Source organism: Phytophthora cinnamomi (assembly GCF_018691715.1).
Source record: "Phytophthora cinnamomi strain GKB4 chromosome Unknown Contig3, whole genome shotgun sequence".
Lineage (NCBI taxonomy): Eukaryota > Oomycota > Peronosporomycetes > Peronosporales > Peronosporaceae > Phytophthora > Phytophthora cinnamomi.
The window spans coordinates 905,836-976,920 of NW_027150936.1; the positions used below are offsets into that span (position 1 = coordinate 905,836).

General features: G+C 53.7%; 5 protein-coding genes across 5 annotated transcripts; 4 read left to right on the forward strand and 1 right to left on the reverse strand.

Annotated features, from left to right (window-relative positions):
• Nucleotides 1-10,671: 10,671 nt before the first annotated feature.
• IUM83_09213 (uncharacterized protein) lies at nucleotides 10,672-12,466 on the forward strand (the record flags this gene model as incomplete). Its single annotated transcript, XM_067933639.1, has 2 exons — nucleotides 10,672-12,280; nucleotides 12,378-12,466. The coding sequence occupies 2 exons, from the start codon at nucleotides 10,672-10,674 to the stop codon at nucleotides 12,464-12,466; spliced, it is 1,698 nt and encodes a 565-aa protein (XP_067799964.1).
• Nucleotides 12,467-16,946: 4,480 nt separating this feature from the next.
• Nucleotides 16,947-17,255, reverse strand: IUM83_09214 (uncharacterized protein; the record flags this gene model as incomplete). Its single annotated transcript, XM_067933640.1, has 1 exon — nucleotides 16,947-17,255. One exon carries the CDS (start codon nucleotides 17,253-17,255, stop codon nucleotides 16,947-16,949), a length of 309 nt encoding a protein of 102 aa, XP_067799958.1.
• Nucleotides 17,256-20,587: 3,332 nt separating this feature from the next.
• On the forward strand, nucleotides 20,588-21,096 carry IUM83_09215 (Inorganic phosphate transporter family; the record flags this gene model as incomplete). Its single annotated transcript, XM_067933641.1, has 2 exons — nucleotides 20,588-20,836; nucleotides 20,935-21,096. 2 exons carry the CDS (start codon nucleotides 20,588-20,590, stop codon nucleotides 21,094-21,096), a joined length of 411 nt encoding a protein of 136 aa, XP_067799959.1.
• A 1,176-nt stretch (nucleotides 21,097-22,272) lies between these two features.
• Nucleotides 22,273-23,355, forward strand: IUM83_09216 (BZIP transcription factor; the record flags this gene model as incomplete). The annotated part of the gene is made up of 1 exon (XM_067933642.1): nucleotides 22,273-23,355. The coding sequence occupies one exon, from the start codon at nucleotides 22,273-22,275 to the stop codon at nucleotides 23,353-23,355; it is 1,083 nt and encodes a 360-aa protein (XP_067799839.1).
• A 1,435-nt stretch (nucleotides 23,356-24,790) lies between these two features.
• IUM83_09217 (uncharacterized protein) lies at nucleotides 24,791-41,214 on the forward strand (the record flags this gene model as incomplete). The annotated part of the gene is made up of 3 exons (XM_067933643.1): nucleotides 24,791-25,007; nucleotides 40,733-40,855; nucleotides 40,907-41,214. 3 exons carry the CDS (start codon nucleotides 24,791-24,793, stop codon nucleotides 41,212-41,214), a joined length of 648 nt encoding a protein of 215 aa, XP_067799960.1.
• Nucleotides 41,215-71,085: the final 29,871 nt, after the last annotated feature.

Here is a 71,085-nt window from a genome sequence, read left to right on the forward strand (position 1 = left end):
GCCACTTGTGATTTTAACAGATAAGATATCTGTTAAAAGCTTAAGACTTTGGTGTAAGTCACACCAATGGATACATTGAAGTGGACCACCACAGTGAGTGGTCCACACATACCCAAAAGATCCTATTGGTAGAAAGCAGCATCTTTCTACCAATCAGAGACATGCATATTAGCGGGGCTCTGACAGCCAGCCGCTGCCAACCCTTTCATAGATGATAAACAGTTTTTAGCAGATTTTAGAGGAAGATCAATTTACAAACAATACAGTTCTCATTTTACCTAATCTAAGTCACTTGGAATCCTTTTGTTACTTAACTTATATTTGTGTATTCAAATATAATTAACCTAAGTAATTACTCAGCACTTACGCTTCCTCATACACGTTGCGCAACGTGTAAGCTAAAGTAGTGAGCCAAATTAGGCCCACTACACCTGGTGGCACTTTGTAGTCCGTCCAACGACCGACTACGTGACGTTCGTACGCGGCGTACGAACGCGGAGCCGAGAACCACATGAGCACGGAGGTGCCCATGGAGAGCTCCAACACGCCTGCAACGCTTGTTGCACGCGCCGACTGCCCCCACCTGTCTGACCCAGAGTGGGAGGCCCTCCAACGACTGTCAACAGTCATTGGAGAAGCGGCGATAGCTACGATGCTGCGTACGCTATCGCCGACGGAGCAACATGGTGTTGCTCTGGGATTCATCATGAAGGAGCTGCGTGATGCTGCTTCCTCAGTGACGGCGTCGTCAGGGACGACACCGCGTGCTCAATCATTGCAATTGAGCGTAAGCAATTACGTGGGAAGAGAGGGCGAGCCTCTCCTCCGATGGCTTGTCGAACTCGACACAGCCATAGCGGCTCGACGCATCGTCGACCCGCTGTCGAAGGTCGCGTCCGCCATGTCCTGCCTTGGCGGACGCGCAAGGAGTTGGGCGTATGAACGCCGACTCTCCGATCCTACGTGCTTCAGCACGTACGAAGTGTTCAAAGAGGAGCTCAAACAAGCGTTTGAGCCCCCACAAACTGAGTTCCGGTCGAGGGCGGAGTTCCTCGACCTTCAGCAGGGTAAGCATGACGTTCATGCTTACGCGCAGCGCGCACGATATTTGGTATCAAATATCGTGACTAACCCGATTGACGAGGCGACCAAGGTCGTCACGTTCATGAAGGGGCTTAGAGATGGGCCCGTGAAGACCTATCTCTTCCGAGAGTACCCGAGTACTCTCGAAGCTGCAATCACTCTTGCCATGCAAGAAGAGTTTAGCCTGCGGCAGGCTAAACTGCATGTGAACGTGCCGAGGCCGCAACCGCGCCCGGTAGCGAGGACGGGAGGTCCGGAGCCAATGGACCTCTCGAGCGCAACAACTGCTGGTTACCAGCAGCAGGGAGGTAACGTGCGATGCTTCCGTTGCGGAAGGATCGGTCACTTTGCACGGGAGTGCACAGCTCCCATGCCCCCTGGAGGTGGCCATCGTGGCGATGCTAGGCATCGCCGCGGACCAACAAAAACGCGAACATCCAGTAGGCGCGGGGCGCCCTACTGGTAATGCAGTCACGCGTGCCGACATCGGGCACGCGACACTGAGGACTGCAGCCCCCAGTGAGACCAGCTCTCACTGCAAGAAGCAAGATGACAGGCCGAACCTAGTCATCTTGAAGGTTTACTCGAAGAGAGCGAGTGACTCTCTTCGAGCTTTGATAGATTCAGGCGCGTCGAACAACTTTGTTCGACTACGGAGCCTACCGAGACTTGACTTCGAGGAGGTAAATGTACCTCGAAGTCTTCTGGAGATACGACTGGCAACAGGTGCCATCGTGAAAACCGAGAAGCGCGTCGTAAACGTGCGCTTCTCGTACAAACAACGAGTGTTTGTCGAACACTTTATCGTCCTGGACCTGGGCGATAAGTTCGACGTGGTAATGGGCATGCCGTGGCTTGCACGGAATGATCCGGTGATAGACTGGAAGAAGCGCAAACTCGTGCGCTTCGGCCGCGACAGCGGAACAGAGAACGATGGCCCTGTTACCGCAGCGCACGCACCAGCAGGTGCGCGCGGCTTACCGGTCGAGACATCGCTTAATGCTGCTGTTCCGGAGTGCCCAGGAAGTGCGCGAGGGCGCGCACAAGTGACACCAACGTCGTCAATGCTGCCGATGTCAGAAGAAATAGATGTACTGGTTCCGGGAACCAATACCAACGTTCAAGCGTGTAAGGGACAGTCCCTGACCCGAAGAGGTCAGGTCGACAACGACGCGTCGGCTCCGGGAGCCGACGCACCCTCGGTCATGAGGGGCTCAATGAATGGCGTCGAGGTGACGAAGGCGTGTCAACTCCGGGAGTTGACGCTGCCAACAGTGCGACCGGTTGCAAACGTACCGCACAGACGCAATTTGGATGCTGTCGTGCAGCCGGGCTGCACGACGAAGCGCCATGCGATCAAGCCGGGCTTGATATCGCGCGCCCGCAGACAGGGTCTGCCGGAGAAAGGACACATTACCGTGCAGCCGGGCTGCACGAAGGAACATGCAGTCAAGCCGGGATTGATACCGCGCGCCCGCGGACAAGGTCCGCCGGCGAACAACTGTCCACGGCCGGGCCTGGACCAGAAGAACAACTGTGCGGAGCCGGGCTCCGCACAACAAGAAGACGGCGCAAGCGGAAAACGCTGCGCAAGTCTCGGTCCGGGACCGAGACGCAACAAGAGCAGTCTGCCGGGCAGACTGCGGAGGTGACGCCGAATGTCAAGACGCTAAGCGTCTTGACGCGCACCGATACTGGGTTCCAGTATCGCGACATGGAACTCGCTAGTCCTCCGACGACGGGGTCGGAGTTGACTTCGCTTTCAGCCATGAGCTGGAAGCGCTTCACGCGCGACTTACACGATGGACGCATCGAGCAAGTCTGCGTTCTTTCGGGCAGCGAAAGAACGGCGAGCGAGAGCGAAGAGCTGAGGCAGCTCTTTATGGGAAGTACCACTGAGAGTGAAGACACTCTCAGTGCGAAGACGAAGCGAGGGCGCTTCGAGGAACAAGGCTGGGACTCGCTGAAGTCGAGTCCCTATTACGAATTGTTGAGGGAGTACAAAGACGTATTCCCGGAAGAGATTCCTGCGGAGCTTCCGCAGGATAAGGGCATTCAGCACGAGATTGATCTCGTGCCGGGCACGAAGTACTGTGTCACGCGGCAGTGGCCACTGCCGCGAGATCAAGTCAAGGCGATCGACGACTTCTTTAAAGTCGTCGCAAAGCAGGACAAGTGCGGGAATCAAAGTCCCCGCACAGTGCTCCGACGTTCTGTGTCAAGAAGCCACAGGGCGGATGGCGCATCGTTCATGCCTATAACAAGCTGAACGATGCGACGGTACCGGCGCAGACGCCGATACCGCGAAAAGATGTTATCATCGATTCGATGGCCGGGAGCACCGTTTACAGTGCTCTCGACTTGCGAGATGGATTTTATCAAATCCTAATGCGTGAGAGCGATATCCCTCTCACGGCAGTGAGCACGCCAAGCGGCATGCTCTGGGAATGGCTAGTAATGCCGCAGGGGCTTAAGAATGCCCCTGCGACTTTCAACAGGTGCGTGACGCACTTGTTGCGCTCGGTGCGCGACTTCGCACCGAGCTACTTCGATGATGTATTCATCCACAGCCGAGCTGTGGACGGGAAGACCGACGTAGAGATGCACAGGGTGCATCTCCGGCAGCTACTTGAGCTTATGCGAAAGCATAAGCTCTACGCGAACCTGAAGAAGTGTATCTTCGGGGCGAGCGAGATACCCGTCCTCGGGTGTCTCGTAGGGAAGAATGGTGTTCGCCCTGACCCGGAAAAGGTCAGAGTGATAAATGAATGGCCAACGCCTTCAAGTGTCAAGGAACTGAGGCAGTTCCTTGGCTTGGCCACGTACTTGTGCAAGTACGTGGAGGACTATGCGGGCAAGATCCGCCCGCTATCACAACTTCTTAAGAAAGAAGCTGTGTGGAATTGGACACCCGATTGCCAAAAGGCATTCGATGCAGTCAAGCGGGGCTTGACTGAGGCACCGATCTTGGCAGTGGCTGACCAAGATCGTCCATTTCACGTCGTATGTGACACGTCCGACTTCGCGATCGGATGCGCGTTGATGCAGCACGATCACGAGGGCCGTGATCGTGTCGTCTATTACCAGTCGCGTCAGCTGAAAGCAGCTGAGCGCAACTATCCGGTGCATGACAAGGAACGCCTTGCCATGAAGTATGTACTCGCAAAGTTCCGAGTGTACTTGCTTGGGAGTAGACCATTTGTGGTCTACACCGACCATGCTTCACTGCGCACCGCAGTGAAGTCGCCACACATTTCACAAAGAATGGCGAGATGGCTCTCATTCTTTGCGGAGTATAACTTCCGGGTCGAATACAAACCCGGAAGATTAAATGTAGTGGCCGACGCGTTATCACGTCGGCCGGACTACGCAGAAGCTGCTGACGTCAATATCATTGACGCCATGCGAACGAGCACACCCACGTCGTCTCTGTTGGACGACGTGAAGGCCGCGTACGCGCACGACGCGGACGCGAAACTCTTGCTGGCCTATGGCACAACACCTTCTGACAAGGCTCGTCAGAAGTTGCCCAAGCACCTTCGTGTGCGTGCACACCGCTTTCGTGTGCACGACGGACTACTACTTTACAATGCAGTCGACGACAACGCGGATCGCGTTGTCTCGCCGAATGACCATGACCTGCGACTCAGCATCATGTACGAGTATCACGATGTCCCGTCTGCGGGACATCTCGGACGTGAGAAGACTTACGTCCTTCTCACGCGCGACTTCTACTGGCACCACCAGTACAAGTGGGTGCGTAAGTACATCCGTGCTTGCGAGGTATGCCAACGCGTAAAGCCTGCGCCGTTTGCGCAGGCTCCATTACAATCACTACCGACTCCGTCGGAGTGTTGGAAGTCCATGTCTTTGGACTTCATCTTTGGTCTTCCCCCGGATAGCGGAGGGAACACCGGTGTTGTGGTCTTCGTCGACCGCTTCAGCAAGATAGTACATCTTGCTGCGGTGCCAGCAGAGGTGACCGCGAAGCAGACGGCCCGTCTGTTCGTCGACATGGTGTTCAAACACCATGGCATGCCGACCGACATCGTGTCGGACAGAGACCCGCGCTTCACAGCGCATCTGTGGCAAGAAGTGTTTACACTTCTTGGGAGCCAGCTTTCCATGTCGACTGCGGATCATCCGCAGACGGACGGCCAAACCGAGCGCGTGAATCGCGTGCTCGTCGACATTTTGAAGAGCTACGCTCACTCGTTCCAATACTGGAGCGACTGTTTGTCGATGGCAGAGTTTGCCATCAATAACTCAGTGCGTGCCTCGACAGGGCATACACCGTTCTACGTGAATGCCATGCGGCATCCACGTCTACCGAGTTTACTCGGAGTGATGGCTCCCACTTTAAGTGGGGGAGGATCTACGACTGCAATACAGCAGCCGCAGAAAACCGCTGACACTTGCACAGTGTCAGCTGCAACAATGGACAAACCACATGAGTCTGCGCAGGGCGCAGACTCCCCCAACAACAAGGCCAACGACCACGGGTCTGCGCAGGGCGCAGACACCGCAAAGAACCACGCAGAGGCCGGGCCTCTAGCGGAGAGCGAGCTGAATGACTTCAGCTCGGATGCAATCAGTTTCATCACCAAAAGACAAGCCGTGATTCGGTTTGTCCAAGACACAATAGCAGCTTCTGTTGATCAACAGAAGCTGAACGCAGACAATGCGGGCAGAGGCAACACAAATGAATTTAAAGTTGGTTCATTAGTTTTGTTAGCAACACAAAACCTGCCTAGACATGCAGTTTCGGATTTCGGAGCAAGTAAGCCTGATCCGCGCTTCATCGGGCCGTTCACTGTGTTGGCACAGCACGGCAACGCATACACGCTAGACATACCGTCTAGCATGCGCCTCCATCCGACCTTTTACGTCGGACGGCTGAAGCTGTTCCTGCAGCACGAGCCATCTAGCTCGGTTGACCCAATGCCGAGGCAGAAGCAGAAGCCTTGGCTTCGGCGACAAGCAGCCTCTCCTCCAGCGCGCGGACGCGCTGGAGCAACCCCTTCATCTGGGTCCCCATCTCGACCTGGATATTCGAGGCGGTCTGCGAGACCGCCGCGACTTGGGCCTTCTGGTTCGCCAGCTCCTGCTTCAGGGCGGCGAACCCAGCGCCCTGCAGACGCTCCACGGCGGTTACCCGGTCGTGGAGAGGCGCATACTGATCAGCCCGGGGCTGATCATACCCGGGGCGTGTTCCCACCCCCGCCACCGCCGATCCGTGACGCCCGCGGCTCAACCCGCTGGATTGTTGAGCGGATTGTTGACCATAGTATCCCGAAAACGAACCCTCAAGGGGCTCGTTTTCGTATTCGTTGGAGAGGATTTCCTCCCCATCGAGATACATGGGAGCCGCGGAACGTTTGCTGGAGGACGTTCCGGAAATGGTGAGGGCGTACGAGGAGCAGTACGCACTGGCACAGCGGAAGTAACACGAGCGCTGCGATCATCGCCAGCGCCCGAACCCTCACGTGCTAAGAACTTAGCACGGAGCTCTTTGAGACTTTCGGGCACACGGAACGACGTGTACCCGTTCAGGTCGCGGTCGCTCAAGCGGACCGCACCTGGGAAGCACTTCGTGCACTGAAAGCCCTCGGGCACAGCGCACGGCACATTTGCCTCCTCAGCAGCAACATGAAGTTGCTCCAGCTTTCCACGCTTCGAGTACGTCTCGAAGCGATCACGCGCTTGCTTAATCCGATCACGGTAAGCACTCGGCCTCTTGTTGAAGTTCTCAACAAAGGCGTTCCAGCTTTGACAAAGTGCCTGCCATTCGGGCACTTTGCTGCGAGAAGAGGTCTTCTTGCTTTGAAACCATCGGAGCTCATGAAAGAGTCCGATGTAGTAATCGCGCCTTTGATGCGTATCCGCATCAAAGTGCAGCTCGGCAGCCACAGCGTCATCTTTGATGGCGCTGCATACGTACAGCGGTACCTCATTCGGAGGTACCGAGTTCCCAAACCGGTCCGTGATCTCGGACGCGGATGGCATCCACGAATCGCGCGCTGCAGGCGCAGCACGCGGAGAGCCTTGAGTTTTGACATCACGCGCTGCAGCAGCAGCGCGCGGAGTACTGAGAGCCCCAGCGGAAGCGAGTGGGGTATCGCTCTCAGTACGCGAACGCTTCGAACTCGAAGCGTCCGATTCGTCCCCTTCACGCGGGCGAACGTTCTTGGCGTGAGGGTCGAGCGATTCGCTCGACACTGAGTCTTTACGCTTTGAGGGCGAGTCCTCCTCGCCCTCCATGTCTTCATCGTCGTCGTCGAAGTCGACGACGTCACCGTACTTCGCCTTCTGGCGTTCGAAGTAGTCGTCGATGGAGAGATGACTCCCCATCGACTTTGCGGACTTCTTCTGAGGCGCGCTCATCGTTGAATGAGCGCGGATTTCTTCTCCAAACGCGGAGAATTGACGAATGGTCAATTCAGAGATTGACGTGGGGGACCCCGCGCGTCTAACCTTAAGGGGTGGGGGTGGGGGGTAACGGGATTACACGCACAAGTGGCTACAAGCCACTTGTGAGTAAACAGTTTTAACAGATTTAGGAGGAAGATCAATTTACAAATAATACAGTTCTCATTTTACCTAAACAAAGTCACTTGGAGTCTTTATTTGATTTATATTATACTTGTGTACTCAAGTATAATTAACGCAAGATATTACTAAGTACTTACGCTTCCTCATACACGTAGCGCAACGTGTAAGCTAAAGTAGTGAGTCAAGTTAGACCCACTACATCCTCGCATTGTCTACCAGACGGTAGCGTGAGCTAAGAGTTTGTTAGGTGGTTTGATCCCGAAGCCCTCTCAGGCCACGAGAACTCACTGCGTACTATTTCAGAGTTTGTAGTCAACCCACGTTTTTATAACAATTTCGCGGTACTCGACACAGATACCTCAACAGATACCGCTGAGAAACTTAGGCATCTTCATTTTTTTGTTCTTAGAGGGTATAGATAAGCCAAGCGTAATTTGGTATTACACTGTACAATAGCTGCTGCATTTTAGAGCAATGGTATCGGCGCTTACTTCCATCCACGCCTCATCAATCTAGTCCATCGCTTGTCGTTGCTCAACGTGGTTAACGCTCTTACCAGGAGGTGCTCGCTCGGGCCGTCGACGGGTGAATGCGTACATACTTATGTGCACCTCCCTAACATGATTTAATATCATATTCGGAAGTATTAGCTAATCGCGTACCGAAGTTTATCAGCGGTATCTGTAATTGAATAGCTCCTGCATGAGGACGGATTACAATTGACGAGATACGTGTAGTGACCCGAGCAACGCATTCGTAGCTGAGTTAGGGAGTTTGACTCGATACAATCCGATAAACACATGTAGTACATGTAATTACTTCGAAACAATATTGCATGACAGAAATACATCAATTTCTCTACCCCCTAGTTCTCAATGCTTTATTTTTTTATCTGAGACCACGGCAAACGAAATATCACTTATAAATCTAAGTACGAATCGGCTGTTTCGCACGCTATTTTAAAGCAGGATATCCCCGCTTTCCAATGTGCCATACTACGTCTAATTTAGACATGTTCGAGAGGAGAACCATCGCGATGAAAAACGTATCCCCGGTGTGGTCGCCAAAATCGTTATTTTCTGTGCATATTCCACTCTAAAATTATCTGTAGATTCCGCTGGTGCAATCAGTTTTAGCTAATTCAGGCTGCAAGTGCTTCAAAAGGTTGATTTGTGGCGCACACAGGATTGTCGGTGGTGGTGGTGGGGGGTATATATTGATTTTTTTTTAAGATTGAGATATGGCAATACGTAACAAATTGATTCATTGGCACATTAGCAACATTTTAACTACCCTGAACTTGTTAAACTATTCTCATCAAGCTCAGCCGACTTCTGTAACGGGGTTACACACAAGTGACAATAGTCAGCTGTGCATGACAACGGTCACAAGTGATAACAGTCAGTTGTGCATGACAACGGTCACAAGTGACAACAGTCAGTTGTGCATGACAACGATCACAATTGACAACTGTCACTTGTGCTTGACAACAGTCACTAATGGTTCTAACAGACAGATATCTGTTAGAAGATAGATACTTCCTCACATTGGTGTAAGTTACACCAATGGATACACCAGAATGAGTGGCCTGCATATAACCGATAATCCTATTGGTAGAACACAGCATATTTCTACCAATCAGAGACGTACATGTCAACGGGTCAGCCGCTGTCAACCCCTTTCATAGATGATAAACAGTTTTAACAGATTGGGGAGGAAGATCAATTTACAACAATACAGTTCTCATTTACCTTAAACTAGATACTTGGAGTCTTCATTTGATTTATATTATACTTGTGGAGTCAAGTATAATTATTAATAAAATTCCTACGCTTCCTCATACACGTGGCGCACGTGTAAGCTAAAGTAGTGTGCCAAAGTAGGCCCACTACAAATTCCGCTTCTTTGGGATATGAGCCTTCGTTGTAGAGACTCCAGCGGTGTTTGACTTACCTCTGCGGTGCTGATTTTCCTTCGCGGCGATTGCCAAGCCAGAATGGTACTCTCGACGAACGGTTTTGGCAGATTTTGCATCTTCGCGCTGTTGCTCGCTTGGCTTTGCGTAGATTGGGTCGTCTTTGAATTCATCAGGCACGTACGGGCGAATGTTGTTGTACATCTGGTAAATCTTTTCCCCGTTAGGAGGTGGCGGAATCGAAATCTCAACGTGCTCTGTCATCATCGAGGTCACCTTTTCTTTTGACGTCAGGACGCCGTCAATTTTTCGCAACTATTTTTTCTGCACGACTTCTTCTTTTGCGCCCTTTCGACACCCCACCACGCCAGGCGTAGATGCATCCATGACGAAGATCTGGACTTGCTGGACCCCCTCCAGCTTCTTGTATAACTCAGTGAGGACCGGTTTGTAGCTTTTGAACATATAACTACCACGAGTCGCGATTCGGGCGCTCATCGCTGGATCCTCCGGCAACGGACTGCGATCTCCGTTACAGACGAACTTTGCGCCCTCTGAGATAGTGCGGTTGTATGGCTGTCTAAGCGACTTCATTCGACGAGGTGGAATGTTGGCACGGGGAAAGGTGCAATAAGACGGCTGTCGATACGATTTTTAATTCGGATGATGAGGATAGTGATATAGGGAGTGTGTGGCGCTGAGAATCTATCAAACACAGCCAGCGAGTCGCTGACGTCAGGCTGCAACTCATCCTGGGTACAGGCCGCGACCCGAAGTCAGGAAGCGATCCGAAGCCTTGGTGTCCAGCACGATGGCTGGATTTCAAGATGAGTCGTTAGACTTCAAGGTTCGGGGCTGGACAAGGGTGAGGGGCTGGAGCTCAAGGTGGGTGACTGGATCACAAGACGCCAAGGTACCCAGTAGGTCCACTAAGGCACTGGCAGCAGTGTGCGCTGGAGTAGCTAGCGCCGCTTTCATGTTTTGCATTGCCATCAGAATTCAATTTGCTTTCTCAAGCGCATTGGTCGTCATAAAGTTAACTTTGGCGAGTGCCAAGTCTCCAGCTGGACCAAGAATCGACCGGGGGCCGCTCTACAAGTGGACGAAGACTCAAGCCACGGATGCCGAGTTTCCGCGTCGACACAGATGGGGACGTCGAGATGACGATCCCTCCGCCCGTGTACGAGCTGATCAGTGCACCTGAGCTCGCTGCATGGGACCAAGAATCGCTCGTCAAGTGGCTGCGAGAGCGCCGCCGCTACCGCGAGGCGATCGAGGAGCGCTGCCGCATCAGTCAAGAACCAGTGGACTCAGTGCTGCGGAGTGTACGCGCTTCTGTGAAGCCCAAGTTGCTCGACTACTTGGCCCGCTATGTGTTCCGACAAGATCAAGACGCACTAGGTGACCAAGAGATCATGAACAAGATCACGGAGCGAGTCGCTGAGGTCATGAACGGGCACATCCCGGACATCTTTGGCTTTTTCAAGAGCCACCTGAAGATGGATTTGAAGGAGCAAGACGTGGAGGCAAGAGTCGTCAAGTATTTCGTCGACTTCGACCAGCTCATTGAGGAGCATGGGTTTGCATCCATGTTGGCGGCGGGTAGCAAGGACAGATCCGACTACCGTGACCGCATGAAGAATCGATGCAAGTTGATCATCGAGAATGTGTCGCCTGCCATGCTGAAGACTGAGATCAAGCGGTTGGTCTCGCTCCAGCATCGTGAAGCTAAGACGGACGACATTGCTTTGCATCAGCTGATCCTCGCTCGCGCCAAAATGCAGCAGCGGTACCATCTGATGGACCGGGAGGAGAAGGCAGAACGCAAACCAAGTGTGAAGCCGGACGGAGGCAGAGCAGCGCCCAAGACGGACGCCAAGAGGGTGGAGCCGAAGCCGGACAACACCAAGACAGCGGGCAGTAAGCCAAATGCGGGCAGCTCGGGGAAGTCCCACCTGCCGCCACGAGATGGTTGCCTATATTGCAAGGGACCTCATCTTGTCCGGGTTTGCCCGACTGCTACTGAGGAGCAGAAGCAGCAGTGCTACCAGCGTCTACGTGAGTCAAAGATAGCCAAGGTCAAGGCCGCTCGTGTGCGTCACACTCCAGGTCATCACCAGGTGGTGATCAACGATGTCGTGGAGCTGCCGTACCGGCCGGATACAGGATCGGAGGTGAACGTCCTGCCGGCGAGTGCTATTCGGGACCTGGAGGCATGTGGATCACCAGTGGCAACAGTCGAGATGGAGATGCCAGTGTTCCTGGAACGCGTGGGAGGAGATCTCCTTGCTTGCAAGAAGTGCTGTGATGTGAGCATCATGCTCGGCACTGCAGCTGGCCCTGTCCATCTTCGCAAGGTTCACTGTGTTATCGTCGAAGACGATGAAGAGGAGTTTTTGTTGGGAAACCCCACCCTGTTGTCACTTGGCATCGATGTTGATCGCCAGATGGAACAGTTGGCGAGTGGAGGTGCGCTCAATGGTGATGATGGTGATGATATTCGCGGTGATCCTGACATCGGCCATGACGTGGAGGACGAGACTACTGAGTTTGTCAACGACTTGATCAGGAAGGCTGGCGAAAGTGGTTTCCCGGAGGATTTGATGGCACCACTACGGCGTATAGTCATGGACTACAAGGATGTGTGGCGTTCGCGTCTAGGGGATGATGAACCTGCGCGTGTTGCACCATACCGCGTGACGCTGAAGGAGGGAAGTCAGCCGATACGCTGTAAGCCTCGCCGTTATTCGCCGCTTGCCAGCTCCTACACCAGCAACTACATGAAGGAGCTGGTGGCGTGTGGGTACGTGTACCCAAACAACGGCAGTCGCTGGTCTAGTGCGGTCGTTCCAGTACAGAAGGCTGGCGGTGAAGAATTTCGGGTCACCTCCGATTTTCGTCGACTTAACAGCATGACGGTGCCGATAGCAGCAAGCATTCCAAACCTGTCCGTAGTCTCAAGCCGCGTGAAGGGGCCAAGGCTATTGGCAAGTTTGACATGTTCAGGGATTCTGGCAACTGCCGTTGCATGAAGACAGTCGTGAGTGCTTCAGTATCCAAACTGACCAAGGGGTGTTCACGCCCACGCGTGTTCCTCAGGGAGGAGTCGACTCTGCGCTGCACTTCCAGTCGACCATGCAAGAAGCATTTGCTGACCTAATCAATGACCATTTGCTCGTGTTCGTGGATGATATTATTCTGTTCGCTTCAACCTTTGAGGAATATCTGGAAGTCCTCGAGAAGTTTTTCGCACGCCTGCGAGAGCTTAACCTGAAGCTGAACGTGAAAAAGAGCAGCATCTACGAGCAAAAGGTTAGTTGGTGCGGCAAGGTTATTGATGGAAGTGGAGTGACGCACGACCCGGCTCGTGTTGAATCGTTGGTCTCGTTACCGCTTCCGCTTAATGCTGCTGAGCTTCAACGCTTCCTGTGTGCTGCAAACTGGCTAAGAGACTCTGTCGTGGATTATGGACGGGCGGTGTCCCCTTTGCAGGCCAAGTTTGATGCGGTGATGCAGGGACTGAGTCGGCGTAAACGCCAAGCTGCTAGCGTGGCTATTTCGTGGAGTGAAGAAGAAGTCAAGCTTTACAAAGCCTTCTTGCAGCGACTTGCAAGCTCGGCCACGCTCTCGTTTCCGGATGAAGATGCCGTAGTGTGCCTCAACTCGGATGCTTCGGCCAATGGGTGGGCTGTCATCCTCACGCAAGTGAAAAATTGGGAGGAGGGCATCCCAATTCATGAGCAGAGTCACGAGCTGCTGGTGTGCAAGGGTGGTTCTTTCAAAGGATCACAGCTGCATTGGTCCGTAGTGGAGAAAGAAGCATATCCAGTGGTCTACGCAGCAACGGAGCTCGAGTATTTACTTCATCGACCACTTGGATACCGTATTTTTACTGACCATGCCAACCTGATCCAGATATTTTGCCCGGACAGTGATCTGAAGAAGCATGTTCGAGGTAAATTACAGCGCTGGGCGATGAAGCTCTCTGGAACTCGCTATTTAATTGAGCATGTCAATGGCGAGGATAATCATTGGGCGGATTTGGTGTCGAGGTGGCCAGTACGTGAGGATCTCCAATATGTCAATGGCAAGGTCTGGATTCCTCGGCAGGCGAAGGATTTGCTGACGAGAGTACTAGTTGTGGCTCATTGTGGTATCCAAGCACACCGAGGCATCCAGGTGATGTTAAACCACCTGCAGGGTTCGTACGCCATTGACAATGCGCGCGAAGTGGTGACGAGATTTGTCAACGGCTGTCTCCTCTGCAAGCATATCAAAGGCGGAAAGCTGATTCAGCGTCCATGGTCGGAGACAGAAACAGCTACCAAGAGGAATGAAGTGCTGCACATGGACTATATCTCGATGGGGGACAGCTACGGGAGTACGAAGTACGTTCTCGTTCTCAAAGACGAGTTGACTCACTTCTGCGAGCTGATCGCCTGTGATTCTTCAACCAGTGATGTCGCTGTTACTGCGATATTGGATTGGCACAAACGGTTTGGTCTTCCGGCCAAGTGGGTCTCAGACAATGGGAGCCATTTCAAGAGTCTAGTGATGGACGAATTGGCCACTCGACTACGTGGAATGCAAAGTTTCGTGCCCGTATATTCGCCGTGGATCAATGGTACGGTGGAACGCATCAACCGGGACCTATTGCAAGTTGTTCGTGCGTTATTGCTGGAATTGGGATTGGACACGCGCAGTTGGGAGTTTCTGCTACCTGTTGTGCAAGCCAATTTGAATCAGAGTGCTGTTGCGTCACTTGGCAACAAGGCGCCACTGGAGCTCTTCACGGGTCTGCCCGTCACGACTCCATTAGACACCTGTTTGATTCCTGAGGCTGCGCCGCCATTGCATCACATAGATCTGGGCAACGTGGAAGAATCTCTCAGCCGACTCCGTGACAGTCTTCATGTGATGCACATGGAAGTGGTTGATCGCAAAGAGAGGCGTCGACTCTATCAACAAGCGCAAAAGAAAGGAGAAATTTGCAATTTCGGTGCCGGCGATTTCGTCCTATGGTCTCGTGTGGACGCACGTCTCGAGAGTGGCAAGCTCCTAGTCCGGTGGGTCGGACCTTTTCAAGTGGAGGAGGTCAAGTCGCATTCGTTCATGATACGTCACCTGTTGACGCGCGCTGTCCATGAAGTTCACGGATCGCGCCTGAAATTCTACCATGATCCCAGTCTTGACATGTCGGAAGAGCTGGTAGAACACATTGCACAACAAGGAATTGTACTTGGAGTGGAAGCCATTCTCCAACACCGTTTCAACGAGGTCTCAGAACAACACGAGTTGGTGATTTCGTGGATGGGACTCGAGTCCATTGAAGACTCCTGGGAGCCCTTAGCAGTGATGTTGGCAGACATTCCGACCAAAGTGAAGGAGTATGTTGCGCTGCAGAACGACACACAGCTTTGCACTCTGTGTGGTCTGCAGAACGACACACAGCTTTGCACTCTGTGTGGTCTGCAGAACGAGTCACAACAGTAACAGGTATCGTCAATCCTGCTGGACTGTGTTTTGGTGGGCGGTGTGGCGCTGAGAATCTATCAAACACAGCCAGCGAGTCGCTGACGTCAGGCTGCAACTCATCCTGGGTACAGGCCGCGACCCGAAGTCAGGAAGCGATCCGAAGCCTTGGTGTCCAGCACGATGGCTGGATTTCAAGATGAGTCGTTAGACTTCAAGGTTCGGGGCTGGACAAGGGTGAGGGGCTGGAGCTCAAGGTGGGTGACTGGATCACAAGACGCCAAGGTACCCAGTAGGTCCACTAAGGCACTGGCAGCAGTGTGCGCTGGAGTAGCTAGCGCCGCTTTCATGTTTTGCATTGCCATCAGAATTCAATTTGCTTTCTCAAGCGCATTGGTCGTCATAGAGTGACGACATCGAAAACGCACTGACGCAGTTAAGCACCGAGTGTTAGCTCTCTGGGATAATTCCGTAGGCTAGCGTCAACATCGGGACCCGTGCGTTTGATCAGATAAGAGCCTTTTTTGAACGCTGGAACCGTTCCGGTTAAAATAATATTTCTGTCACCCACGGCAATCACCAGTGGCTTTCATACCTACTACGTCGTACCAGAATAATTTCCGGCACAACGACAACACATTACTGTTTCCCTCGCGCAGTAGTAGGATAGGACGACGCAAATGTGGCGAACAAGATTGCATCAGCAGTAATGTATGGTGGCATCACACAAAGTGATATCTACTACATGGGATGTTGGCTTCCGCACCCTGGTGGATGATCTCTCGAAGTGCTATCCAAATGAACGCGATATACTATACGTGTGACGGGGCCACACAAGCACCTTGCACAGCGGAAGTGTGCTAACGAGAGTATACAACTCTCAGTGAACGGCAGTTCACGTGTCCCTGGCCTAAGGGGACGGATTGATCAGAAGTACGGTAGATCTAAGACTGAGTGCATTTATAGGTTAGTACAGATTTGGCCTGCATACAAATCCGAAGTTCCCTATAGTTTATCCTATATAAAATGTATCAGTTGTCTCTGAAGCCTGTTGGGTCACTACTCAGGGGAGTGACCTTACGTAATCATCCTTGAATAGTGCCAGGGTCACTATTCCATGTAACCCCGTTACAATACAGTATTGTGCGTCAATAAAGGACGCCTGATTATATACCTTCCGAAAGTATATAATTGTTTATTGAATATATACTTCATATTTGCTGAAAAGTCCCGAATGATTCCAACAGTGCTGTATCGTCGCAGGACTAACCTGACTCCAGGCCGTCTCGTACCACAATTAGGGAAGTAGGTCGACTTTGTATGGATTATCTACTCCTTCTCCTAAGCGATCCGAAGCAAGGAGCATTTTCTGCGATAGTACTTGCCACTTGATACAATGGATAATGCCTTGTTCCATCGGTTGCACGTTGGCCGTGGCGTTTGGCGGCAACTTCTCCACTCGCACATTGTGGAGGATTCGACCCGTTTCATCGTGAGATGAAGCGTTATCTACCACTGGTAGACTACCAGTATGGTGTGTGGCCTGATTATTTTGCTCGTCCCCAGTCCTGGACCGCGAACCGAACCTATTAAGTATCACATGCTATTAATTGTATGCCCGTTCCTTATCGACGCACAATACTGTACACGTATATGCTAGCTCCTGTCGCTTCGTCACCTCTCTTTAACCCCCAAGTCCGGCTGTTTGGACGAGGGAGAATGGGAAAATGGCGATTGGTTAGATTTTGGATGTTACCTGTGCTACCTCTCTCTCAAACCAGCAGAAGTGGATTGCACCCACGTTCTCATGCAACCACTTCTCCAGTTCAACGGGTTACCCTGGCGTCTCATTCTTCCGCTAGTTTCTCACACCCGTGATCTCACCGTTATTTAACCCGTGACGGATCTGGATTCCAAAACGGACTTACTTGGCTGTCACTAGGCTGCTAACCCACCCCGGGTGTTCCTTCTTGTAGAACTTCGTGTACTTGTACCACATTTTGTACAGGCTAAATAGTTTGTCATTGCCCTCCGTCGCCTGGCGCAGCGAGGACTTGTCAGCTTCCGTCGCTCTCGCAAACTTGTGGTTCAGATTAAAGAATCTGAACATATCATCGGGATCTTTCTGCTGCTTGTTCATAATGGCGAAGTCTCTAGTGAGAAAGGCCTTTTCCCCTTTCTTGACTAGGGCTCCCACTTGCTCAAGCTCATTTCCCTCCCCCGGGAGCGACATGGACCGAGTCAGCTTCTGTAACGGAACCTTCTCAGACGAAACGGACTTTGATCGGGTCAATTTTGCCGCCATCCAGCCGCTTTCTCCGACAAGGTACCGGGCAACCCTCTCTCTTCGTCGTTCAAGTAGTCATTTTGGTCGTCACTATCAGCATCAGCAACCTTGCCGGTTCTCAAAAACCTGCCAGCCTTACCATGGATCGAAACAGCATCGGTCGAACGGACGATTTCCGCGGCAGTCGCCTCGGAGACTGCCACATCGGCGTTGATGGAGGCGGAGACGACATTAGAGTCGGCAAGGAGGGTGGTTACAGCAACCAGCAGGATAAATCGAAACTGCGTCGCGGCTTGAACTTCAGCACTCGGGGTCTTGACTGGAAATTGCGAAGTGAACTCTAAGCCGATTGGTGTCGTCTAGCTGGCTCCATGCTTCTCAATGCCCGATAGGCGTACGAACGACGTAGAAAAACCGTCTGGGAAAAAGTTACATATGTACTGTAGCTTAACCCTTTGACTACCAGCCAGCTGGAGTGATTTATAGGTCCATAGGGACCCATGAGAGGTCTAATCGCAAGATGCGATTGGCCAAAACTAAAAGCTACGAGACGACGGCAAAGCACTGTACAACCTAACAGGTCTCCATGGACCTGTAAAATGCATTACCGCACGAGCCACAAACAGTTCGTGTGACCTGCCATAATTGTTTTCTCGTCTAGCTAGCAGCCCCGCCTCCCATTCGTGGACAAAAGAACTTCGATGCGTTGTTCAATGTAGCCGACGACGACACGTGAGACTGGGAGACCGACACGGACCCTGGCCTGGAAGGGTGCGGAGCAGGTTCTAATGTATACGAGCTAATATTCAAATTCATACATCAGGCAACGCTACAGAATCCTAACCAAACTAGATAAGCTTACAGTGATAGCGTTATAGCAAGCCAATGTGAATGTTACGCAGGATTGCATGTGCAGGAGTGCGAGCGGTTGGCGGATGTAGATTGGAAACTGCTACTACATGGGGTGCTCGGCTAAGCACGCATACTTGGGATAATGCTATAACGAAATGACGCTGAGTCGAGAGCGCGCGGGCTCCGACGCCACCGCTCGGAGGTCAGCATCCTCAGTGGGCTCGCCGTGATGTCCACCCCAAACGGCTCCTACTTCCGTAGACCATTGCCGTTGTAGCGACACTGACCAGGGCGCGACGGCATGTAGCTCGACCTCTCAAACTTTTGATTGGGAGTACCGTGAAGTAAACCACCGTCGCCACGTGTAAAAATTGGTGTTTTTGATTGGTCGTTTTTTTCCCTGTGCGTTGAATTGATTTGCTGGAGCCATAGGTCCAAGGAGACCCGTAAGAAATCTCTGGTAGTGAAAGGGTTAAACGAAAGCTGCTATTGTGAGTCTCCAAGCTTGGCCGGGGCGATTGGATGAATAACCCGATTGGATGATTGGATGAACCAATAGCACCACTAATCACTTGCAGTTGTTCGTTTCTGCACACAATCATCTGAGACGATGCATATCTACTAATACGAATGATGCTTGACACGTGGCGCGGTGCATCGCAATATACTTGATTTGGGTAAGTAAGCAATCTTGGGCTGGGGTGGCCCGCTCTTAGCACGGGCCTGACTCCTCACCACTAGCCTCCAGAATAATGACCTTCTCCCGCGTTGCAGGCACCCTGAGCTAACAAAGAGACCACCTACAGGTGCGTAAAGATCTCCACTTTCTGGGGGCTAAGGAATTATCGGACGATAAGACCCCGGGGCGGAGTTACATGCCTCCAAGTTCGGGAACTCCTCGACAATGGATTGATAGTAAGAATCGACCGCTGCCCTTTTAAGACGGAGCACGTAGCCACTAATCACTACACTGTATCACAAAGGTGCTCTAAACCACGCAGTCATATGGAGGAGCTTCAGTGCAGTTTACGAAATGTACTGTTCAGCTCTTAATTGTTACGGTCAACTAATCTTACTGCCTATCGGTGATCACAAAATGTGTTTTTTTTACCCTTTCGCGGTAAGAGGGTACAAAAGAGCGCTGTAGGAGATTTTCTGAAACACGGTGGCGTGTACCCCCTCTTAAAGGGCGCTTCCGGTGCCCTTTTACTCAAGTTCAAGCTAGCAAGGTATCGCTACCATCTTTATACAACAACTGAAAAAGGTAATGAGAGTAATCATCATATAATCATTTACTAGTTCTTCTTCGTCCATACGCCTCTTGCAGCCGCTGTATCCCTTTTGGCTGAGTCCGGTCTTTCATCACAACAGCTACTCAATCTATTCCTTAGGTGAAAAGGTAGAAAACCATTTACGCTGATATATCGACTGGCCCAGTAGTATATTTTCAACTGGCGGATATTAATACGGCTGCAGTCGAGAGATGTCGTTTTGGAGTCATGCCGCATTAGAACCGTCGATTTAGTTGTGATCACGTAGCACGTCGACACGCGCGTGAACGAATCATTTTCGCTGGCTGTTGCATCTTGGTCGGGGTCGCGAGGCTTAGACATACCCATTGGAAATACCGTATTCCCTTCCTAACCCAATACACCCTGTTTTCGTGTTGTACCGGTAAACGGAAGTTTTTATGGCCAGGTTACAGTAATGGAGCTCGAGCGGCTCGATTTACGCGCGTCATACGATAACGGCTCGTTCTTCCTCCACGTACCGACATAGAATATGCTCGTCGTAGAACGTCGCTGTTGCATTGGTCCTGACGCCCCGCATTTCTAGCCCGAACTTCTCTGTGATCGTGTTGATTTCCTCATTGTCGCTAGCGTTTTGACCCTTGTAGTTGTGCTATCGGCGCCGTCACGCATCGTCCGCCACATCAAACGGCATGATGATTCACTTGCATTCCATTCGCGTTGTCTCCAGTTTAAGTGTCCGAAAAGAGGGATCCAAGGACTGTCTCGGTCTCGCGATACGAGGCATCCACACCAGCTACATGTAGAAGCAAGGCTCGGAATCAGAAAATAAAATAAGTGGACACGTAAAATAACTGAAATAATATATTTTACTGATGCTAGTAATCAGTATTTCTAAAGTTCTAAATTGTTAATGTAATTCGTGCATCGGAAATATTTGTAATACATTCATCTTGTGTTATCACTTGGCATTTACCATGCCCCAACGCCTAAGCAACGGACCCAGACCCTCTGCGCTGAGCTTCCCCATCGGCCGCTACAAGTGTCGGCTGTGCTCGAAGGACGTGTAAATTGACATCCTCCAGAAATGTTAGGGCAAAATAATCCCGATTCCTGCATGTGCGTCTCTCAGTATCAAGTACAGTAAGCGAAGCTGACGCCCACCTCTCTGCAGAAATGGACAAACTCTCGGTGGACGAGAAGGATGCAATGTTCGTCTTCCGTTATCTTCTGGTGATGGTGGCCACGCTGGAATCGATCGCACGCGGCGCCAACGACACGGCAAATGCAACGGGACCAATTGCAGCCATTTCCAACGTGTACGACAACGGATACGGCGGATCCTCCAACCATGAGACGCCCGTATGGATCATGCCAATCTCTGGCTGCTTGGTGTGCTTGAGCACTATATTCCATGGCGCGCCGGTAATGGAAACCATGGGCAAGCGTTTCTCGCACATGGATATGCATCGGGGTTCGCCATGGAGCTATCGTCGACGGTGACGGTGGTGATCACTGCCCAGCTGAAGCTGGCAGTGTCCACGACGCACTGCCAAGTCGGATTAGTGCTGTTCGTTAGTCTTGTCAACCCCGGCTGGAGGATAATGTCGTTCCTCACAATGGGGAAAATCCTCCTGAGCTGGTTGCTCACGGCGCCCACTGCCGGCGCTGTTGCGGTGCTCTAATCTTCCGCTCCTACCTCCCCAACTAGTTTGCTTCATGCATTTCCACCAGACATAATATACCGAAGTCTGTCACCCGTGGTAATCGGTGGCAGCGTGGACCAGAATCCTAAGCTCGCTTGAGTTGCTTCCGCTTGCTAGGCAGACTACTGCTGCGTTCTAGGTTTGCAGCCACGTGCTGCACACACGGGCTGCCAATCCACAGGCGGGAACTTGCTGCGCTCACTCTTGGCATCGCTCCCTCTTTTACACCTGTCCGGACGTTATACCTGCTTGCGGTTCGAACACACTGAAAGGATGGTGAGCAATGGGATCGCCATCGCTGATGACTTTCGATACATCGCGAAGCCCAACAACTTGTTGAACAAGTGGTTCTCAATGTCCAAAAGGTAGGCCTCCACCAACCATTGTGCCGCAAGCATCTATACCGTACACATGTCAGGACTGGGTGTGGAGGAGGTGATTACGTATCCGGATACTGCTTGTATTACGTAGGCACCCAACGGAGATTTGAGGTTTCACGCACTCACACGTCAGCACAGCTAAACGTTTTGGTTAGTACTGTATGCAACGTGTTGGAATCTGCGCCATCCATGCTAGGAAATATAATTATTGAAAGCCACCGGGTTTGCATCAAGAATTTTTGAAACCGAGCAGGTTTGCGATTAGTATGGACAGCTTGCAGGGCAATGGACTCCTTATATGACACCACTGTCAGCGGCTGAGACCCAGCGTGCAAATACCTTTGTCATCGCATAGTATCATTTACAGTCTACGGCTACTCAAGATAATATGACACTATGCTAGATACTGTACTTGTACCTCACACGCGAAGAGCGACGAGGCAATATTAAAGAGCGGACGCGTGTGCTCACGCTATCCGGTTGGTCATGCTCTGGGTAGGGCTTCCGTTTGAATTCAGTCTATCATATCATATGATATTGAATTCAGTCTGTCATATGGATCGGACTCCCTTTCTGCACATGATCGCTGTTAACACGTATCCTAATCGATTACGACCAGTTTGGGAATCATTGATTATCCGTGCACCAGCGTCTTACTTAGCTGGGCTGAGGTTAGACTTGCGTTGTTCAATCGCTTAGCTGGGCTGAGGTTAGACTTGCGTTGTTCATTTTCCTATTTGACTCAAAATCCACAAAACCACAAGCCCGAACAGCCATGTCCAGCAGCTTCTTCGCCCCGCCGAACCACTACTCGCTCAGTGACGACGTCATTGGTGGTGTCGTGCAGCGTGTCAGCTCCATTCACGGTCGATTCAGTGGCGATGACGAGTACATCAGACCGAAGGAAACGTTCCGTCACCTAGACACAAGCACCTCGATTGGCCATAAGCGCCCGCTCCAACTCGAATCGCTTCCGGAAATGGCCTGGAAGCGCACAACACACAGCATGAGCTCAAACGCTACTGAGGAGGGGGAGCCGCATTCAACTGGACGCGAAATGAAGCTCTCCGCTTCTCGACGCGAGCGATGTCGGATCAACCAGGCGAGGTACAGGCTGAGGCAGCGAAAGCACATGGAAGAGCTTGACAAGAGCATCCGCCAGGTGCAGGAGCAGATCCAGGACCTCGAGACGCGGCGGCAGGACATTCTGCGCTGCACCCCGACGAACGAGAGCGTATGGGTCGTGGCGACGAAGTACTTCCGGTTGTTTCAGTACGGGTTCATGGCGCCCGTGATGGTGCCCGAGTCGTCGTCCTCCAAATCGTCGTCATTTCTTCTCGCAACCACAAAGAACCAGGACCCACTGACGTTGAAGCAATCGAATGTGCAGCTCGAGTTTCTGAATGAGAGCATGGTCCAAGAAGTGACAGACGGCGTCGTATGTGGCGCGAAGGCTTTGATGGAGAACTGGAAGCTCCTGTCGCGTTACCACGGCGACGTGCACTACCAGCTCAAGCGCCTAGAGCAGTTTGGCGAGGACTCTCTTTACGCCGTCACGACAATCAGCGTTCATTTGACTGAGAACACACTGCGCCATGTGTACCCCCACCTGTACGTTGAGCATTCGACACTCGCTGCAAAGTTGCTGAACCAGCGGCTGGTCATGCGCGGAACAGTGCACTTCGATTGGGACAACGCTAGCGGCCGAGTGGTGAGAGTGGAATCCAAGGTGGACGCTCTGACGCCGATGCTGAAACTAGTAGGCAGTCTTGAAAACGTCGCTGCCGTCTTCGAAAAGGCTTTGATGACTCCCGAGGGCAGGTTTACCGCCACCGGTAGTGCTATCCGCAACAAGTAATTAAACTGTAGTTTCATGAGTAAATTTTTAGTCATGCAAAATTGGGCTAAACGCTTGTCATCATTTGTTGCGAGTGTTTGGCAAGCACGTGACCTCCGATGACTGGGCATACAAAGCGAGCATTTCAAGCGTTCGGCTCCCTTCTTGTGCAACGTAGTATCACTGCACAACCACACATTATGCATGCCATGCACCGTGGCGATCGCCGTCATACCCGTGTGAAGACCTCGTCATGGCGTGAAGCGTGCGCTACTCGTCGTATGCGTTGACAGGCCTAGGACTGCTTCGTTCCCAGTTTTCAGTCAAACTTTACGGTAAGCTTCCCGCGCACGTAATTTCTAATGATTGCACAACGGCCAAGCAAAGATATCGAGGCGTCCCAGGTTGCGAGCCGTCACTTACCGAATCGCCGCGACGTGTACAAGTCCTCTCTACGCGCAGCTTTAGCCCGCCATGGTTAGCAGCTTCTTCGTTCCGCCCAACAACAGTTCGTTGAACGACCAAGCGATCGGTGGAGTTGTGTTGCGCGTCGCTCTCGTTCATCGGCGAAGACAGCAGCAACGACTCCTTCGCAGATGAGAAACCATGGAACTTCGATCACGTGCTGCACAAGGTAATTTTCCCTCGACGCAAGATAACGATCTCCGCGTCAAGACGGGAGCGATGCAGGGTCAACCAGGCCAGGTACAGGTTGATACAGCGACAGCACCCAAAAGAGTTCACCACCGAGATTGAAACTTGAAGAAGAGGTTCAAGAGCTGCAAATTGAACACCACATCGCTCGCAAGCACCCATCAGGTCGGAATCGCTAGGGCGTGATGTGGTGGCCGAATACTTTCGACTCTTCAGGCACGAGCATGTACCTCCACGAGCTGAATCAAATTCAGCCGAATGGTCGAAGGATCAGATCGGGTTTATTCGGACGACCACGGTGGCCAACGTCACGGACCGAAGTTTGTGCGATGTAGAGCAGTTACGGGAGAATTGGAAAATGTTCTCAGGGCCGGATTATTTCTATTTTAATTTCAGGTACAATCCATTCTATGGCACTTTGACTTGATTTTTGCATCAGATGGCTACATTTAACCCCTTCAAACTGGGAGCCTGCATAATGCACTTTAGATAAATGCTTAACTTGCATAATGCAGATTAAGCTCAAAAATGTATTAAAGTTCGTATACCAAAGTTTTTTGCTAATCCCCGGCCACACAAAAATCAAGATAAAGTTAACCTTTCATCTGTTGCACGTTTTGGTCGTAGCAACGTCACATGATAAGCGACGAGTCATGGGGCACTTTTCGAAAATTAGGATATACGAAATGAAAATATTGTGTGGTTGACATGATTTTTGTATTACTTTGTAAAGTTCGGTTTCACGCATCCACCCATTCGAGAATCTCGCGCGGGGGAGAGAAGTCGAGAGAAGCGCGCTGTAATGGTCGCCGTGCGTGGCAAGTTCGTCGGCACCGACAACGTACCGTTCGGCCGGGCTTGGCGGGAGCTCAAGAAGCATGACTGGACATCGGTGAGGCCGCGCGCGAAGGATCTGGACCCGAAATGGAAGTATGATCGACCCGGTGCTGACCCTAACGTCGTCAAGGGCGTTGACTTCTTCCATGGAGAGGAAGAACAATTGGAGTACTACACAGCAGGTGGCTCATGCAAGCTGAGTCGAATGTGATGGTATGTGTGAAGCTAGACGTGTGTTTATTTTACTGTTTTGTTTGCTAGCGTCCCGTGTCCCCCCACCCGACAGTTTTGCTGATGCACATGGAGCGCCTAGGACTCCTGCTGCGAGTAACTCCACTTCCGAACCTGCACAACCACCTCCTGTGGCTACCACTGTGTCGTGTAGGAACACGCGCTAAATTATATATGGCACACTTTCCCCACCAACAACACCCACCGAGTCACCGAAGACTCAATGGGCTTGTTAGGGTTAGAACCTGAAGGCCCAGGAACTTTCCCTTGCACCGGGTTGATGTTTCCCCTGTGTACCGAGCTTCCGCTAGTCGACCGACGGAAGACTCAGCGTCACTAGCCACGAGCAAAGGCTAGCACGCTCTCACACACAAAATATACCTCGCAGGCCCTCAGAAGGAAGGGTCCCGGCCTTTTACGGCGTGATACGAGGGTGCCGGAGCTATACTCCGGCGGGAAGAAATAAATGGAGTGCGCTCTCGCTCCTCCAGTTCCTGGCGACGACTCGTCGCTACCAATACACCGGTCACTAACTCTTGGCCCTGCCAGGGATGAACACACGCTACACTAGTAGATGTGCCCACCGACAGTCATAATCCTACCTACCAGGTTTACCTTGAGCTGCAGGTCGTTCACTGCAGGCACCGGTGTCGCCCTTGCGTGGTTGGGAGGAAAAGCTGTTCTGTTATTGTTGCCCGAAGGCTTATCTTGTCTTCTCTTAAGTTTCCTATCGATCAATACAAATATCAAGTATAAACGCGTCCGTTTTGGACCGCCAGTTGTAACTCACGACTCTTCGGCGCCTTCTCTGCGACGTGGCGGCGTTACCGACGACTCAAACGGCCGTTGAAACGCCACCGACGACTCGGGACAGGCGCCGATGACTCATAAGTTCGGATCTTGCCAGTAGGTTCGCCCCGCACTTAACGAGCTGCAACCGCCCGCGCTTGACTTGGGACCGTCGACGAGTCATCGTCACCGGCCTATTTAGGCCAATCAGCGATCAGGGAGTTTAGTCCAATGACTGGCGATGGGTTGTGACTTGCCAGTTAGCGCCGGCGCCTCGAGTCTTCTTCGCCCCTCGTCCCGCCTTTGGGTTTTGGCCTTGGCTTCATTTCCCGATACCACAACTGCCCCCACCGCGACTCGAGCCGCGTGCTGGTGAGCGTCGGGGTGCTCCTGTGCCATGGTTGGTTCTTCGCGCGCTGCCCAGTCCGCCGTGAACTCGGCCCTCAGGGCTCTCGGTGTATCTCGGTCTTCGCTCCAGGTAAGCCGTCTTCTCCTTGTTCTCTTGCCGTCTTCACTCCTAACCCGGATCTTCGTATCTTGGTCAGTCTTCGCCAGGTCGAGGAAGCTCGCTTGGTGCTGGTGGTTCGCCTGCTGCTCCTGCTCCCTCGCAGTCGGCGGTGTCTGAGGATGAGAGCGTTGCTGAGTCGACGGCCAGTTCGGCCACGGTGAGTTTCCTGGCGTCTTCACGCTTTCTTGTTAGCTTCACGTGGGATGCTGATGCCTGGCGGCTTGTGCGTCTGCTTCCCAGGTTGTCTTGTCATCTCCGGAGTTGGGCTCACTCGCTGTTGGCGATGCGCCGAGCCAAGCTTCGCTGGACGCTTCCGCTGAGTCGTCCGCGTCTCTGGCTACCTCTCCGGCTCTTCCTTCGGTACGTCTCGTTGACTGGCACCTTGATCTTGAGCTGCTCTCGCTTACCTTCACAGTTATTGCCTTCGTTTCTTGTCACTCAGGATACTTCCCTGGTTGATGTGCCTGTTGGTAGTGCTGCCGGCGACTCAGTTTCGATCCAGTCGTCGGAGCTAGCTGCTCGGTGCTCTACTTTGAGCACTGAGGCCAGTCGTTCCACCACCGACGACTCGCTGATCACGGTGTCGCGTGAGGCCCTTGAGCAAATCGTCATGGAAGCCAGTGCTGAGGCGTCGGAGCGCGTGATCGCGGTGTTGGGTCCTCGGTTGGATCTCATCGGTCGTCTCAATGTCACTCTGCACCAGGGTCCCAATATTCGTGGGGACCGCCACGTGGGCTCTCGCTTGGCCGCTGCTCGCTCGCTGGAAGACGTGGTGGCGGCGGCTCAGCCCAACATGGGGGTCCATGATGACGTCAATCTGGATTTGGCCGTGATGCGAGGTCAGTTGCACTCCGCTGAAGCTGCGCGTGCTGCCGCCGAAAACTCGGCGATGAAGGAGTCGTTCAAGCACGAGAACACCATGGTGTTCCTCAGGCAAGCGCGTGCGGAACTCGAGCACTCAAGAAAGAGGTCAAGCGTCTGCGGGTCCTGGAGGCTCACTACCTCCAGGAGATGGAGGGTCTTCGTGGAGCCGTGGATGCGCACACCGAGACGGCCGCCCGCTTGGAGAACCGCGTTAGAGTTGCTGACGACGAGTGCAAGCGCATGGCTCTACAGCTCACTCGCGAGCAGACGGTGTTCAAGGCTGCTGTGGCGTCGTGACTGCACAGAGCAAGCGTCTTCACGATCTTCTGGCTCGCTTGGATGCCGGCGATGACTCGTCGTCGACTCGCCTCCAGCGCCGAAATGAAGACCTTCAAGAGCAGGTGAAGCGGCTCACGCGCGCCAACAGGACTCTTCGGGCGCATGTCAAGTTTGAAGACATGGATCCAGACGTCCTCGTGCTGATCTCTGAAGGTTCGTACCGGTCGTCGTGTTGCTGGATGTGCTGGCTTGTGTTCTGATTCTGCCGATGACTCATGTTTTACAGGTTTGTCGACTGGCGAGTTGAACTGGGACCTGCTGGACATTAGCCACGAGACTCGGCGGGTCCTCAAGGACATGCTGGCCAATGCGGATCCGTCTCGAACCGAGGATGCCATTGCCGTTGACTTGGCCCGTGCTGCTTTCCTGGAATCGGACTCTCATGTTGAGTTGTCGTCGGAGGAGCGGTCGGCTGAGGCGAACAAGACAACGCCGGGAACTCGTGCTGCCGATATCGAAGCGGACCGGGCTGTGCGCGCTACGCAGATTGGTTGCTCACGCAAGCGTTCCTCGCAAAGGGAAGCCGGTTCTCATCATGTTCGTCGTCGGTCAAGCTCTGTTTCTCGTCCGGCGTCGCAAAAGCGGGTTCGTTCCTCGTCACTCCGTCGCAGTCCGTCCGCCAGTCGCCCGGGCAAGAGACCTCGCTGCCCCGCCGAAGACTCAGCTTCCGCTGTCCGTGGCTCTCGTACGTCTTCTTCCCGTCGAGGTGGTAGCCGTGAGTCTTCGGTGACAGCTCCTGGTGGTTCTCGGGCTCCTTCTCAAGATGGTGAGCGCTTGGAATTGGAGGTGGAGGTTGTCGAGTCTTCCGGAAGTGTTCCTGCGGCCGCAGAGTCTCCGCCCGTGTTGGCAGTGCAAGCCCCGGGTGCTTCCAGGGTTTCGTCGTCCAAGGGCAAGTCGAGGCGGAAACCCCAGGGGCGATGGGCTCGTTCTCAGCGATCTACTGGTTCGCCCGCTCGTGCCGCCTTCTCCGGGGTCGCTGCCAAGTCTTCGTCGGACAGCTCACCCGTTGTTCCTTCCCGCAAGCCGTCTTGTGTGGTGGAGTCATCGGATGAAGATGCTGTTTCGTCGAGCACTATTTCTCCTCCTTCCGAGCAAGTTCACGTTGATTCTGGCGCTTCTCTCGAGTGGTTTCCGGACACTGGTTCGGAGGCGGAGAATTTGGTCGTTGGATCAGTGATTGAGTTATCGGTGGGCGTCCCTCAATCCTCTTCTCTCTCGGAGCTCCCAGGTTCTGAGTCGTCGGGAGCTATCTCAGGTGCTGGTGTGGAGCCTAAGAAAACACCTCCTGTCCCCCCGAAGACTCACACGAGTCACCGTCGACAACCCCGTCGTTCTTCCGTCCCACGCCAGTCTGCGTCTTCCGGAAGCATCCGAGTCGTCGCCACTTCGTCGTCCACCCCTGGGTCAGATTTCAGCCCCCGGCGTCATCCGATGGTGCCGTCGCCGGGGCGGGGTCAGTTACCCCTCGTCCGATTTTCCAAGCAAGTGGCTAAGTGGGCTGTGCCGTACATCGATCCGCCTTTTACGCGTCCTGGGGCTCTCAAGTGCTGGACCCAGATGCTAAATGCTCGGTTGCCTGCACCGGTGCCCCGGGATCTCCGAATTATTTCCAGTCCCGAAGGCATCGCGGCATTCGCGGACTACAAAAACCCTGATCATCCGTGGCAGAAGTTTCGCCGGCGACTCCCGTCTCAAGCGTGTCTTTTTGACACTTCAGAGTTTGATCCCGACTCCAAGGTATCCCAGCGGGCTTCGCCGATGACTCGAGTGATGGGGTACTGGAGCAATTTTCGTGGGAGCGGCGACTCGGACAACGTCGACCTTGGCTTCTCGCTTTGGGAACGTGATCACTGGATCCTTCCGAAGGCAGTGGAGACTACGTTCTCCGCAGTTGCCGCTGACTTGGACATGATGGACTGGACTGCCGCGCGGAAGACTCGGACGAGGAAGGACTTGGATACTTTGAAAGCCGCCTGGTCGAGGTACGTGGTCGAGCGCAACAAACGCAGTGACCGTCTCCGCGCCAAGGTGGTCCCCTACATCTGGAAGTGGGGCAGCAGCCAGGATCCTAGTTTCTCGGAGGTGAAGCCCGAGTTCATGCTTGAGCCGACCATGCCTGGGTATTCTCTGGAGTACTTGCCTTGGGAGCCCAAGACTGCCGACTGGTTGAGCGAGGTCGCTGCCCTGGATGCTGCGGAGCCTTGGCGGAACGGCTGGATCCATGTGCCGGAGCAGCACCCCTACAACACCACGTTCGTCCCATGCAACCCGTCGGCTCCGCTCTTTGTCCCGGCTGGTTCTTCGCGCGTCGATGTTGGTCGTCGAGTTGTTCCAAGTTCGTCGCTGCAGCCGGGTGAATTGAGCTCAGAATGGGTAGCCGAGTTTGGTGGTGCTCGCGTTCCTGCTGCGTCTGAGTCTTCGCCGACTGCTGCGTCTGTTCCGGGAGGACCAGTTCTGGATGCTGCTGGTGGTTCCGATGACTCGAGCTTGCTTGGTGTCTTGGCTCGGGCAGCCGTTGCCTCCGATCCTGATTGAGTTGAAGTCGGGTTCAAGCGAGTCGTCGGCAGCGTCTTCTATCCATTTGGTTTTCGTTTCCAATTCCGCTTCTGAGTTGCCGTTGAGTTTGGCTGTCCATCTTGGTAGCGTTTAATTTTCAAATGCAAAAAAGTAGTACTGCAGTAGCTGTTTTCGTCTGTGGTCTTGGGCTGCGTTGCCCCAAGTACAGGTCGTCATGGCGGTGATTCACAGCCACCTAGTCTTCGTCGGCAACTTGAACCATCTGCAGGCGCTGTTCACTTCGTTTTCGCCGCAGGTAATCATAGAGGAGCCCTCCGCAAGAAAGGTTAGCGGCTGGCTCCCACGTCGGCTCATCGTAGCCGACCCATTTGACTCTAAACTCGCGCACTGCTCTTTCAGTTCCCGTGGACAACGGCACACGGTCGTCGAGGATGGCTTCAACTTCATACTCTCCTGCCACGTGGTCTGGCTCCCAACTATCTTCAGGGAGCAGTTCTTCGTCAAAGTCTAGTCGCGTGTCGTCGACGAGTCCGGGCGCGAGGCGAGTCTTCGGTCGATCTCCAAACTCATCAACCAGCTTTAGTCGGGATATATGGACGACTGGGTAAAATCGGTATCCACTGCGGTCCGGTAACTCGAGTTCGAAGGCGTAGTCTTCGATCTTCTTTTTTATCCGGAAGGGTCCATGCCAACGGTGTGCCAGTTTCTTGGTAAGGCCGGGCTTGACTCTCTCCATGTACAACCAGACCCTGCTGCCGACATCGAACGGGACCGGTAGCATTGATTTTCGGCCTGCAATCGGCTCATTTCCGCCAGTCTTCGGTGGACCCACCCTGTCCCGAGACATGTCCCCCCTGTCCCACAAACGGTTGGTGCGGGGCACCCGCCGACGACTCGCGAGTCGTCGGTGGCACATGCGTACTTGGTTTGAGCGACAGGTGATTTGGGACGGGGTGTCTTGTCCCGTAGACGGTTGGTCTTGTGCCGCCGCCGACGACTCGTGATCCCGAGTCTTCGCCAGTATTGTCTTCTCTTTCCTACTGAGTTTGGCGTTGTGTTCCCGGGCTCTGCGAGTCTTCTCGGTGGCCTGGTATTCCTTGGCCATTTCCATAGCAATCTGCTGTTGTCTGTTGACTTCGCGGCGCCACGCCAGTGCGTCTGACTGCTTCGGCGTGCCGTGTCGGAGCGAGGATGACATGGCTTTCAGCGTTGACTGGGCATCCCACCCGTGCACCAAGTAGAATGGTGTTTCCTTCCGAGTCGTGTCTTGTGAGTTGTTGATGGCGAAGACTAAGCGCTCCACGATTTCATCCCAGTCTTGTTGGAGCGGGTCTTCGGCGTATACCTTGACGGATTGCATTACAGTCTTGACTGACCGTTCTTGCTGTCCGTTGGCTTGCGGCCGGTAACTCAGCGTTGCTCGTGACCTTGACTGCATCATTTCTGCAAACGCTTGGAACACTTCGCTCATGAACCGTGGGTCGCGGTCATGACGGATAAGTGATGGCGCACCGAATCGTCGGTATATGCATTCTTCGAATGCTTGTGCCACCTTGAGTGCGCTCGTATCCGCCATGGCTTTCGCAATGATGAAACCCGTAAAGGAACATTGGAAGAGTAGCAAGGCTGTGTTGCCCCTCCGAGTCTTCGGCAGTGGTATCACAAAATCCATAGACACTAACTGGAAAGGTCGTTCCGCCAGCACGTTGCCAGGAGAGTATCCCTTCAGTTGGGGCGGCTCTTGCTGGTGCTGCAATCGGGGCACGATCTCACGTGCTTCTCCACATCGGTGTAGAGTCCCAACCAGTAGTAATCTCGCTTGACTCGCTGGTAGGTTCTCACCACACCCTGATGGCCGCCTTCCAGCGAGTCATGGCAATTCTGGAGCACTTCTTGAATCATCGTGGTGGGTACCACCAGACGCAACGAGATCTCCTCTTGCGACTCAGCTTCACGCCGACGACTCGTTCCCATGTAGTGTAGCAAATTGTCTTCCGACAATACGAACTTATCTGCGATTTTCCATGCATCTCTGGCGGCTCGGTATCCAAGTTTCTCCACCTCTCCGCGTAACAGGGTCTTCAGGTTAGCCCATCGCAATTCTTCGTCCTGAGCGGCAGCTATTCGTCGTCGTCTTTCTTCTTGGACTTCCACAGGATCAATGTCTTGTGCGTTAGGAGCTGCTGGTGGAGCTTGGGTCGTTTCCGGGGTTGAATTTCAGGAGGTTTCCGGTTAGGTCGAGTCTTCGGCGGTGACTTCGGCTTATCGTGTGTGAATCGGACATGTTTTTTCTTGCTCTTGGTCTGCGCCCGAGTCATCGCCAGTAGCATTCCAGGTTCTGGACGTACGAAATCAGCAAATGTCTTGCGTTTCACGGTCGAGACGCCGCTCAGAGTTTGAAGAGAGCCTCCTGGAACCAGGTTTTGTGCTTCTGATCCTTGCGGCGGCGACTCGTAGATCACTTCTTGTATCCGATTGAGTCCGGCCAACTCTGCTTTCCGGGTCTCACTCAGAATGACCTTGGAAACTTTTCACTCCAAGGCTTCTGTTGCCAACGAGTCCGCGGCAGCATTGTATCCGCGTACCACGTGCAGGTATTTGACTGACCGCAACCGTGCTGTGATCTCCTCGTGATGATTCAGCTGTGCCATCAGTGATTCCTTCCGGCAAGCTATCACCCCTAGGGATTGCTGGATCGCGAGTCTCGAGTCTCCCACGATCACTAAGTCTTCGGCGCCGTGTTCGATCGCGGCGAGAACGCCGTTGTTCATGCCGGTGTACTCGGCGATATTGACCGTGGTTTTCTCGAGGTAAGCGTTCGCTGCAATAACTATTTTCCACTCCGGAAGGCTCCACACGATCCATGAGCAACTGCCGTAACCACCGTACTTCTCAGTCTTCGCTGACCCATCGAAAGAGACCACGAAGCCTGTATGAGTCGTCGGTAGGCGTGCATAGAGCAAGTTTGGGTCCATGCGAGTCGTCGGTGAGCCTTTAGTCGGTGGGGCAACCAGGTCTAATGAGTCATCGAGGTCCACGAAGTTGGTCACCGTCGACTGGAGCAGCTGGGTGAAGGCACAGTCCTTCTCCTTGACTCGTTGGACGATCAGGTGCCACGGGGAGAGCAATACCGCGAATTGTACAGCTCTCCCAAAGAGTGACTTTGACTTGGTAATCCACTCCAAGGTGGAGAAGCGAGTGTAAACTCGTATTGTCCGTCCCGCCAACTGAGTGTAGCAAGTCTTCAGCAGTAGCAACAGTGCTAGCACCTCTTTTTCCGCCGCATGATAGTTCATCTCGGCCTCCTTCAATACACGTCCGCAGAAGCGGACAGGGTGCAACTTGTCATCATGCAGCTGTAGCAGCGTGGAGCTTAATGCCCACTCGTTTGCGAACAGCATGATGTGCACGTCCTGGTGCGGTCGAAGTGGCGGAGTATCGGCGCTGCCGTAACCTTGTCTTGGAGAGCTTGGAAACTCCGGCGGGCAACTGTGAGGTCACCCTCCGGCGCGAAATCGTCTTCCTTCAGCTGGTACAGCGCCGCGCCGTAGACAGCGAAGTCTTGGATGAAGCGGCTGTAATAATTCAGCGCACCTAGGAAAGACTGCATTCCCTTCTTCGTTCGTGGGAAAGACAGCTTAGTGATCGCGTCCAGCTTCTTCGGATCGGGCCGAATGCCGTCTTTTGACACTTCATGGGACAGAAAGTCAACGCGTCCTTGCACGAAAGTACTCTTGGTAAAGCTGACGCTGATCCGGCACTCTTCAAAACGACTGAGGAGCCGATCCAGCGTCGCCAAACAACTGTCGAAGTCTTCGCCACCGAAACAGATATCGTCCACGAAGGATCGCCGGTCGAACACAGGTACCAGCGACGACTCGTCGGCTTCGTTGGTCGTAAACATATCGGCTTCGGGGCTGTTAATGAGTCGAGTAATGGGTTCAGCTGTCTTCGAGTCATCGCGGGCAGCTGCAAACTTGGTTCGAGTCGTCGCTGTAGTGCCTGGTAGGCGAGGCGACGACTCGAGTCGCCGGCAGTGTTCTGCCGAGTCTTCGGCGGCCTTCATTTTCGCTGCAAAGGCGTTCCAGCCGCCCTTAGGTTGCACAAATCCCCACAATGCGTTGTCTATCATCCGTTGGTAGATCATCGGCGCGTTCTTGAGGCCGAAAGGCATTCGTAGCCACTCGAAATGCCCCAGAGGACACACAAATGCCGAAATCTTGCGCGCACGTAGAGTCATCAGGATGGCCCAGAATCCGCTGGCCGCGTCGAGCGAGCAGAACCAAAGATAAGTCTCCAAGTCTGTGAGCAAGTCGTCGACGAGCGGCATGGCGTAATCCAGGATTGCCGTTACCGCGTTGACCATCTTGTAGTCGATGCAGAGGCGGATGTCTTGGCCATTCTTCTTGAGGACAATGACGATTGGCGAGGCCCACGGGCTGTCCGAGAACGCGATGAGCCCTGCCTTGAGCAGTCCTTTGAGGAGTTCGTACAATTTCTTGAGATGCTTGAATGGGATCCGTCGGGCCCGCTGTTTGATCGGCGCATGCCCCTGCACATCTATGTCGCAGACAACGCCATATGCCGGCGGTGGGAGTGCATTCCCGCTTGCAATCATGATACTTTCATGGCGTCGGAGTACTTCGATCAGGCTCCCTTGTTGGTCTGCCGACAACTCGGGATTCTTGACGTTCGCCGCCGAGTAGTTGAGTGTAGTCGGCTCTGGCTCCGATAAATCGGGGAGGAACGCTAATTCATGCGCGTAGTCTTCCAGTTCGATGTCCGCTGCCGGGTGTTCCGCCGTCTCGTCGTTACTGTCGACGGTACCTTCCGTGACCAGTACACGCATTACTGCTATGAACGTCTGGTCGAGTGTCGTTGAGATGTCTCCGGCTTCTCGGCTGGGTGCAGTCTGAGTCATCGGTGGATGCCTCTTCGGACTGCACTCTAGTCCTCGGTCTTCGTCGCGGCGCACCGTCGACTCAGCAGTCTCCAGTCCTGATCCAGCTGCTTCTGGAGTCATGGCTTCATCGTTAGTCGTCGTCACCCCCATCGAGTTGCCGGCAGTAGCGTCGAGTCGTCGGTGATGTTCTTCCGCTATCCATTCTGAGTCATCCGTCACCGACGAGTCGTCGGCACTGTCACGTTCATTGTTGACGGGTGGTTTCTCGGCCGAGTCTTTGTCCGGTCGCTGCAAGATACCTTTGGGTGTCGGGTAACGCACTTGTTCCACCGCTGGAGGCTGCTTGGCCAACCATTGTTGGTAGAGTTCAGCTTCCCACTTGAGTAGTGTCTTGTCTCGTGCGGCAGCGTATGCGAGTACCTGCCACTCCTTGTACTTTGCGGATTCTAGCCGCACGTAGCCTTCAGTCTTCGGCAGCGACCCAATTGGAACCCAGACTATCACCGGGAAGTGTACCGGACAACTCGCCAGTCTATCCGTGGCGTTGGTAAGTCGAATCCTGACCGGACGTCCCTTGTAGAACCTGGTGACAGTCGGGATGAACGTCTCAGTTCGGCGGATCCACGGCACGTGAGTCGTCGGCTCGGGTTGTCGCCGTTGTAGTTTGAACTCGTCCCATTCATGGCCCGGTATTTGCATTGGTTTCGTCGGACCGTACGCGACGTGGCTTCCTTCGGCCTCGTCCATCATGTATTGAGTCTTGATCAGCGGGATCATTACCTCGTCGGGGAGCTTGGCCGTTGCGTTTAGGAGGTCCAGTCGGATACCGGCCGGGATCATAAAATCGGTGCCAAGCACCACTTCTACCCCGGCGCAGTGATCCATTATCCAGACTTCAAAACATAAACGCGCTCCCATCCAAGGGTGACTTTCACCTTCGCTCGGCGAGTCGTCATCATCTTGCCCTTGGTGATCCCTTGTACATCCATGCAACGTCCATGCCCCACTACTTCGCGGAGTTTCAGTCGCTTGGCAAGTTTTTCCGAGATGACACTGACGTTTGCCCCGGTGTCCAGCAATATCCTCGTGCGCGAGTCGTTCACGGCTCCGTTCACCAGTGTCCGCATCCTTACACGCTTGTCAAATTTCTGCGCCGACCACCATCCCATCCGTTCTCCAGCTAAGAGTCGCACTTCTGGAACGAGTCGTCGGCGCGAGTCTTCCTGTATTGCGCTTGTCAGCCAGTCTTCGGCGGTATCTCCCACCTCTTCGTTGTCGTCTTCTTCACACCATACACCTCCACCGAGGCAATTGCCTCTCTCCTTTTCCAATTCCGTCGTTTTCATGTCGTTGTTTTGCTCAGTCTTCGTCCATTCGCACTCGCCCACAAATGCAAAGATGCACTCGGCTTCAATTGCGGGCTCGGCTAACTGTGGCAGCCCGATTGGGACCAACCCAGTCGTAGTTGGCGGGCTGCCTAGTTTAAATGGTCCGAAAACAGGAGTTCTTGGAGCTCGGGTGTGAGGTCTTTCTTGTCCACCTTGGACTTGATAATCTTGGTGATTTCCTGGAACACTTCACATTTTCCTGAGTCGTGTACTTGTTTGCACAGCTTGCACCGACGTCGGAAGTAGTGCGCCGAGTGATAGAGACCCCCGCAGGCCGCGCACGGTCCATACTGGCGAGGTCTCTCGTCGCGGTGACTGCGGTTCTGGAGCCGATTGTCTCGGCCTTGGCTGCGCCCCGCTGAGTCACCCCAGGGTTGTCGGTTGGCGGACCGGGCGTACGTGCCTTCGGCGGCGACTCGTCGTTCGTTGTCATTGGCTGCCGCAAGGTAGTGGTCGCTTTCGTCTGACGAATAGCTATCACCCCAGTCTTCGCCGAAACGTTGTGAGTCGTCGCTGCCGTGTTCACTTCCATCTTCGCTGTTGCTGTCGCCATCATATCTGTGGCGTTGTTGCTGCAGCTCGCTCCGCGTGTCTCGCGTGTCCCGTCCATGAAGTTCGGCGACGATGTCAGCGACAGATGCTTCAGCTAGGCTCACGCGAGGCATATTGCGTGAATCGTCGTGACGACGCTCATAATCTCGTTCGCGTCGGTCGCGACGGTTGTAAGCATCCCGCGAGTCGTCGCGGCGGCGGTCATCACGTCGGCGAGCGTCCTCCGAGCGCTCGTGGCGGCGCAAGTCATCGCGACGTCTGTCATCACGTCGTCGGGAGGCATCCCGAGCTCGAGGGTGAGGCAGCGACGACTCGCGGGACGAACTACGCTCGTCAATCTTCAGTATCTCTTGGATCATCTCTTCCAACTCATGTATGTCTGAGATGCGCAGGTGGCACAGGCGCCGTTCGAGTCCTCGGTCGCCGCAAGTCTCGAGGAACCGCTTGACGTGGTCGCGTGCCTTGCGGCCGTTGCTCTCAAACCGAATTCCGGCGTTCCTGGCATAGCCATTGAGCCGGTTTAGGTAGTCGCAAACATGTTCCTTGTCTTCGCGCTTGGCTGAGTAGTAGCGAGTCTCCGCTGACTGGCTGAACTGGGAGCAATAGTACTTGATGAAAGCTTCGCTTAAGAGGCTCCACGTTCGCTTGGTCTTCTTGGGTAGTTGTCGGTACCAATGTAGAGCGCCGTCCCGAAGACTCAGCTCGAAAGGCATGCACCAATCGTTGGGCGATGCTCGTGTTCCTTTCATCTCGTAGACAAAGGCGCGAAGCCATTGCATCGAGTTCTCGCTCTTGTTTCTGGTGCCCGAAAACGCCTTGATCTGCCCCAGTGGGCGATGCGTTGCCACCTCGATCCTCGGAGTCGCGTTAAGCAACTCGGATTCGGTCACCTCACGGATTTGGCGCAGGTACTCGCCCATCTGCGCTCCTCCATCGCCGGTAAAGTCCGCTTCTTCGTCCGACGAGTCGTCGGTGGGCCCGCTGCGGAGGTTCGTGCTCCGTCTTGAGTTGCTTTTCATGCCCCTGGCCGATTTTGAGTCATCGGTGGTGCGTCCAGCGCGGTCTGAGTAGCCCGTAGTTGGTGGAGTCACCATGTGGGAGTCTTGAAAGTACGGGGATCGCTCTCCTGACGCGCTAAACACCCCTCTGATGGGTTTTCGGCTGGGGTTTTCGCGGATTGTCCTCTTCGGAGTCGTCGGCAGCGGTACGCTAGCCGGGTCGACCACTTCGCGAGTCGCACGAGTCTTCCGCGAGTCGTCCAGAGTGAACGAGTTCACGCCGAAGGCTGTGCGGAGTCGCTTCTTCCATTTCCAGAGCTCCGCGCCTGCTTCGGCCGGCACCCAGCACTCCAGATTCGACGGCGAAGGGTACTCCAGAGGCCGAAGACCCAATGCTTTCAGAAATCGTTCGGTTTCCTTCACCACTTGTTCGATTGTTACCGAACTCACTGGGCGAGCCAACTCGTGACACAAATCGGCCCAAACCGCCTGGCGAGTCATCGTTGGCTCGAATAGCTCACCCCAGTCGCTCTTCTTCATCTCTTCGTATAGTCGACCGAGAACCTTGTTGGCCGCCGGCGTGTCACCGTTGAGTGGCGGCCGGTTACCGGAGGTTTGCTCGGTCACTTGAGTCGTCAGGACTGGTGACCTCGAGTCGTCGGCGGCGTCTTCAAAGTCTTCCAAGTCGTCATATGCAGGCCCTGGGCCATCCACATCATCCAGTTCATCCGCGAGGTTGCGCGTCACGGAACGCGTGTCATCGTCAAGCTCAACCGCGAGGTTTCGCGACAATGAGCGCGTGCCCACGCTGCGTCCCGCAGACAGCACTGCATCTTCCGGAGTCTCGGGTGTCACCACCGCTAGCGCAGGCGCCTTCTCCTCCAGGTAATCGTCGTAGTCTTCATCCATTTCTTCGTCCTTGGCGTCGGATCCAGTCATCGAGTCGTCGAAGCTGACGGTCCGCTCAGCAATCGGGTCGAGGTGCGGCGTGATCAGGGCCGCCGTCGAGTCGTCGCCACGCGTTCCTCCAGTCTTCATCGGAGTTGCTGGTACCGCTGAACGTGATCCTTTCGCCATTTTCTTCTTTCTTCGTCTCTTTTTTTCTTCTTTTTCTTGTTCTTCTTCTTCTTCTTGGTTGCTCGTAAAGTCGATCGACCTGCAGTAGCACGAAACACAGAAGGTCACACCAATCCCGGGTCGCGGCACCAGTTGTCGTGTAGGAACACGCGCTAAATTATATATGGCACACTTTCCCCACCAACAACACCCACCGAGTCACCGAAGACTCAATGGGCTTGTTAGGGTTAGAACCTGAAGGCCCAGGAACTTTCCCTTGCACCGGGTTGATGTTTCCCCTGTGTACCGAGCTTCCGCTAGTCGACCGACGGAAGACTCAGCGTCACTAGCCACGAGCAAAGGCTAGCACGCTCTCACACACAAAATATACCTCGCAGGCCCTCAGAAGGAAGGGTCCCGGCCTTTTACGGCGTGATACGAGGGTGCCGGAGCTATACTCCGGCGGGAAGAAATAAATGGAGTGCGCTCTCGCTCCTCCAGTTCCTGGCGACGACTCGTCGCTACCAATACACCGGCCACTAACTCTTGGCCCTGCCAGGGATGAACACACGCTACACTAGTAGATGTGCCCACCGACAGTCATAATCCTACCTACCAGGTTTACCTTGAGCTGCAGGTCGTTCACTGCAGGCACCGGTGTCGCCCTTGCGTGGTTGGGAGGAAAAGCTGTTCTGTTATTGTTGCCCGAAGGCTTATCTTGTCTTCTCTTAAGTTTCCTATCGATCAATACAAATATCAAGTATAAACGCGTCCGTTTTGGACCGCCAGTTGTAACTCACGACTCTTCGGCGCCTTCTCTGCGACGTGGCGGCGTTACCGACGACTCAAACGGCCGTTGAAACGCCACCGACGACTCGGGACAGGCGCCGATGACTCATAAGTTCGGATCTTGCCAGTAGGTTCGCCCCGCACTTAACGAGCTGCAACCGCCCGCGCTTGACTTGGGACCGTCGACGAGTCATCGTCACCGGCCTATTTAGGCCAATCAGCGATCAGGGAGTTTAGTCCAATGACTGGCGATGGGTTGTGACTTGCCAGTTAGCGCCGGCGCCTCGAGTCTTCTTCGCCCCTCGTCCCGCCTTTGGGTTTTGGCCTTGGCTTCATTTCCCGATACCACAACTGCAACGCTTGCGCAAGCGGAAGCCGTCGGTCAAGCGCCAGCCACGACACCTCCTGCGAAGACAGCAACACCAGTGGCTTCGCGACGAACGCCCACGACGAAAGCTGCGACACCGCGCACCACCCCTGCCGGGAAGCGAAGCGGAAGCCACCAGCGCCTAAACCGAAGTGCAGGACTCCCGCCACCAAGCGATGTACGTACAACCTGCATATGCGGTTGATATGCACTGTAACTAACCTGCATTTTGCGCAGCGCAAGCCAAATTATCATCAGAAGAAGACTCGTCTACGCGTAGGTTCGTCTGCATATGCACGATAATGTATGTACTGATATGCAGGCTGACGACTTTGATATGCACTATTTGAAGACGACAGCTATTCTGAAGAAGCCAAAGCTCCACCTCCGGCGCTACTTCCATCTGCGCATGCCGCCGATAATGTGCGTGAGTACGTCGTGCTGCCAGGACCCCATGGTGGAGAATATGCTCCAGATTCTGCGGGTGAGAACGCTTCTGCTGTCGAATCGGCTGAGGAAGAGGATGTACAGGTAATCTTGCATATGAAACTTCATATGCAGTTTATGATATGCAGTCTAACTAAAGATATTGTTTACATTATGTAGACCCACTTGCTAACACAACCGACATTCTAAACGTGGTTGCTGGTGGTGGGGGAGATGTCGACTACGACGCGCTTGAGGCTGGTGATGAGGCAGCAAAAGATGACGTGGTGACGGACGCTGAATGTGACCGTGACGAATGACCATCGGATGTTGGTGCTATGGGTGAATCTGTAGCAAACCCGGAGCAAGACGCGATGATTTTTCAGCTCACGAAGGAGTTCTTGGATGAGTTTGGTGGCGCTGATGCGGTATTGGCGGGAAACCTAATGGAAAAGCCGCTGAAGGCGTTTTTGGCTATGGGTTTGGGTGTCATCCATGAACCTAATGTGTACAATGACCTGCAAACCCCGTACGTGCCTGTGGAGAACACTGAAAGCTATCCGGGAATTCACCAGGGCTACGCAGGACCGACACTCGAGGTGCTGCATCGCGGAGACTCGCCGATAGCTCCGCTCTTTTATTTCATGCCGGTTGCGCTGTGACAACACATAGCCATATTCTCGAACAATGCTGTCAGATCGTGTTGAGTACAGACGCCACAAGCGTCGGTGACGCGCTAACGCCGATATGAAGAAGCAAACCCATCGCAATGTGCACCAAGAACTCCGGTCTAGCTCCGATCCAGCCGCACGAGCTTTGCCGCTTCCTGGAAACTGCTGATTGCTCGCACAATCTGTCCAAACAAAGAAATGCTTGCCAGCCACTGGAAAACGCCCGATGAGGGCGCTATCTCACGTGGTGCATTCAATGTAGTGATGGCGTGAGATTGATTCTTTGACATCTGCCAGAACCTCCATTTCAACGATAATGACGACCCACATGTACTGACAGATCGGGCTTGGAAGATCAGTAAGGTGGTAGAAGTGCTACAGCGTACATTTCGCGAGGGATACGTACCTCCGGCCGAGCTCTCCTTCGACGACGCCATGCCGCCGAGCCGCAGCAGCTTCAACAAGATGCGCGTGTACATGAAGGAAGACCCTCACAAATGGGCACCAAGCCGTTTATACTGTGCAGTGCGCACACTGCGTACTGCATCAGTTTTTTTTTGGCTCTTGAGTTTTCTCATCGTAAATTATCCATTTTACTGACGGAACTTTGCTTGTGTTTTGAATGCATTATGCAGGTTTGAGGTATACTGTTGCAAGAAGAAGCACGCAAGCGACAAAGCCAAACAAGACAAGAAGGAAGGACCAGCGGCTGTGATTCCAATTTACGTGCTGTATTCCTTTTGTGGTGGGTCTAACTTGACTCACTACTTTAGCTTACACGTTGCGCAACGTGTATGAGGAAGCGTAAGTACTTAGTAATTACTTAGGTTAATTATATTTGAATACACAAATATAAGTTAAGTAAGAAAGGATTCCAAGTGACTTAGATTAGGTAAAATGAGAACTGTATTGTTTGTAAATTGATCTTCCTCTAAAAGCTGCTAAAACTGTTTATCATCTATGAAAGGGTTGGCAGCGGCTGGCTGTCAGAGCCCCGCTAATATGCATGTCTCTGATTGGTAGAAAGATGCTGCTTTCTACCAATAGGATCTTTTGGGTATGTGTGGACCACTCACTGTGGTGGTCCACTTCAATGTATCCATCGGTGTGTCTTACACCAATGTGAGGAAGTATCCAAAACGTTTAACAGATAACCTATCTGTTAAATTCACAAGTGGCTTGCAGCCACTTGTACGTGTAACCCCGTTACACCATCCCCCCCTTAAGGTTAGACGCGCGGGGTCCCCGCACGTCAATCTTTGGAATTGACCATTCGTCAATTCTCCACGTTTGGAGAAGAAATCCGCGCTCATTCAACGATGAGCGCGCCTCAGAAGAAGTCCGCAAAGTCGATGGGGAGTCATCTCTCCATCGACGACTACTTCGAACGCCAGAAGGCGAAGTACGGTGACGTCGTCGACTTCGACGACGACGATGAAGACATGGAGGGCGAGGAGGACTCGCCCTCAAAGCGTAAAGACTCAGTGTCGAGCGAATCGCTCGACCCTCACGCCAAGAACGTTCGCCCGCGTGAAGGGGGACGAATCGGACGCTTCGAGTTCGAAGCGTTCGCGTACTGAGAGTGATACCCCACTCGCTTCAGCTGGGGCTCTCAGTACTCCGCGCGCTGCTGCTGCAGCGCGTGATGTCAAAGCTCAAGGCTCTCCGCGTGCTGCGCCTGCAGCGCGCGATCCATGGATGCCGTCCGCGTCCGAGATCGCGGACCGGTTTGGGAACTCGGTACCTCCGAATGAGGTGCCGCTGTACGTATGCAGCGCCATCAAAGATGACGCTGTGGCTGCCGAGCTGCACTTTGATGCGGAAACGCATCAAAGGCGCGATACTACATCGGACTCTTTCATGAGCTCCGATGGTTTCAAAGCAAGAAGACCTCTTCTCGCAGCAAAGTGCCCGAATGGCAGGCACTTTGTCAAGCTGGAACGCCTTTGTTGAGAACTTCAACAAGAGGCCGAGTGCTTACCGTGATCGGATTAAGCAAGCGCGTGATCGCTTCGAGACGTACTCGAAGCGTGGAAAGCTGGAGCAACTTCATGTTGCTGCTGAGGAGGCAAATGTGCCGTGCGCTGTGCCCGAGGGCTTTCAGTGCACGAAGTGCTTTCCAGGCGCGGTCCGCTTAAGCGACCGCGACCTGAACGGGTACACGTCGTTCCGTGTGCCCGAGAGTCTCAAAGAGCTCCGTGCTAAGTTCTTAGCACGTGAGGGTTCGGGCGCTAGCGATGATCGCAGCGCTCGTGTTACTTCCGCTGCGCCAGCGCGTACTGCTCTTCGTACGCCCTCACCATTTCCGGAACGTCCTCCGGCAAGACGTTCCGCGGCTCCCATGTATCTCGATGGGGAGGAAATCCTCTCCAACGAATACGAAAACGAGCCCCTTGAGGGTTCGTTTTCGGGATACTATGGTCAACAATCCGCTCAACAATCCAGCGGGTTGAGCCGCGGGCGTCACGGATCGGCGGTGGCGGGGGTGGGAACACGCCCCGGGTATGATCAGCCCCGGGCTGATCAGTATGCGCCTCTCCACGACCGTGTGGCCGTCGTGGAGCGTCTGCAGGGCGCTGAGTTCGCTGCCCTGAAGCAGGAGCTGGCGAACCAGAAGGCCCAAGTCGCGGCGGTCTCGCAGACCGCCTCGAATATCCAGGTCGAGCTGGGGACCCAGATGAAGGGGTTGCTCTAGCGCGTCCGCGCGCTGGAGGAGAGGTTGCTCGTCGCCGAGGCCAAGTCCTCCGCTTCTGCCTCGGCTCCTGCCGAGGCTTCGGGTCAGCCGAGCTAGATGGCTCGTGCTGCCGGTATGGCTTCAGCCGTCCGACGTAAAAGGTCGGATGGAGGCGCATGCTAGACGGTATGTCTAGCGTGTATGTGTTGCCGTGCCGTGCCAACACAGTGAACGGCCCGATGAAGCGCGGAGCAAGCTTGCTTGCTCCGAAATCCGAAACTGCATGTCTAGGCAGGTTTTGTGTAGCTAACAAAACTAATGAACCAACTTTAAATTCATTTGTGTTGCCTCTGCCCGCATTGTCTGCGTTCAGCTTCTGTTGATCAACAGAAGCTGCTATATGTCTTGGACAAACCGAATCACGGCTTGTCTTTTGGTGATGAAACTGATTGCATCCGAGCTGAAGTCATTCAGCTCGCTCTCCGCTAGAGGCCCGGCCTCTGCGTGGTTCTTTGCGGTGTCTGCGCCCTGCGCAGACCCGTGGTCGTTGGCCATGTTGTTGGGGGAGTCTGCGCCCTGCGCAGACTCATGTGGTTTGTCCATTGTTGCAGGTGACACTGTGCAAGTGTCAGCGGTTTTCTGGGGCTGCTGTATTGCAGTCGTAGATCCTCCCCCACTTAAAGTGAGAGCCACCACTCCGAGTAAACTCGGCAGTCGTGGATGCCGCATGGCATTCACGTAGAACGGTGTATGCCCTGTCGAGGCATGCACTGAGTTATTGATGGCAAACTCTGCCATCGGTAAGCACTCGCTCCAGTAGTGGAACGAGTGAGCGTAGCTCTTCAACATATCGACGAGCACGCGATTCACGCGCTCGGTTTGACCGTCCGTCTGCGGATGATCCGCAGTCGACATGGAAAGCTGGCTCCCAAGATGTGTAAACACTTCTTGCCACAGGTGCGCTGTGAAGCGCGGGTCTCTGTCCGACACGATGTCGGACGGCATACCATGGTGTTTGAACACCATGTCGACGAGCAGACGGGCCGTCTGTTTCGCGGTTACTTCTGCCGGCACCGCAGCAAGATGTACCATCTTGCTGAAGCGGTCGACGAAGACCACAACACCGGTATTCCCTCCGCTGTCCGGGGGAAGACCAAAGATGAAGTCCAATGACATGGACTTCTAACACTCTGACGGAGTCGGTAGTGATTGCAATGGAGCCTGCGTGAATGGCGCAGGCTTCACGCGTTATCATACCTCGCAAGCACGGACGTACTTGCGCACCCACCCTGTACTGGTGGTGCCAGTAGAAGTCGCGCGTGAGAAGGACGTATGTCTTCTCACGTCCGAGATGTCCCGCAGTCGGGGCATCGTGATACTCGTACATGATCCTGAGTCGCAGGTCATGGTCATTTGGCACGACAACGCGATCCGCGTTGTCGTCGACTGCGTTGTAAAGTAGCAGTCCTTCGTGCACACGAAAGCGGTGTGCACGCGCTCGAAGGTGCTTGGGCAGCTTCTGACGGGACTTGTCAGATAGCGCTGTGCCATAGGCCAGCAAGAGCTTCGCGTCCGCGTCGTGCGCGTACGCGGCCTTCACATCATCCAACAGAGATGATGTGGGTTTGGTCGATCGTATGGCGTCAATGGCATTGACGTCAACAGCTTCTGCATAGTCCGGCCGACGTGATAACGCGTCGGCCACCACGTTCAGTCTTCCGGGTTTGTATTCGACCTGGAAGTTATACTCCGCAAAGAATGAGAGCCATCTCGCCATTCTTTGTGAAATGTGTGGCGACTTCACTGCGGTGCGCAGTGAAGCATGGTCGGTGTAGACCACAAATGGTCTACTCCCAAGCAAGTACACTCGGAACTTTGCGAGTGCATACTTCATGGCAAGGAGTTCCTTGTCATGCACCGGATAGTTGCGCTCAGCTGGCTTCAGCTGACGCGATTGGTAGTAGACGACACGATCACGGCCCTCGTGATCGTGCTGCTATAACGCGCATCCGATCGCGAAATCGGATGCGTCACACACTACGTGAAATGGGCGATCTTGGTCAGCCACTGCCAAGATCGGCGCCTCAGTCAAGCCCCGCTTGACTGTATCGAATGCCTTTTGGCAATTGGGTGTCCAATTCCACACAGCTTCCTTCTTAAGAAGCTGTGACAGCGGGCGGATTTTGCCCGCGTAATCCTCCACGTACTTGCACAAGTACGTGGCCAAGCCAAGCCAAGGAACTGCCTCAGTTCCTTGACACTTGAAGGCGTTGGCCATTCATTGATCACTCTGACCTTTTCCGGGTCAGGGCGAACACCATTCTTCCCTACGAGACACCCGAGGACGGGTATCTCGCTCGCCCCGAAGATACACTTCTTCAGGTTCGCGTAGAGCTTATGCTTTCGCATAAGCTCAAGTAGCTGCCGGAGATGCACCCTGTGCATCTCTACGTCGGTCTTCCCGTCCACAGCCCGGCTGTGGATGAATACATCATCGAAGTAGCTCGGTGCGAAGTCGCGCACCGAGCGCAACAAGTGCGTCACGCACCTGTTGAAAGTCGCAGGGGCATTCTTAAGCCCCTGTGGCATTACTAGCCATTCCCAGAGCATGCCGCTTGGCGTGCTCACTGCCGTGAGAGGGATATCGCTCTCACGCATTACGATTTGATAAAATCCATCTCGCAAGTCGAGAGCACTGTAAACGGTGCTCCCGGCCATCGAATCGATGATAACATCTTTTCGTGGTATCGGCGTCTGCGCCGGTACCGTCGCATCGTTCAGCTTGTTATAGGCATGAACGATGCGCCATCCGCCCTGTGGCTTCTTGACACAGAACGTCGGAGCACTGTGCGGGGACTTTGATTCCCGCACTTGTCCAGCTTTGGGACAACTTTCAAAGAAGTCGTCGATTGCTTTCACTTGCTCTCGCGGCAGTGGCCACTGCCGCGTGACACAGTACTTCGTGCCCGGCACGATATCAATCTCGTGCTGGGTGCCCTTATCCTGCGGAAGCTCCGCAGGAATCTCTTCCGGGAGTACGTCTTTGTACTCCCTCAATAATTCGTAATAGGGACTCGACTTCAGCGAGTCCCAACCTTGTTCCTCGAAGCGCTCTCGCTTCGTCTTCGCACTGAGAGTGTCTTCACTCTCAGTGGTACTCCTCATGAAGAGCTGCCTCAGCTCTTCGCTCTCGCTCTCCGTTCTTTCGCTGTCCGAAAGAACGCAGATTGCTCGATGCGTCCATCGTGCAAGTCGCGCGTGAAGCGCTTCCAGCTCATGACTGGAGGCGAAGTCAACTCCGACGCCGTCGTCGGGGGATTAGCGAGTTCCATTTCACGATACTGGAATCCAGTATCGGTACGCGTCAAGACGTTCAGCGTCTCGACGGCCCGCGTCACCGCTTCTGTCTGCCCGGCAGACAGTTCTTGTAGCGTCTCGGTCCCGGACCGAGACTTGCGCAGCGTTCTTCGCATGCGCCGTCTTTTTGTTGTGCGGAGCCGGGCTCCGCACAGTTGTTCTTCTGGCCCAGGCCCAGCCGTGGACAGTTGTTCGCCGGCAGACCCTGTCTACGGGCGCGCAGTATCAAGCCGGCTTGACCGTATGTTCCTTCGTGCAGCCCGGCTGCACGGAAATGTGTTCCTTCGCCGGCAGACCCTGTCTGCGGGCGCGCGATATCAAGCCCGGCTTGATCGCATGGCGCTTCGTCGTGCAGCCCGGCTGCACGACAGCATCCAAATTGCGTCTGTGCGGTACGTTTGCAACCGGTCGCACTGTTGGCAGCGTCAACTCCCGGAGTTGACACGCCTTCGTCACCTCGACGCCATTCATTGAGCCCCTCATGACCGAGGGTGCGTCGGCTCCCGGAGCCGACGCGTCGTTGTCGATCTGACCTCTTCGGGTCAGGGACTGTCCCTTACACGTTTGAACGTGGGAGTTGGTTCCCGGAACCAGTACATCTATTTCTTCTGACATCGGCAGCATTGACGACGTTGGTCTCACTTGTGCGCGCCCTCGCGCACTTCCTGGGCACTCCGGAACAGCAGCATTAAGCGCTGTCTCGACCGGTAAGCCGCGCGCACCTGCTGGTGCGTGCGCTGCGGTAACAGGGCCATCGTTCTCTGTTCCGCTGTCGCGGCCGAAGCGCACGAGTTTGCGCTTCTTCCAGTCTATCACCGGATCATTCCGCGCAAGCCACGGCATGCCCATTACCACGTCGAACTTATCGCCCAGGTCCAGGACGATAAAGTGTTCGACAAACACTCGTTGTTTGTACGAGAAGCGCACGTTCACGACGCGCTTCTCGGTTGTCACGATGGCACCTGTTGCCAGTCGTATCTCCAGAAGACTTCGAGGTACATTTACCTCCTCGAAGTCAAGTCTCGGTAGGCTCCGTGGTCGAACAAAGTTGTTCGACGCGCCTGAATCTATCAAAGCTCGAAGAGAGTCACTCGCTCTCTTCGAGTAAACCTTCAAGATGACTAGGTTCGGCCTGTCATCTTGCTTCTTGCAGTGAGAGCTGGTCTCACTGGGGCTGCAGTCTCAGTGTCGCGTGCCCGATGTCGGCACGCGCGACTGCATTACCAGTAGGGCGCCCCGCGCCTACTGGATGTTCGCGTTTTTGTTGGTCCGCGGCGATGCCTAGCATCGCCACGACGGCCACCTCCAGGGGGGCATGGGAGTTGTACACTCCCGTGCAAGTGACCGATCCTTCCGCAGCGGAAGCATCGCACGTTACCTCCCTGCTGCTGGTAACCAGCAGTTGTTGCGTTCGAGAGGTCCATTGGTTCTGGACCTCCCGTCCTCGCTACCGGGCGCGGTTGCGGCCTCGGTACGTTTACATGGAGTTTAGCCTGCCGCAGGCTAAACTCTTCTTGCATGGCAAGAGTGATTGCAGCTTCGAGAGTACTCGGGTACTCTCGGAAGAGATAGGTCTTCACAGGCCCATCTCTAAGCCCCTTCATGAACGTGACGACCTTGGTCGCCTCGTCAATCGGAGTTAGTCACGATATTTGATACCAAATATCGTGCGCGCTGCGCGTAAGCATGGACGTCATGCTTACCCTGCTGAAGGTCGAGGAACTCCGCCCTCGACCGGAACTCGTTTGCGGGGGCTCAAACGCTTGTTTGAGCTCCTCTTTAACACTTCGTACGTGCTGAAGCACGTAGGATCGGAGAGTCGGCGTCCATACGCCCAACTCCTTGCGCGTCCGCCAAGGCAGGACATGGCGAACGCGACCTTCGACAGCGGGTCGACGATGCGTCGAGCCGCTATGGCTGTGTCGAGTTCGACAAGCCATCGGAGGAGAGGCTCACCCTCTCTTCCCACGTAATTGCTTACGCTCAACTTTAATGGTTGAGCACGCGGTGTCGTCCCTGACGACGCCGTCACTGAGAAGCAGCGTCACGCTGCTCCTTCATGATGAATCCCAGAGCAACACCATGTTGCTCCGTCGGCGATAGCGTACGCAGCATTGTAGCTATCGCCGCTTCTCCAATGACTGTTGACAGTCGTTGGAGGGCCTCCCACTCTGGGTCAGACAGGTGGGGGCAGTCAGCGCGTGCAACATGCGTTGCAGGCGTGTTGGAGCTCTCCATGGGCACCTCCGTGCTCATGTGGTTCTCGGCTCCGCGTTCGTACGCCGCGTACGAACGTCAAGCAGTCGGTCGTTGGACGGACTACAAAGTGCTACCAGGTGTAGTGGGTCTAACTTGACTCACTACTTTAGCTTACACGTTGCGCAACGTGTATGAGGAAGCGTAAGTACTTAGTAATTACTTAGGTTAATTATATTTGAATACACAAATATAAGTTAAGTAACAAAAGGATTCCAAGTGACTTAGATTAGGTAAAATGAGAACTGTATTGTTTGTAAATTGATCTTCCTCTAAAAGCTGCTAAAACTGTTTATCATCTATGAAAGGGTTGGCAGCGGCTGGCTGTCAGAGCCCCGCTAATATGCATGTCTCTGATTGGTAGAAAGATGCTGCTTTCTACCAATAGGATCTTTTGGGTATGTGTGGACCACTCACTGTGGTGGTCCACTTCAATGTATCCATCGGTGTGTCTTACACCAATGTGAGGATGTATCCAAAACGTTTAACAGATAACCTATCTGATAAATTCACAAGTGGCTTGCAGCCGCTTGTACGTGTAACCCCGTTACACCTTTACACTCCATATACTGCAATGCGACTGGTCGTAGTAGACCGCTTCTACACGTCTGTTGCGCTCGTGATTCATCTGTTGATAGGATTCTACTGTGTTGGCACCATTATGACGATCCGTGTTACTATTGCAAAGAAATTGTGAGTAAGAAGAAATCAAGACCCAAAAATGTGGATCGTGGTGCGTGCACGATAGTTGAGGCTACTAAAGTACCAGGACTGCGTGCGATTTGCTGGATGGACTCGAAGCCCGTGCACTTCCTGGCGTCGGAGGGAAGAGTGGAGTTAGACAGAGTTGTCCACCACGACAAAACCGACGAGCAGCATGAAGTCGTCGCCCTCTTGTACTCAAAGATTACCACAAGAACGTGGGGGGCGGGGGTGTCGACGTGCGTGATCAGCTCCGCCTGCTGCGGTATTCAATCCAGCGCGCGGTGATATTTCGCAAGTATTACAAGAGTCTCGTGCTGGGACTCATTGATGTCGCCATCGTCAATCGCTCCATTGTGCACAAAGCCTATCACCAATCCAAGTCTACGCGGCCACTGACCCACGTGAAGTTCCTGAAGCGGTTGCATCGGCAGCTAATCCAGCTACAAGAAACGGACACGTACGAGTGAAATACCTTTGGCGAGGAGGTCATGCCTACAATTACTACTGGAATGGCAAGAGGTGATGGGTCGACACACGTCGCGCAGCTTGTTGACGAGTGGAAAAACAAGGATACACAGCCAAAGCGACGACAGCGTGCCTACAAGAAGTGCTCGTTGATGCCGGGGGCTAAGGACCACACTACGGCGTACTACTGCGCTGATTGTAACGAAACGACGGCGATCTACCTTTGTGTGCAGCCCCGACGCAACATTCGTGGAGTGTTGGCGACTTGCTTCGACGTGTGGCACAAGGAATGGATAGATGACAAGCTACCAAGACCGACGAATTCGTATGCGTCCAGCAACCCCGACGAATGATGGCGAGGCGCGCAAGAAACAACGATTTGCCACGGACTAGTTGCTGCATAAGTCACTGCATATGCAGGATAGTGTAATCTGCATGTCTATATTCCGTGAATTGATTCCTTGTTGCGTATCCGTCGATGGGACTGTCGCGTGTGGAGCCTTGCCGTACTGCTATGAAACGCAAGGTTCGACCGTGTGTTTGATCCCGTAGTAGCACCATAACCAGGCGAATCGTTTCGTATGTTTTAGCGTCTTGAAATTTGTATAGACAGCGTCACGCATACATTGATAGCATGCAAACGGAGAGGGTACCGCTCTTCGGCTCAAAAGAGAATATGAGATTTTGTATGGTACGTTTTCCCCCCTAAATTTCGACACTTCGGTTGTCTACAAATGGCACCCCTTCTAGTTGCGCCTGTCATTGAAACGCCATACGACCGGGGATGTGCATCTATAACGCAACGATATCGTGAATAATGCATTTCTGAGGTATAAACAAGCGGCAAAATATGCCGCTTGTGCAGTTTGCACCGGTTATATCGTTGCATGTTTTGGTGTCCTGCTCTGCACACAAAATGTATACAAACCGCAAGTCAAATAACCATACATCTGCATTTTAAGAGAAGTTAAAATCAGCCGGTTTGAAGGGGTTAATACGTGTTGGATAGAATGTAAGCAACACGTTTTGACGAGAAGCCGAACATGTATTAGAAAATATCACTACCCTGTAAGTGCTGTGCTTAACGTTTCTTACTTCCTCTCTTATTTAGTTTGTTGTGGCACTCTATGTATCTTTGTGGGGGGTTTCTTGTGATTACGTGCAATTTGATATCCAAAACTGATACACTTTGACAAACAAACATCCAACCGCTTAGTGGCAAAGTGCGAGCTGGGCAAGGCTTCAGTACTACAGCACTAGCCGACGTGTTAGTTGGGAACAACGTTATGCCCGATGCGGACTTAATAGTAGATGGTCCTCGCCAACGCTTCGGCCTCCCACATGGAAATCTCCTGGTGTTCCTTGCACTTAATTTCCAAAAGTCGCTTTCCACTTCTCATGAAAAGCGGCATAATTTTGCCGATGAAGTTCCTGCCCGTCTTCGTCAGTGTATGACCATACATTTAACACACTCCAGTTAATCACGCTAGCCGGTTTCTCGACGAGTCGTGTAATCAGGGCATCGAATGTAAAGTGGGACTTTCGTGCAGTCTCCCGATCAAGTCATTTGGTTTTCTTTCAAGGACGCGCAGCTGGTTTACACGCCGGTAGTCCTCGTAGCATAACTGACAGATCTAGGCCAACCACGAGGCACAAACTTGCTAAGTCATGTGCACACAGCCACCCTGTCTGGTAGAAGGCTTTGCAGTCGCACTTAAACTTTTTCCGAATTGTATCTGTGTCTTCGTCAGGCCAAATGGTGCGCTCTAGTCGTGCTCGAATGGCAGGCGCTCAAAGACTCGTACAACATGCAGGGATAGGTACCTAAGCTGGATATTTTCCACTTGCTCTTTGCATGAAGTGTGCCACCAAGGGAGCGCTGATACAAATGTGTCCTGGGAGTGTGAATCCTTAGACCGTTGAGGTTGTCATCACGAACAACGTAGTAATCTGCATTGAAATAGTACTCAGTAATGCTAGTAATAGCGTTACGGGGTTTTTACCTTGTGCGTTGGTTAATAGTAGCCTTCAACCCAAAGCTACTTGGCTTGAACAAGAAGATCTGCACATACTGGCCCAAGCGCATAATGCCGAATGGGCTATGGTCCGATGTCATATGCGTATTCCACTAGTTTTTTCGGCGGTGATCCAGCCAGAACATGCCCTGTTGCTGCTTGGAGGTGCGATACTGCTGTAGCGTTTATCGTTCGATGGTGCGCTTCGATTTCATTTTGATATGGGACAGCACCAGGAGTATCGCTTGCTGTAGCAAACCACAAATCTCAATGCTCCGTAAGATACTCGTCCTTTAACCACTGGACATACGGCGGCTCACCGAGGGTCGTCCTGTTATGTGGTAATTTCGGGCAATGCCTCAAACGGCTCCTTCGACCTTGATTCGCTCAAATGGTTCAGTTGTGGCTTGATAATGTCGTTGTAGTGTTCAGTATTGAAGGGCAAACTTTTCTTTCTCGTTCTTTACGGTGAAGATGGGGCCAGTAATTCAGGAGTTTAATGCCACACCAGACCTCGCAAAACGCGTTGGCAATTGATGTTGAGTGATCCATTCAAGACTCAACGTTTCACCAAAAAAAAAAAACTTCGCAACGCTCTTTACTGACCGTAAACAGGCGCTAATACGCAAAAGCAGTCTCCGTGCGAACAAACATGAATGACATCAAATAAAACTTCTGCTGGTACTTGTGGGTTTCCTTATATCGAAGTCCAAAGGTGCGAAATGAAACCAGGGTCCATCCACCAACGTGGCGTTTGTACGTGCCATCTGTAGCCCCCAACACGTTTCTATAGCGTACTATCATGGTTCGGGCAACAGTGTGAAATAAACGTCGTGAAGTGAAAACGATCCCAACAGATACACCACCATTATCTAGAGTATCCGTGAAGCACTCCAATATGCGCAACACGTTCCGGAAACTTCGAGGCTGACAGCTTATGCGTTGTCCGCCAGACTCGGGTAGTATGTCATATGCTGGAAAAACCTTGATGCTGTCACGCACATCCGTGTAAACCCGTATAGACGCCCACACCGTTACGACAGCATATGTTATTATCGCGTAGTTCCCCACGCTTCCGAAGTTTATGAGCTCGATTTGTTAAGCTGTCCTGTTATACGAAGCATCGCCAGAATTTCCTCGGAGTTGTTGTACCGTACTCCATAGTATTCAAACATTTTTTTAGACCCTGCACCCCCCCCCCTCCCCCAAGTAGTAGGTTAGTAGGTTGCCAATCTCGTGTAGCAAAGGCTTGTGAGTCCCAGCTCTCTGTGAGTCTGTCGCTGGTGTGCTTACCACTTCATGGGGAGTACCCTCCCAACACATCGAATATTTGTTGGTGTTCATCGCTAAAACCGTGCGTTTTCAAGGCCATCTAGAACTCGTCTTCCTTCCTCCATTGTGGTAAATGTTACAGGATGAACCTTGGTCACCGATCCGTCCAACATCGTTGCTTGTATCGCGGGGATCGCCTCCTCACTTTCATCACCAGACATGCATTTTGTTATCTAGTTATCTAATTTGCGTCCGTAGCTGCACTCAAATCCGACAGGTTTGCTGTACGTGTAGTATTTCCTCTAGGTACACATGGTCCGGAGACTGCCATTCATGTTCCTAATACTTTCATCCCCGTGGTGTAGATGCAAATGAGAAGAAGCCTGATGAAATCCATAACAGCGGCAAAAATAAAGGTAAGCCAACGTAAATGAAACGTATCCTTTTACTGCATAAATAAGTTTTTTCCATGTTGTCACGCTACCACAACAATGCAAGCATCGGTGTAAAGTGTTTGAAGCAGGATGCTGGGGGATCCATAACCGCGATAACAACAACCAGTCTTACCGGCATATTCAGCACGTGTATCCGCACCTTGTTCACAGCGAAAACGGAGTGCAGATATTTTTGCCACTCGCCGAATCAAGGCCTCGAGATGCCCGGGTCTGTCCAAAATCGACATGCTAGTGGCGGTGATCAAGTTATTGGGTAGTCTAGCCTGCGTATTTGCGAGGGCCATAGAAAAGGAAGTTGGACTACGAGCTGTAGAGCTTGAAACACTTAAAGACGGCTTCGGGCCGAGATTGCAAAACCAAAAGTAAGATTGATTGAGTGAGTTTTAGCTTCTAGCCTGCCTACTATGCTCTCTTGTTGGCAAAAAGAAAAGCAAACATCTGTGGGAATCGAACCCACGACCTTCGAGTCAAAGACCCGGTACTAACCCACTAAGCAATACAGACTTATGCAAAGCCATGGACACCCTACTCCTACATATGCAAATACTATGCACCCGCACACGCATCCACGCAGCTTGAACATCCAGACGCGCTCCCACGCGCTCGTCCTCATGCACACGCAGCCTGCGCGTCTCATCTTGAGCATTGGACGCCGCCACAAAGCCTCGCACACGCGCACACACACGCACGCACACACACGCACGCACACGCACACAATGGCGCGCCAAGTGTGAAGCCACGCGCACGCATCACCCTTTAACACATAGTGACCGCTGATGGGATCGTTTTTTGTCCACCACCTCTTTCGATCGGGCATCAGAACCGTAGATGAGTTTTATGTGCGACGCTATGCTACTAATTGAATTCTGTGGCGTGCTCGACGTTTCCTGGTGGAAAAGAGACACCAAGGAGAAGTTTGAGATTGAGGCGGATGTGCGGCTTTCGTCCTGTAACAGATACGGGGTGCCTTGCACCGTAGATGACAAGACGAGTGAGAGGACGGACGAGTACTTCGTCGAGGGAGGCAAACATCTTGATGTACAAGTACAACAACAACATCCAGAACGAGAGGCTGATGAAGTAGCCGAAGACGATGCACGGGAACCGCACAATCGCGATCCTGGCGCAACAGGCCGCCTAAATTGGCATAAGGAGTCGCGATTCTGAAAGCCTAACAACGCGGAGTACAGCGATTGACAGGAAGCAGCAGCCAGCGAGCAGAGGCCGAGAGAACTTGAGAACTTACCGTGGGGTGAGCACTTGAAATTTTCCGCGGGGCGAGCGGGTTGCGACTTACCGTGAGTACGAACGGACCAGCAGTAAACCGTGGGTTAGTGACGACGGAGCTGAACGAGTGTTGGATGAAGTGGTGAGCTGCGTTGTGTTGTGAACTGCTGACAGACCAGTTTGAGCGAGTGAGGTGTGGTTGGAGACGGCTTGTCTGTGGACTGCCAACAGCCTGGTTGACGAGCGAGCGCGACTGGGTACCGACCGCGGTCGAAGTTACCCAACATTCCGGTTGTACGAGTGCGGGTGAGGTTGGTGACGACAAGGGTGTCGTAGCTACCCAACAGTCCGGTAACGCACGATGGGTGAGCCAAGCGACGACGTGAGGCGCACTCAGGTAGACGAACGAGTTGACGAATTGGGCGTAGTGCATTGAACCACGAACATGTGTAAATAAAAAGTGGGGATGGACGCGTTTTGGCACAGGACTTAAGTTGAGTTGAACAACGAGTATCGAAGGTGATGTCTCAAGATCATCACATCCCCAAACCTTGGCGCAGACACTGTAATTAGCGCTATGAGCGACGACCCACTGGTAAGCTAGCGTTAAAACACTTGTTACATAGTGATCATTTGCAGGGGCTTTGGGTGGATTACGAATTACGACTACCCAAACTACGACTACAATTACCATGGCACTAGCGGAGAGACGAGCTATGTCTGACAAGGCGAAGACGACAAGAAGACCCAGAACCGGAAGCGCAACGACAACGCACGATTACGGGTAATCCACGAGCGAGAGTGGGATTTCGGGCTGTCGAGTAGTGCTGTCACCGCCTCCAGTGAACCAGCGTTGCGATGGCGAAGCTGAGGCAACAATTCCGTCGGTGTCGAGACCAACACCAAAACCAACACGAGCGAATCCTTCAGCGCGAGACTCATGAACGAGCCCAAGTTCAGCGGAACCGCGTAGCGTATCCGATGATTCATCAGGACCGGCAACGCAAGACGCTACATCGACGACGGCTATGATGGCGGTGCTGCAGCAACCTACCACGATGGTGGGGAACTTGCAACCAGTTACGCGTAACAGACGAAGTAGAGACGGCGGCCAGCCACGCAACGACAATGAAGCAGGGATGTGTGTGGCGATGCGGGCTCCAAAATCAGGGAATAGCCTCGCGTCTAGACCTCGATCTCAGACCACTCAACTCAGAATCTGAGATTAGATCTCAGATCCCAAGCTGGGTGAGGCGTGTGTTCCTCACTGTTGCAATCCCTTGACTTGGTTCTTCCTAAGGCTACGCTGTGGCCCAGACTTGCGTCGGCCACACCAGCTGCCTCCGAACTCGACAGTTCCCAGATGCCCCCAGACGAAGCTTGCTCCTTGCTTGGAAGGCCCTTGTACGCACGTGCTGAGTCCGTTGTGCCCCGTTTTCTTGAATATAAACACGTTCACTCCACACACACTTAGTCCACTTCTCTTCTCAGGCCCTTGGACTCTGGCCCTTAACAGCCTCCTCCTTGCTCAGCGACTCCGGCTTCGAGTCGCTTCCAGTCACGACACTTCCTCCGGCGGCTCAGACTGAGAGCCACACAACGGTCTTCACTCGCCCCTCAGACCAGAGTGGCCCCGAGAGTTGGCTCGGTCTGAGCCTGCCTTGATCCAGGGTTCTCGCTCTGCACCCTGGGACTTCCGCGCACCACGCCTTGATGTAGGCGACACAGCGAAGCTGGGAACCACTATCCCAGACTATTCGCGCCACACGGATACCACTAGCAACCCCACAAACCACTATCCCAGGTGTTGCTCTGCCGAAACCTCAGAGCGGAGCACCTTCCGCCCGAAAATATGAAGCACCGCCAGGAAACCAGCCAACCAGCACGAAAACCCATCAAAACCAATGTCCCGCGTGTGGAAATACAACAACGAAGGCAAACCGGGCCGAAACACGAAAAGGCTTGGTTGTTGAACTTGAATTTATTTGGAGTTAGCTGAGCTTGACCGTAGAACACTCGTAGCGACTCCACTTGACCTTGCGCGCGCCGCCAGCGGCAGGGACTTGGTCCCTGTGTAGCAACACGCCCGTTGGCGCAAGACGAACTCCGCAGCTTGCGGTCTTCGGGGCAAAACAAACTCTGATTATTATCATGCACATGCACATACAAAGGGCCTATCAAGTAAGGTGCAAACATCTCCTGGGTACACCTTGAACAAGGGTGAGACACCCACTAAGCTACTGGCTTGGCGGCGCCCGTGAATGCGCGTCGCTGTCTTGGCGCCCTTCCATTGGCCTGTCTGTGTCAGTCATCACTTGATTACACTGATTACACCTGGGTGCAAATCAGTGATACCCTGATTACGCCAGGATCTTGTGGCCGGGATTGGGCGGACTTGGTCTGTCATCACCTGATTACACTGATTACTCTGGGTACAAATCAGGTGTAATCAGGATGACGCCAAGATTCTGTGGCTCCCGTTGGCCCAAATCCATTGGCGACTGGTCAGGCCGAATCTTGTGTGCCTGACACCAGGGGCCGAAAAGCCACAACGGGGCGACCCTTCAGAGTGACCTTCCAAGCGGCAACCGCCAACTCCAAAGAGCAACTACCGCAGCTTCTTCCTCTTCTGCCATGCGGATCGCCAATTCCCAGACCGGCAATGTAGCCATCGCTTGTGTACCCACTTCATATGCGAGACCACGAAGTCGCACTTCAGGCCCTGCAGGCACGCCGTAGGCTTTTAGTCACGTCCTAGGCTCGGAGCGCCAGCTGTCTTTCACCAGTTGCCACTTATCCTCACGAACATCGTGCATCCAGACACCAACTTGCGCCCACAATCACCGTGTCTCAGTTTTGGCACAAGTAGAGGGACTGCTGGGCTGAAAACCTGAGCTGGGAGCAAAAATACGATGTTGATTCCATATCCCAGCTGTCCAACCGATTTGACATGTCTCAATTCTGGCTCGAATTCTGGGACTCTGAGGCTGGGAATCTGAGTCTGGGGCAAATTACGATGTTGACTCCATATCTCAGCTGTGGCACCCCAGAGCCGAGATGAAATCAGACGCCGCACGCCACGCCCTCTTCCCAGACCCCAGACTGCACATCTCAGGGTCTGGTCCACAGGCAAACCTCAGACCGAACTCCAAATCACCAAGTCTCAGACTTTTGCCACCGCTCTCAGGTCTCAGAACTCCGGGCATTCCAAGCTGTGAGGTCACCAATCTGAGACCTGGGGTCTGAGCCTTAAGCAACCATGGGGCTTCAAATCACAGACCCAGAAGGCCAGGGCTCAACTTTTCGCCCAGAGTCCGATTCAAGGCCTGGAACCTCAGATCTGTGGCCGCTAGAGCGATTCTCAGACCTCAGACTCCAGACCGAATTCAAATCTCAGACCTGGGGATCTGGGGTCGCCGCAACTCGATGTTCGCAGAGTTCAGTTTCCAGATGTAGCCAGCACAACTTGAAGTATGTACAAAAACGAAACTTGGGTCAAGAAATATCCACGTTTCAAGTGACATGTGGCCGGTGCGTGGTAGGGTTTGGGCTTCTGACTGATGGGTCCAGGCCAAGAATTGGCTCGGACCTCGTCACAACCGTCCCTTATGTGCGCTGGGTCCAAAGAGATCATTCTCGAGTTGGCCCCAACGCACATAACCGGAAGATGCCCACACTCGCCCCGTCCCGGCCGCGAAATCTCTTGCCGCGGCTCCCGGGCCTCGGGCCCAGCCATTTTGCGAACAGTCCGGAGTCACAGAACTTCACATTGCAGCGTTGGCACGCGCAGCACATTTTCCGGATGGCCGACGACCACGCGGACGACCAGCGGCTCCTCGCACCATCGCAAGGTGGCGGTGGACAAGACGCGGGGTCGTGGGGCGCTCTTGCGGCTCCCACAACCTCCGGCAGTGTGTCCACGACCACAAGTAGCCCGTTCACGGCCTCTGGCAGCACTCCCACGGCTTCCGCCTCCGTATTCACGGCGACCTCCACAAGCGCGTTCGCGTCATCGGCGACCTCCATGAGGGCGCGCACGGGCTCCACGACATCTTCGGCAGCTTCCAGCATGTCTCCGGCGACTCCAGCATCCGCCTCGACGGTCCCACGCTCTGCACCGGCACTGCCGGCTTCGCAGCCACCGTCTGGCAGCACCACGAGCTCCTGCACGTCGATCACACACCCCTCCGCGTCCACGACGCTCGCATCAGTGAGCACGGCAGCCTTGACGCCACCGCCAGCGTTGCAGACGCCTTCGGCGACGTCTCCGGCGGGTCCACGGCGGTCGTTCACGCTCTTCAGTCCCTCGCAACGCCACCCGTCGCCCGTGCCGTCCACCATCCGGGCCCCCGCGACGCTTGACGACGTCGAGAACCGCGCAAACCTCGTCGATGGGTTGGATGGGGTCGCGCGCATTGAAGACGTCACGCGCTTCCCGAGCAACGAGTTGGCGTGGTTGAGCAGGACGGCACATGTCACCGCTTCGCAGGACGTGATCCAGCCAGTCGCTTCCGTGCCGTTGAACCTTTCGGATCCAAGATCGCGTATTCGCTTCGAGCGAGAGACCGTCCCCCTGGTGCAATGTTTCGGCGTGGAGCACTTCGCGCGCCGCGTTGTCGGTACGGCCAAGTGCTTGCAACGCGTGCTGAACTACGCTCGAGCGCTCGAGCGTCCCAGTCCCGGCGGTGCGACCCACATTCAAGTCGGACAGCTCTCGGCCGAGATCAATCGGCTGACCGTGGAGCTGAAGCGCTGGCGCGAGCGCCATGCTCAGGAGATGCGAGACTATCAAAGCTCCCACCAGTACGACGCTGCCGCAGCCAGGCGAGCACAGGTGGTCCGTGGTGAGCTCCAGGCCGCCGAGGTTCAGCTCAATTTCCAGTTGTCCGAGAACAAGAAGCTTCGGGCTCAGCTCAGGGCGCAGCCACCAGCTCCATCCCCGGCCAGTAGTCCGACTCGACTACTTCAAGGTGAAGTTCAGGCGCTAACCGAGAGGCTGAACGACGCGCAAGCTGAGAACCAAGCGCTTTGCGGGCAGCTGAAGAAGTGCGGCAGCGACCTCGCCGCCTGCCAGAGCACCCTGCACGCCAGCGACGTCTACACCACGCAGCTCAAGCACCAGCTACTGAGCCCGGTCCCGTTCTCAGCTGAGGCGCTGATGAACTTCCTGATGGCGAACTGCAGCGCTTCGGGGCACTGGGCGCGTCTGTATGAGCTGCTTGAGCGTTTCCAGAGACAGACGGACGTCCCAGTCAGCCTTAGGACGACGCTCCGAATCTCGGCGCGGGTCCAGACTTCGGATGACTGTGGGCCCTACGTTCCACTCAACACCGCCGACCCAGTTCCACGCCCAGCGTCCGCGATCGTTCTCAGCGCCGCGGCTTCGACGTTGACGTCTCTTCTGGGTTCGGCTGTGCCTCCGGCGGCGCCAGAGACATCGGCTCAGGTTCCCAATTCGGCCCCGATCCAAGTTCAAGCCTCGGCTCAACCCAGCAGCACGTTAGCTCAGCCCAAGGCCACGTCAACAGCAAAGCCGAGCAAGAAAAAGAACAAGAAGCCAAGCTCCGCCCGGACTCCTTCGCTGAGCAGCGCTCGAAAGGCTGGTGGCAAGGTAGCCAAAGCTCCAGCCCAGCCAAGCAAGTCTTCAGGTCTTCTCGCCGCTTCCAGCACAAGTCCATCCAAGCACCTCATGATCAAGCGTATCAACGATCGGATGAGTCTGCATGGCTACCCTTCGTCCCATTCACCCCAGAAGGTTCGCGCCTCCAAGGAATCTCCGTCCCAGGTCTCAGATCGTCTGGTAGCGCTCAAACTCCCCCGACATCTGCCGTGGGAGCATGTCCGTGGCGACGTCAGGGAGTTGATGCGCGCCGGCGTCGACTTCTGGGACGCCGTGGACCAAGCCGTGAAGGCGCAACTTCTGCATGACCAATTTGGGAAGAAGGCCCTCGTGAGCATGTTGGTCTCGGCGATCTACTGGGAGCAATTGGACTCCACGCCTTGGCTGGCGTACGTGCCGTCGGCATACTACGAGGCAGCGATCAAGCGGGTCCGCGACGTGCACTTGAGCCAGCGGCCGCCCAACTGGGATCCCTTGCCTGAGAAGCCAAGCCCGGAAGACGAGGACGACGACGCTTCGATCGACACTGACTTCTCAGATGTTGACGACGATGTCGATGACGATGATGATGAGCTGGGCAGTGGCGGGCCCTACCAAGTCAAGAGCTGCAAGTCAGGTGCCGCTTCGGGGAGAAGCTCCAGTGGGGGCAAAAGGATACGCGACCCAACTTCGTCCGCCGGTGGCTCAACTTCCAAGCGCGGCAAGACTTCGTCCCGTACAACTTCGCATGGTAGGTCCAGTCCTGTTGATCTGCAGCTTCCAGTGTCTGACCAAGCGATTGACCCAGCGCGTACGTTGGCTCCGCAGCAGATCTCAGCTCGCTCGAGTGGACGCTCTAACGCAAGGCTCGCAGCGCGCCCAGGTGATGGAGTTATCGAAGAACCGCAACCGGGCCAAGGTAGCTGGCTGCATTATGGCATCAGGGTCCAATACCTTCCTCGGCAGACGTTTGGCTTTCCCAGATACGCGCCGTGCAAGAGCCATATTCAGCACCTGCACCAGCGCTGGGAGCCGGTCGAGTATTTGGAACTTCTCAAGACAAAGCCCTGGGATGCCATGTGGAATCAGCGAATTCAGACTCTGGTATTCTTTCGATGTCGCGACTTGGGCCCGTTTATGGTTCGCGCTCTGAAGTGCGTGGTTAACTTCATGAGCCTCTGGCGGCGAGCTTACTGGGAACGCTTGCACTGGGTTACGATGGATACACGTTTTGATTATGAAGCCATGGCTGCACTTCTGGGCATTCCTGAGCTTGTGGATCTCTATCGTGACCACAAGGAGCGCAGTGCCGAGTTCGAGGTTCGGTGCCGGGAGCTCATGGATGATCTGGGACGCATCAAAGGCTACACGGATGATATCTGGTACGAGCCTGGACTCTGGGTCGTCCCTCACGATCCTTGTCATTGGATCCTTCGCGACCCAAGTCGCCAGATCTCGCTCCCGGACCAGCTCGAAACTTTGGATGATGCTGAGCCGGCTCGCACGCAATTAGCCACTCGCAACTCGGACGACGCGTTTCTGGACCTGGCCCCTGCCGAACCCCAAAGAGACCCACTGGACGATGAAGAGCGAGCCCAGAATCCGATCGACCCAAGCATCCTTTACGATCAAGCTGAGTTGGAGAGAGTTTTGGAGAGCCTTCGGCGCCACCGAGGAGAGGAGGATGAGTAGTTCACAGAGATGTAGCGTTTTTAACTTAATATGACGTCCTCACATTTTTGCATTGCGTGTGTCACTTGAGTTCTTATACATCTCAGCTTGTTTTCACTTCCTCAGCTAGGAACCGCTTCGGCTCACTCCAGGCATATTCGGAATAGGGTAAACATGTAAAACTTCAACCAATTTCAAACACAAAGCAACATTAACACATGCACGGTTTAGGCTGAATACCTCTACTGAGCCTCAGGCTCAGGAGGTTCATCGCCAGCCTGCATAGCTTTAAACCGTGCCTGCGCACGCGTGTTGTTGTTGAATTCGTAGAGTAAAGCTCCACAGTTCAGCTGCGACATCGGCAGCCACTCCAACTCCGAATAACCCTTCCACTTTACCATATACTCTCGGACTCTTCTCGACGTCCGGGTTCTCTTGACCCAGCGGACATCTCGGATGACCTCAACCTCTTAGACATCCTGAGTTTCAACGGGCTCGTCAATATCCTAGGGCAGTAAAGCTGCGTCTAGATCATCTTCCTCAGAAACTTCAATCTCAGTTGTGGGTCGGTCTGGGACCAGTGCTCGTGGCTTGAGTCGACTCACGTGGACCCACGGGTAGAGCTTGTACCCAGTCCCCTCGATTTTCAGCTTGCACCGATAGTCATCTGAGATTTCCAAGATCCGGAACGGCCCATGCCAGAGATGAGCAAATTTCTTGCTCAGTCCAGGTAGCACTCGGGCCAGGTATATCCAAACAGCATCACCGACAGCAAACCCTGACGTTAGCCGTTCAGAGAATTCAGCCCAGACCTTAGTCTGAGCTTTCGAACGTTTCTCTTTGGCTTTAGCTTGGAGATCCTTAGCCCAAGCTTGGGCGTACTCATATTGCCTCTGCACGTTCCGTCGCCACTCATAAGCAGTCATTTGATCCAACCCAGCGGGGGGAGATCCCAGCATAGCTGAGACTGTGCTTTTCGGATCCCAACCGTGGACCAAATAAAATGGAGTGTCGAGACGAGTAGCGTCGAAGGACGTGTTCAGAGCCCACATCAACTTCTCCACTTGGTCGTCCCAATCGCTTTGGTCAGGCTCGGAGACGTAAGCTCGGATAGCTCGGACTACGGTTTGCACAGAGCATTCTTGCTGGCCATTGGCCTGAGGGCGGTAGGCTAGGGTCGCACGCTGTCGACTTCCCAGCATATCCCGGAACTTGGTGAAAACCTCACTCATAAACCGAGGATCTCGGTCATGACGCAGCATTTCACTCGCTCCAAACCTCTGAAAGACATATTTCATGTAAACCTCAGCCACATCCTGAGCTGTAGTAGAACTCATAGGCCGCCCAATGACATACCCTGAGAAAGCACACTGGAAAAGAAGCAGAAACACATTGCCACGGTCTGACTTAGGAAGATGTGTCATAAAGTCCATAGAGACTACCTCAAAGGGCCGAGACGCCAGAATATTTCCGGGCGAAGGCCCTGGGTTGGGCGGAGCTCCTTTAGCAGTGACACAATCCACACATTCCTTGACATAGCGCTCCACATCTGCATACATCCCAGGTCAATAGTATTTCTGGCGAAGTCTCTCGAATGTGCGAGTAATTCCCTGATGGCCGCCTTGATAATCTTCATGGCTCAACTGCAACAGATCATCCCTGAGAGCGGAAGGTACTACCAATCTCAGATTCCCAGTGGCGTCCCTGGGCGACCTGGAGTAGGACGGCTCAGATAATACAGGATATCCCGAGAGTCTAGCACGTAACGATCCACAACCTTGGCCACACCTTCAGCTTCGGCAGCGGACATGTCTTCAAGCTCACCTTTAAGATAAGCTCTGAGCTGTTTTGTCCAGGGCTCAGCTTCTTGGTGCACGCGGATTCGTCGCCACCTTTCGGCTATGGATGCGGCGGGTGTCGTCATCTCAGGTACACACCTAGGCTCTGTTTCAGCCTGGATTTCTGAAGTCTCAGTTGGGGGTTCCTTGTCTGCATCAGCTCCCGTTTCTTGGCGCCGGACTTGATTACGAGTGACCACAAAAATCTTTGCGTCGGGAGTCAATGGTTCAGCCGCGACTTCGAGAGAGGTTGGTTCTGTCTCGGGTCCGGGCGCAGTTTTTGTGACAACTGAGTGTTCCGCCGAGGTGTTAACAGGTTCAGGTACCTCAGATTTCACCAATTTCTCAGGGATCCGATTCATCTGTCTGAGCTGACTCAGCTCCACCGGGTCATCAACCACTACTGGGCCCTTAGCAAGGAGTGTTTTTGAGGTCAAATAATCTGCGGCAGCATTGAATTCTCGCTTGACATGTACTAATCTCATATATTTAAACTTGAGGCGGGTAGACTCGAACTGAGCCAGCAATAATTGAAGCCCAGGGTTCAAACATTGAATCAAACCCTGTGCCTGCTGAATAGCAATTCGGGAATCTCCAACTACAACCAAATTTGAGATTCCACGTTCCAAAGCCATGCGAGTGCCCTCGATTAGACCATGATACTCGGCTTCATTCACCGTGACACCTTCGAAATGAAAACCTCGGGCTTCTACAACGTCCCAGGACGGCAACTTCTACAGGATGCACCCAGAACTGCCTCGCCGATCTGAAAGTTTAGCTGCTCCGTCAAAACCAAGCAGCCATCCCTCGTAATCAGCTTCGAGCATCTCCAGACTGATGGGCGGAGCTCGGACTACACGTCCCTTAGCTGGGATCAGGTTCTCAGCGATTTCATCAAGCTGCTCCCGGGGGGTAATCCCAGCTCCCAGAATTATAGGGAGTCCGTCTTCATCACGCTCTACTCTGTGAACCTCCAAGGGCCATGGAGCCAAGCGAGCAGCCCACTGCTCACAGCGACCTTCCAGGGACTGAGACCTGAACAACCACTTCAAAACTGAATACCGGGTGTAGACTTTCAGCAATTGGCATCCAACCAGCATTGTGTAGAAAACTCTGAGAACCCTGAGTAGGGCTACGACTTCTTTCTCAGCTGGGTAGTACCTGAGCTCCTGATCATGAAGCACCCTTCCCGTGTAACGCACCGGATGAATTACTCCATCGTATTCTTGTCCCAGCACGGCACAGACAGCCCAGGGATTAGCGTGAACTATGATCACAAACGGCTTTTCCCTGTCTGGGTGTCTGAGCAATGGCGTCGAAACAATTTTCTCTTTCAGGATCCCAAACGCCTCCTTAGCTCGACTGAGATCTCGGCCTTCCCGGACTTGATCGTCGGTCAACTCATAGAGGACAGAGGCTATAACTGGGAGGTCTTCAATAAACTTGTTGTAGTAATTGAGACTTCCCAGAAACGACTGAACTCCCTTCAAAGTCGACGGGAACGGCAAATCTCGGACTCCCTTGGCGATTTTAGGCTTAGCTCGGATCCCCTCGGCCCCAATTTCGTGGGACAAGTACGAGATCGTCTTTTTACCGAATTCACTCTTGGATAGGCTCACAGAAATTCCCCAGTACCGCAGTCGGTACAACAATCGATTCAGGTCGATACACAGTTGATCCCAGGTCTCAGTTCCATAGGCGATGTCATCGATGTACGAACTCCGTCCCAGAACTGGGTTCAGCTGAGGAGGGGCTGGGATGTTCCTCCGAAACACTGTAAGCTCTGCGCACAACACCGGCAATTCATTCTCAACTTCATCTGAGCCCTCGGGCTTAATCTCCAGAAATCTCAGCACATCTGGGTCCACCTGAGCCTCTTCCGAGGCTGGTAGGAGGCCAAATCCCCACAGACAATTGTCCAACATTTGTTGGTAGATCAGCGGGGCATTTTTCAGTCCAAACGGCATGCTGGTCCACTGGTAATGGCCTAACGGGTAAATAAAAGCTGAGATGAGCTTAGCTCTGATTGTCACAGGCACAGTCCAGAATCCACTAGTCATATCCAGGCTGAGAAACCACATCGCGCTCTCAAACCCAATCAATAAGTCATCGATCAAAGGCAGAGGGTAATGCATTAGCTTGATCAGCTGGTTCACCAGTCTGTAGTCAATGCAAAGTCGAATATCAACTCCATTCTTTTTCATCACAATGACAATGGGTGATGCCCAATCTGAGTGTGAAGTCTCGATCAGTCCAGTTTCCAGTAACTTCTTGAGAAGATCGTACACCTTCGGCAACAGATGTGGAGGAATCGATCTCGAGCGCTGAGCTATAGGCTTGGCGTCACCAACATCCAAATCACAGACAACACCTCGCGCAGGGGCTGGGACTGCATTCCCATCTCCCAGAAAACTTGCGTGATGTCTTTCCAAGATCTCCCGGATCTGGGAGTCCATCCCAGGTGTGGTTTCGCCAACTGCGCCGATGTTAGCTGCGTTCAGGTCCGCTTTGGGGTTCAAGTCCTTCAGTTCAGCGAGAGCCGCTAGTTGATCTCGGAGATCGCTCAGCAGCGCGCTTCCTTCGTGATAAAACACCGTAGCTTCTTCATCTATATCAGCTTCCATTCTCAGACATCGAGAAAAAATCTCGTCTAGCTGAGATCTGGGGTTGCCCACAAAACTCTCAGATTGTCTCGATCAAACTCTTCAGTTCCTGATCAGCACTCTCAGAAGTTTCACCACCCCCAGTAAGTGTCACGGGGCATGACCAGGTCTCAGACTCATCACCATCGAAGCGTTTCTGAGATTCGTCACTCTCAGGCTGAGAAACATCTGGACCTATAATCTGGGCGTGACCCTCATTACTTCTGGGACTCTCCTCCTCAGGCTGAGAAGGAATTTCCGGTGGCAATGGCGGACAGGTCTGAGATTGAACTGAAATTGGATCCGTAATCTGAGATCTCGACTCAGATTGGCCCTTAATGACATAGGCCGCTGCTATCTCAGAGTCTTCTTTGGTCTCCGGCTCAGTTCGCGCAAATCTCGGGTTCGTTAGGATCTTCTGAGGCCAAGGATAAGAATGCTTCTCAACGGCAGGGGGTTCGTTCAACTCCTGGAGTTTCTCAGCTTCATCTTCCCGTCTCAGAAAATCCTCAGAGGGCTCAGCTTCAAAAATCAACTGTGCCCATTCCCGATACTTCCGAGATCGCGGCCGCACAAAAACGTCTCCATGTGGCAGGTAATCCTTCTCCACCAAACAAGCAACCACAGTGTGTTGATATACTGGGGTCAACCGGTCTGAGATATTGACAATCTTGACTGCTTTCGGTTTCGGCCCAGCCCCATAGATGAATTGTGTCACCCATTGCTTGCCCCTCCCAGCCCATTCCTGGACGTTCTGAGTGTCGGCACGGTCATACTTCACAGGGCGAATCACAGATTCGCCTGGTTGTAGCCAGGCGGTCTCCAACATTCTGACTCCGATTTCCAAACATATGTGATCCACCTCAGGTCCTCCAACTAAGAAAAAACTTTCCTGGTCTGGGAGTTGGACCATGCCTTCGCGTGCACAGAGACGAACCCCAGCAGCAATCATGAAGTCCATTCCCAGAAGACAGTCAACACCTTCTCCAACATCACCAACCCAGATATCCATGATGTAAACAACCCGAGTTCCGAGCGTCAACTTGATCCTAGCTTGTGCTGAGACATAGGTGGGAACGTTCCCGACCCCAGTTACTTTGAGTCTGTAACTGTAACGGGGTTACACGCACAAGTGGCTGCAAGCCACTTGTGAATTTAACAGATAGGATATCTGTTAAAGGTTTTAGATACTTCCTCACCTTGGTGTAAGTCACACCAATGGATATATTGAAGTGGACCACCACAATGAGTGGTCCACACATACCCAAAGATCCTATTGGTAGAAAGCAGCATCTTTCTACCAATCAGAGTCATGCATATTACCGGGGCTCTGACAGCCAGCCGCTGTCAACCCCTTTCATAGATGATAAACAGTTTTTAGCAGATTTTAGAGGAAGATCAATTTACAAACAATACAGTTCTCATTTTACCTAACCTAAGTCACTTGGAATCCTTTTGTTACTTAACTTATATTTGTGTATTCAAATATAATTAACCTAAGTAATTACTAAGTACTTACGCTTCCTCATACACGTTGCGCAACGTGTAAGCTAAAGTAGTGAGTCAAGTTAGACCCACTACACCTGGTAGCACTTTGTAGTCCGTCCAACGACCGACTGCTTGACGTTCGTACGCGGTGTACGAACGCGGAGCCGAGAACCACATGAGCACGGAGGTGCCCATGGAGAGCTCCAACACGCCTGCAACGCATGTTGCACGCGCCGACTGCCCCCACCTGTCTGACCCAGACTGGGAAGCCCTCCAACGACTGTCAACAGTCATTGGAGAAGCGGCGATAGCTACGATGCTGCGTACGCTATCGCCGACGGAGCAACATGGTGTTGCTCTGGGATTCATCATGAAGGAGCTGCGTGATGCTGCTTCTTCAGTAACGGCGTCGTCAGGGACGACACCGCGTGCTCAACCATTAAAGTTGAGCGTAAGCAATTATGTGGGAAGAGAGGACGAGCCTCTCCTCCGATGGCTTGTCGAACTCGACACAGCCATAGCGGCTCGACGCATCGTCGACCCGCTGTCGAAGGTCGCGTTCGCCATGTCCTGCCTTGGCGGACGCGCAAGGAGTTGGGCGTATGGACGCCGACTCTCCGATCCTACGTGCTTCAGCACGTACGGAGTGTTCAAAGAGGAGCTCAAACAAGCGTTTGAGCCCCCGCAAAACGAGTTCCGGTCGAGGGCGGAGTTCCTCGACCTTCAGCAGGGTAAGCATGACGTCCATGCTTACGCGCAGCGCGCACGATATTTGGTATCAAATATCGTGACTAACCCGATTGACGAGGCGACCAAGGTCGTCACGTTCATGAAGGGGCTTAGAGATGGGCCTGTGAAGACCTATCTCTTCCGAGAGTACCCGAGTACTCTCGAAGCTGCAATCACTCTTGCCATGCAAGAAGAGTTTAGCCTGCGGCAGGCTAAACTCCATGTAAACGTACCGAGGCCGCAACCGCGCCCGGTAGCGAGGACGGGAGGTCCAGAACCAATGGACCTCTCGAACGCAACAACTGCTGGTTACCAGCAGCAGGGAGGTAACGTGCGATGCTTCCGCTGCGGAAGGATCGGTCACTTTGCACGGGAGTGTACAACTCCCATGCCCCCTGGAGGTGGCCGTCGTGGCGATGCTAGGCATCGCCGCGGACCAACAAAAAACGCGAACATCCAGTAGGCGCGGGGCGCCCTACTGGTAATGCAGTCGCGCGTGCCGACATCGGGCACGCGACACTGAGGACTGCAGCCCCCAGTGAGACCAGCTCTCACTGCAAGAAACAAGATGACAAGCCGAACCTAGTCATCCTGAAGGTTTACCCGAAGAGAGCAAGTGACTCTCTTCGAGCTTTGGTAGATTCAGGCGCGTCGAACAACTTTGTTCGACTACGAAGCCTGCCGAGACTTGACTTCGAGGAGGTAGATACACCTCGAAGTCTTCTGGAGGTACGACTGGCAACAGGTGCCATCGTGAAGACCGAGAAGCGCGTCGTGAACGTGCGCTTCTCGTACAAACAACGAGTGTTTGTCGAACACTTTATCGTCCTGGACCTGGACGATAAGTTCGACGTAGTAATGGGCATGCTGTGGCTTGCACGGCATGATCCGGTGATAGACTGGAAGAAGCGCAAACTCGTGCGCTTCGGCCGCGACAGCGGAACAGAGAACGATGGCCCTGTTACCGCAGCGCACGCACCAGCAGGTGCGCGCGGCTTACCGGTCGAGACAGCGCTTAATGCTGCTGTTCCGGAGTGCCCAGGAAGTGCGCGAGGGCGCGCACAAGTGACACCAACGTCGTCAATGCTGCCGATGTCAGAAGAAATAGATGTACTGGTTCCGGGAACCAACTCCCACGTTCAAACGTGTAAGGGACAGTCCCTGACCCGAAGAGGTCAGATCGACAACGACGCGTCGGCTCCGGGAGCCGACGCACCCTCGGTCATGAGGGGCTCAATGAATGGCGTCGAGGTGACGAAGGCGTGTCAACTCCGGGAGTTGACGCTGCCAACAGTGCGACCGGTTGCAAACGTACCGCACAGACGCAATTTGGATGCTGTCGTGCAGCCGGGCTGCACGACGAAGCGCCATGCGATCAAGCCGGGCTTGATATCGCGCGCCCGCAGACAGGGTCTGCCGGCGAAGGGACACATTACCGTGCAGCCGGGCTGCACGAAGGAAAAAGCGGT